Source organism: Poecilia formosa, unplaced genomic scaffold, assembly GCF_000485575.1.
Source record: "Poecilia formosa unplaced genomic scaffold, Poecilia_formosa-5.1.2 Scaffold405, whole genome shotgun sequence".
Lineage (NCBI taxonomy): Eukaryota > Metazoa > Chordata > Actinopteri > Cyprinodontiformes > Poeciliidae > Poecilia > Poecilia formosa.
Genome location: NW_006800344.1, coordinates 44,225 through 115,148, shown reverse-complemented (window position 1 = coordinate 115,148; position 70,924 = coordinate 44,225). Strand labels below are relative to the sequence as shown.

The following is a 70,924-nucleotide window of genomic DNA, read 5'->3' as shown; positions in this document are numbered from 1 at the left end:
AGCCTGAATCATCAGAGCAGCTGTACATAAGCCTGTCGCATTAAGTAATTAACCAATTAATTGCAATGTGAATTAAAATGAGCTCAATCATTTTCATTCTGATTATTAAGTTTTGAAGGGCGATTATGTTTAGACTTCGTAATCTACTTTATGTTTGATTTTGGTTGGGCGTGGTTTTTATTTATTGTTTTTGATTCTTGTGTTTGTATTGACGATTTTTGAAATATATTTTCAAACATATCCCAGTGTTAAGAGTTCTTTACAAATTTAGGGTTTATTAGCCTGTGAGAGGCAAACTCACACTGTTATGGCATTATCAATATATGACTAGAAAAATTGTCTCAAATTAACAATATTATTGTTTATTGCAAAAATGACGGGAGCAGCTTGCTGTCCAGCAAAATGTGTTACCATGGTAAACCTCACAACATTTGACTTTCAAACATGAAATGTCACAAGATGCGTAGATTAAGAAACATTATTGTTAATAGTTCACCTAAAGTGTTATGAAAGTCCAGGATAAATAGGCAAAAGCTCAGGGATGATGTCTCGGTAATAATGTAAAAAAAAAACAAACAAAAAAAACTTACTGTACAGTTGTCATATTTGATATTTTTGTATTCGACAGTCAAAAATTATTAAAATAAAAATTTGAAGTGGTTAAAGTCTGACGTGCAAATAATCTGAGAACAGGAGGTATTGTTGAAAGAAGAGCCAATTTTACAGATTTAATATAGATAATTATAATAATAGATTTTACTTATAATGCTCTTGATATCTTTAGATCTCAAATGGCATATAAATATCGAAGTTATACGTTCGACAGTGAATTTTCTCTTCCTGTAATTACTAAACAATCCAAACTTTATCTTGAAAAATCTATAAGAAGGTTACATTGAGTTACATCAGCTCTGCATTCTGCAAGCACACACCACCCACACAGAAACACACACAGACCCACACAGAAACACACACAGACCCACACAGAAACACACACCACCCACACAGAAACACACACCACCCACACAGAAACACACACAGAAACACACACTGACCCACACAGAAACACACACAGACCCACAGTAGCAATAGCTCAGGTGAGATCACACACACACACACACACATGCACACACACGTACACACTCAGGTTGACAGCACAGCCTCTCCCACACACACACGCCTTCCATAAAGAAGCACTAACATCTCCCCGCTCTACCCCAGCCCAGCTGCGCTCTGTGCAGGAGGAGATGAACAGTTTGGAGGAGGAGAAGGAGAGCGAGCTGGCCGAGGCCCAGGAGGAGCTGCGCGTGGCCCAGGAGGAGGTGCTCCTGCTCCAGCAGGCGGCGGAGGAGGCCGCCGCCGAGCGCGAGAACGACATCGCGTCACTGCAGGAGGAGCTGTGCCGCCGGCGGGCCGAGCTGCAGCGCCTGACCGAGGAGACCCAGGAGTACGAGCTGGAGATCACGACGCTGAGGGCGGAGATCAGCATGAAGAGCCAGCGGCGGGAGGCCGAGAGGAGAGGAGAGGGTGAGGACACAAGGAGGAATCTGTGCGGTGCAGAAAGAGGAAAAGATAAAAAACACAAATATTGCTTACAAATGGACCTGGTGTCAGTAAGAGACAGAGTGAAAGGCTGGCTTTTAAAATCGAATTTATCCTATTCTCTAAAAACCACAAAAAATCTCTGATGAGCCATCAAGTAAACACAAGTGTTTTCGTATTCCTCCCTCACATCTTGTTAGCATCCCGCTGTCAAGTACATTAATCAGGTTTAGGCTTCAATAAATAATCATACAGATGTGATTGCAAATTGTTGGGAAGGGGTGTGGCACATGTGTGTCGTTTGGATACCAGGAACATGAAGTCATGGCGGGGAGGGACGCAGTTCACCGCTGGGTTCAGCAGCTGAGCCAGAGGAAGGGGATCTCACGGTTTTCTCTGATTGTTTCATTTTTTTCCAGTGAAAGAAAAAATCAGCCCAACTTTATTGTTCATGCAAACAGAGGACCTGGCGAACATGCGGTAGAGCGCGCTCTGGCTGGATGATGAAACCAAATCTAAACTTCTGGCTTACACGCAGTTACTTTGCGTGGAAGGAAACTAACACGATACATCATCCTTAAAAAGGTCCTGCTCACGCAGCCCCAGCAGTTCCAGAAACATAGTCGCGGGTCCCTCATTCAGCTCCTTGAAGGGTTTTGGATCAATCAATAAATAAATTGTTTCTTTATGTAGCAATTTTTATACAAATTGAGCACAAATTAGATTAAGATTAAAGGAAAAACACCATTCCATACTAAACCCCACTGCACTATACCGTTTCATACCACTCTACACCGTACTATGCCTTACTGCATCATACCGTAGAACACCATACCGTACCATTTTGTACCATACAATACTGCACTATACCGTACCATACCTACTACATAACACAGTAGTCAGACCAAAATTCAATAACATAATCCTAGGAAGCAGTACAAAGAAATTTTGGTGTGTATTTCGTTGCCGATTATTGACAAATTTTCCTGAAGCCTCCCAAGTACAATCTGTGCACCAGTTAGCAGTGTATGAGAAAAATGAGGCATTTCTTTGAACACTAAGGCATGCGTAGTCTATTAATAGGCTTCGATGACGACAGTATGTTTTTTCATGAGCAAAATGCGAGCCCTTCTGTCTCCTGACCTTTTGCCGTCGTCTCTTTTAGGTGATGTGGACCTGCTAAAGGAGGAGTGCCGTATGCTGCGGGAGGAGTGTCAGACCCTGAAGGAAAATAACAGGGGGCTCACGGAGAAGCTGCAGCTGCTGCAGAGACAGAGAACATGGTGAGAGGTCAATGGCTGCTCAATCATGAGCTGTCCTCGTTTCATCAGCTGGTGGGGATACCCTCTGGAATACTACCCCGAGGCGAGGCGCTGCCATGTGTCCTGTAAAAAAATACCTCCCACCTGTTTATTTACCGCAGCTCGTTTGGAATAGCACAGAACTGCCTTGTTGCTTAAATGTGCTGTACATATAAACCTAGCTTGATGATGCATAAATACTGAAACGATGTTATTAGTTGATGTGCAATTGGAAACAACTGAGATTTTAAACGCCACCATTTAGTGTTGGAACAAATTCTCCCAAGCAAATTCGAAATGGCGTTTTGCATCACTTTCTCCACAGCTCCAGCGTCTATCTGTCACTCAAAGAGGAGGATGCGGTGGAGGGCGAAGAAGAGGCGAAGGAGGGCGAGGTTGGCTCAGGCGAGGTCACGACCGGGAGTTACATGACCATGACCCAGTCTGAGAACTGTCGCCTGGTGGATGCCTCCATCCAGAAGAACATCTCTTTCGACGGGAAGCCGGTGACGCCGACAAGCTGGAACGGCGGGATCGGGGAGATCTTCTCGCTGAGAGACCAGCTGAAACAGGCCGAGGAGAAGGCCTCGCAGGTTCAGAGAGAGGTATTTAATCTGTCGACATGTTTTGTATGGATCAGAGGCTGGACATAAAATACAAACAAAAGGTTTGGATCTTCCCCCTCCGCCCCCAGTGTGACGGTCTGAAGATGGAGCTGCAGGAGCTGCAGATTCTGTACGACAGCAGTCAGAGGGAGAGGGCGGAGCTGGAGGAGGAGCTGCAGCGCTGCAAGGCGGAGCTGCAGAAGCTGTCAGGGGGTTCGCAGGTGAGGAGTGACCAGACGTCACTGTCAAAATGGGGAAAACATGAATTACAAATTAGCATTAGGTGTGTATTCTGCTTTTCAGTGGTACCTATACCCATTTGTTTTTTAGATTTTACATATTACAACTAAAAACTTCTGCGTATTTTATTGGTACTTGATGTGAGAGACCGACAAGATTGTGAAGTGGAAGAATTTTAATGATTTCTGAAAACTGTGTATTTATTCATCACTGCCGAAGTCAATATCTGGCAGAACCATCTTTTGCTGCGTTTTTGTAACTTTTTAAGGCAATTTACGACGTTGGTGTCGAGTAGAGAATAGTTTGACTTTACGATTATTAACTATTTTACGTTGGACTGTCGCATGAAATCCCAATAAAATTTGTGAAAACATTCCAGGGGTATGAATATGCTTATAAGACAACGCACAGTGCAATTCTGAACAAATACAAGCTAAAAATGTTAGCATTTACTTTATGACATGCATGTACTCTAAACTAGTTTTCAAACCAGACATTTTCTGCATAATGAAAGAAATGCTTTTTTTCTCTGCAGCTACAACTAACGCATAGCACTCGCATTACACCTCGTTGTGTCCTGTGTGTGTTGCCCACTTTTTATGTGTCCCATACTGTGGAGATACATGTTCTGATATGAACCGATCTGGCCTGTCGGCTCATATCAGCATTTTGCTTCCCTCTTTGGGCCGGTGTCTGTGTCCTGACCTCTCTGTGACGATGGCGCTTACTGTTGACGGACAAAAACACAACCAAGTGAAAATAAGAAGGGAAAGAAAAAAAGATTATGGACGACTAAATAAATGTTGATTATCAAACTATTTTTGAATTTTTTAAAAGTTCTATTTCGCACAGTTACTACTAATATATATATACATTTATATATATATATATATATATATATATATATATATATAAGTCAAATGCAGTCTTATTTCCATAATAATCCCCATCCAGAGGGTGGGGATGTTGAGTTTTCCATAACAAAAAGCTTGTAGTGCACTGATGCTACAAACCGATGCCCGATTTTTCCTTTATACTGTTGAGCAAAGACATAGAAAAATAAATTATTTCTATTTTTATTATAGCTTAATAGAAATAAATGTTATTCCATGATTAATCTTTATTTCCTTTAAAAAAAACATTTACCTTCCAGTCCAAAAATTCACATTTTTATACAATGAAATTGAAATTGCAAAAAAAAAATTTTTTTTTACATTTAGCTGCTCAATTTTCACACCCCATTTTATTAAAAGAGACAAAGCACTCAAATCTTTGTAGAAGAGGAATCATTTAGCACATACTTATTCTACGTTTTTCTTATTAAATGACAGAATCTCCTATAGTATGATTTGAACGGTGGAGAAATATTTTCGTCTACTCTCAAAAGGCTTGCAATATTTAGCTAAATGCAGTCACTGTGTGCGCTGAAGTCTGCAAACTTTTGAGTAAAGGTTTTTTGTAGTCCAGCCACAAACATCCAATGAAAGCATAAAATGTGAACAAAGACAAGTACTTTGTCTTGAACACGATCTTCTGCAGGCTGAGATGGTAGTATTTTGATGGAAAGTTACACAAACGGCTACAAACGACCCTCAGCCTGCAGTTTGGATGTCCCTGCTTCAAACTGAGCCGAAAGGAAAACTAATTACTTAAGCTCATTCTGCTATTTGGTCATGTTTACTAGATGGGGATACTGAAGTTTAAAGAAACGAGTCATATTGGTCATGAGACAGTTTAATCTCTGAACAAACAGTGACCACAATGACCAACCAAAAGCCATTTGGCCTTTTGAGAGAGGAGAAATCTTCTTGTCGGCAAACTACATACTAAGCTCTATGTGGCTCAGCAAGCTTACAACAAAAAAATAAACAACCAAACACACGTTTCCTTTCCGTTTCTTGCTTTTGATATTTATTCGTCTTCTAAATCTGGGACCAATTAGGTAAAAACTGAATCCATCAGCGCTCAAAGACGAAACAAAAACAGGCCGAAAAACAAAACCTCATGTTTTGTCTTCAGCAGCAGTGAAGCGGTGTGTCTGCGTCGTGTCAAGCTGTCTGCCCGTGCCTGTCTCTGACGCTGTCCTTGTTCTCTGAATGTCCATGACCTCTCAGCCTGTCAGACGGCAAATTAGCGACATAACGAGGATAGAGAGAATGAAACGCCTCCGAACCGTCCCCCTCACATCGTTTCGTCTTTCTGTTTCCGGGCCACTCAAACCATCACACACGCTTGACAACGGATGCCGCGCAAATCCCGAGCACACATTCTCATCTCGACTTAATGCTTCTTTCCTCATAAAGTTACTCGTTGTCTGCTTTATGGGACGTTTAAATTGCTCCATCGCTGTCCTTCCCCGTGTAAATCCCAGCATTAGACCATGTCTCATTTTTTTGTGTGTGTGTGTATGTGTTTGTTCTGGAGTGTGTATTATTTATTTTGTTTCTATCAGTTCATCCATTCATTCACCCCCGTCACCTCCATGGTCCTTGTGTTTTGTTTTCTGTTCCCTCCTCAGAGATTCATCCATCCATCTGAGCACCCTGTTCTCTCCATCCCCTTCGTAGGAATGATTATAATTGTGGCTGTGGTCTGGTGCTGGTTGTCGGAGCTGGCGTCCCAGAGAGCAAGGTATGGCAGGAGCTCATCTCCACCTGATGCATTGTTTTGTTTTTTGTTTTTTTTTTGTTTTTGTTTTTGCTAATCTGGACATTCCTAACAAAACATCACTTGAGATGCTTCATAGAAAATCTTCCAATAGTGTTAAGCAAACTAGCTAAGTACCTAATTAAGTAAAGAAATGACTAAATTGTGGCAACAAAAGAGGAGGATACTAATCTTTAAGCAAAAAGTTTTAAAACAGTTTTACGAAAATGAGACAAATCACTTCTGCAAATCGTATTTATTTGCTAAATATACACGCTTACGGCTGTCTGCAGTAACCGTTGTTGCTTGGGAGGCTCAAGCTTTAGCGTCCTCAGACATTTTCCAACCAGGATTTCTTGAAACTGAATCCATCTTGATTCCAGGTGATGTAGGCACTATTCCTTTAAGTTTAACCTTCAAAACTAACATTCAAGGCCTTTGCCAACTTGTTGTGTCCTCCTTTCCCCTGTTTGTGCCAGGGAATAATCTTTACTATTATTATTATTATAATATGTCAAATGCTATGTCTGTTTAATTAATTAAAACACCTTGTTACAAACAATTCGCAGTGGTGGTTGAATAATTTTAGGTGCAACTGATTCAACGTTTACAGATTTTTGAAAGACTGTGATTTGAATTTGTTCTGCACATTTGAAATATTCTAATCTTAATCCAGCAAATCAAAAATGTTAGGATTTAGTTTTATGATGCAAGCTCAACACGACAGGACGGGTGGGCAGTTTGACAAATCAGAACTAGAAGGCCCTCTAAATTGCAAAATGCCCTTTCGAGTTTTAGATCAGAAGAGTCAAAAATGATGATATTATCAGTCACAACAAGGGTTTGTAATCGCCGTTATTTCGATCGTTTTAACTGTTGCACGATGCAACAGGAGCTTTTATTGCATTCGGTATAAGTGCCGTCCTCTTTGAGGCGCATCTGCATCGTCTCCAGTTACAAACATGAACTCGTAAACATTTATTTTGTGTTTAAGTGAAAAGATGGCATCAAAAAAAGACTGTAAGAGGGCTGCAGGTGCTCCTCATAAACTATAAACTGTGCATTACTCTCTTCAGCAAAGATTCTAGAGACTTTGTGGCGTATCAAAGTTCACCAAATAGACAAGATGAACATTTAAATATCCATAGGAATAGATTAAAACAAATGCTCATAACTGTTCTCATTTATTTTATTAAAAAGTGTATTTTTTATGCAGTTTCTAATCAGTCAGACAACGATGTAAACGTGACTTAATATTTAGAACTGAGATGTAATTACTTTCATAAAGGATTTTGCTAATGTTAAATGCCAACTTTGAATTTAAAGTAAATCCCTGTCCATCGCTCTTGCAATTTCTTATATATACATAGGCTAAATAAAAGGCTCTTCTACTTTTTATTTAAAAATGTTTCACAGCTTTAAGAAAGACAGAAAAGCAGTGGTGGTCACTCTATTGGCAATGTTTTATGATACACTTACTGACACAAATGTCCAGGTTTGGACAGGCTGGATGAATTTGGCTCTCATGTCGTATTGTCCAGTTCCTGTGTGGTGGGTTCGAGTCATTTTTCTAGCTGTTGTGACCTGACCTCTATTAAACTCAGTTAAGAGCTGAGGAAGACGTCTGAGCAGTTTCTGTCGGCGAGTGTGCGACGACGCGGCCCAGGCTACACTCATCTCAGCTCACGCCGAGCTAAAAGCATCTGGACGCTCGGAGTTGTGAACACCACGTTGTGTCATGTTTATTCAGCGTGTACGCAAGCAGAAATCTGAAAACAATAACTAGTGGTTTTGTGAGGCTGGGTTGAGATCCTCACCACAGCCAGTGGAGTCTGATGTGCCTGGATTTGCCTCGGTGTTTGTGATCTATTTGAAAATGTGACGACCTGCAGGATTTAGAGTTCCTGTCTGTTCCTAAGCAAATATTCAGATTTCCTAGGGATGTTGAACTATTCTTTAAATGTCCTGGTGAAATCCTTGAATACAATTCCAGGTGTGAAAGTCACACTTTCTGGGCTTTTTGCGATGCATCTGAGCTGTTTCTTTTCCAGGGCGAAAAAAAAAGGAAAACAAATCCTTTGAATCAAAAACATGATTTTGGTGAACAAATCTGAATTTTCTCCAGAATTAACATGCTCAGATATATACACCTTCTGAACCGTTTGGTCCCTTTCAGAGTTGGGCCTGCATGAATGAAGTGGTTCATTTATGCCGTCTTGTATGGACCTGCCTTTGCGTAGTGGTTCAGAAATGATCCGCAGACCAAGTGAACAAAACATGATCAAAAATCAACACGTTTAAGTTTGACCGTAATTTGCAGCTGCCGTCTGCAGGAAGGTTTTACGGTTAGTAGACATAAAGTTTGAGTCAGCTGCCTGTGCTGGCAAGAGGAAGAGTCAAAGTCACTGCATCCACTGTCAGGTTTGGAGGTGGCAGCATCATGGTGTGGGCTTTGATACGAGTCGTACTGGCATGCTCCGTAATGTGGATGCAAAAATGAAGAAGCAGGACTGTCTCTAACTCTGAGCCCAAGTAGTAGCTGGCTGAAACTTGTATACAATTTGCTTGTTCCGACAGGACAATGATTGCCTAAAGCCACAAAAAAAAACCTTTTTTTTTTTTTTTTTCTTACCAGAACGAAGGTGAACGCAAAACTTCTCCAAATGTCCTAACGCTTTCTGTCTTTCTGTCTGTCTGTCTGTCCGCTCAGGGGAGTGAGGTAGGTTGGAACTCCATTGTGACTCTCTCCGCAGCCACAGCCCTGCTACTGGCTATGGCCGGCTTGTTGAGAGCTCTCGTCCGGTGCTGATTGGATGGGACGGACGTCCGCTTCGGACCAGCCTGCGTTCTCGCCACCTAAGCCGACTGAACTGAAATCACTTCTTTGCAACACGTGAAAACGTGGGAAGTTTGTTCTCCAGCCAGATGGTACACGGAAACACGGACTGGGAACGACGGGCTCAGTCTAAGCGCCGCGGCCCGAAACGAGAAGTAATCCGTTCAATAGACGTGCGCTTGTGTCGTGACAGTCCTCTGTGAATATGATCTTCTTCTCTTTTAATGTGTGACATGTTTGTTCTTATTATTCCCTAGTTAGGATGCAATTCATTTGTAAAGTTGAATAATTTAATTTTATGTTTCTTCTTGTGTTAGGTAGGTGTTTCTGATAACAACGAACATAATCCTCTGTTAAGTTTGAACAAAGCGAGCTTAAAACGTGACATCCAGTCGGTTTACACTCCTGTGTTTATAAATCGCTTCTTTTTATCATAAAACTCCAATAACGATCCTCATATGGATGAAGTCAGCTCCTCTTTCGCCTTTAACTCTCAATCATGTAACAAAGCGCTCTGACTTGATTTCTCGCACTTCAAACTGTCTGCATCAAACTCCCGCAGTGAGATTCTCTGAAGTTTATCTTTCCTCACCAAACATTTCATCGGCTTTCCGAAGAAACTAGGAGTAAACGGTCTAATTGATGGAGAATGGGATCAAATAGTTAATTTATTTCAGCAGTTTAGTTGAAAAATGGGGAAAATTCAGGGGTTTTAGAGATTAATTACACACAGAGGAATTTGTTTGATGTCTCTTTGTCTGTTGATTTTGATGATTATGGCTTAAAGCTGATGAAAACCCCAAATTCTGTTTATTTGAAAGCTTGAATATTGCTTTAGTCTCATAAACGGCTTTTAGTGCAGAAAAGTCGACCCGCTAAATACTACGCCCAGGTCCTATGCAGGGCTTGAATTGCCACTTCATGGATTGACTCTGGGCTTTTGGTCAGGCCAGCTTGCTGACATTAAATCAGCTACTGATTTGGCAGCGAGGGGAGGAAATCTGCGTCTCCATAAAGCTTGTCAACAGAGGGGAGGACGAGCCGCTCCAATGTTTTCTTGTAGACATCGGTGCCAGTTTTGGACTTTTTGACACCAGCAGGCGACACGCTTCCCAAACTACCAGAATATCTGGAAACTTTACACTCAAGCATCTTGGATTCAGTTCCTCGTCACTCTGCCAAATTTAAAGGAACTTTTATAGCGCCGCAATTTTTCATTCCACTCAACTTTCCATCAGTGAACTTGCACAGAGCACTCTCTGAGCTTCTGTCTGCTGAACAACTCTGTAATCTTCCCCGTTATTTTCAGTATTTCTGAATTGAAATGGTATTTTCTTTAGTTTTATGTAATTTGCTAATATTCTCAGAACCTGAATTTGGGTTTGCAGCAGCTGTAAGCCATAATATGATGATATTCTAATTTATTGAGACGCACCTGTANTAAGTATTTAAAAAAAAAAAAAAAAATGTTTGCATTTTTTAAGACTTTATAGTTGGTGTTCAGGTATTAAGCTTCCAATCTAGTTACATAATATTATCAAGTGATATTTTCAAATTTCCTGTCAGCTTTAAACATTTTTTAACTCAAAAACACGACGGGCCGCGAATGACTGCCCTGGTGTTCAATCACCAGGCTTAGCAAGTTTTCTGGGGAAAACCTTGAAACAACTTGTTACTTCTTTAAAAAAAACCTTATTGAAATGTTTTTTTTATATATATATTATTTTTACTCTGTTGGCTAAATGTTTGGGAAACCTCCTCAGCTTTTAAAAGGTACACAGTTAGAAAAGGATTACTGCCAGTTTCAAAGTGTGAAGATCTGACAAATGTTTTGTTTTGAGGATCTATTAGAAGTTTAGAATAGGACGTGATTTGTGTCTGAATCTTGTACATAGGAGATCATAAAACCTATATAAGCATCATCTACTGTTGACTTCTGTATGTAATCGAAGGACATTGTTTACATTTGTGAAATGTTCTGTTTTTTTTCTGGTGACAATCGCTTCGGACTCAGAGCATGCTAGAAATGCATAGAAGCACAAAACTATATTTATGTCGGTTATGGTTCCTTTCTATTTCCTGTAAATAGAGACGACATGCAGTACTATGGGAGACAGTTCTTTCTTAAATCCATTTGTACTAGCTTTGTAGAAAGTTAATTCTATTTTAAAGAGCATTGTATATTTGATAGCCAAACTCTAAGCTATGTAAAATGTTTATTTATGGTATCGTTGGTCAGAGGACTACTGTCCAAACGTCTTTCTTAAAAACCCCTGTCGCATGCCTTTAGCCAACATGAAACCTCCCCCTCTGTTTTTTCTGAATTTCAGACACTTTCATTGTCAGTTTTAATGAGCTTTATCTGCCTTCAGTGAGATTTTATGAAGTAGATGCGTGCCACAGGACTGCAGCTGCCACTACTTGACCCACTTGTAACATGAACCAAAGTCCTATTAAACATTGCATTATGTTCAGCGCCTTGCAAAAGCAATCGTTCGCTCCGAATGTCTCCACGTTTTGTCACTTTACAAACAACAAGCCACATTTGATCCCTTTGGCGTTTTATGTGACGGGCCGACGCAAAGGACTGCGTGGAATTGAAAGAAAATGTTCAGTCAGATTGAATGGAGAACATTCGTGTTCAAGTCTTTCCACAGACTCACAATTGCATTTATACTTTAACTAGACCATTCTAAAAAAAATGGTTTAAATAATTTCCTTGTACCTCCAGCTGTGCGTGTGTGGCCACAGCCTCTCGCTGATTTCCCTCCATAAATCTGCAAGAGGCTGAAGAAAAATACTCCCCACAGCATGATACTGCCTCTACCATGTCTCAAAGTGGCGCTAGTGCATTCAGGGTGACCTGCAGTGTTGGTTTTCTGTCACACACTGTTTTTGCTTGTTGCTGAAAAAGTTCCCGTTCTGCTCTCGTATCGTTTTGTAACCCAACACCTGCTCTGTTCACGAACGAACCTCTGAGGCCTTCGCAGAACAGCTGGATCCATAATGAGATCAAGTCACACAGGTGGAGGTATTCACATAATCGGTTCCCCTGGGTTTATATTTTGGGGTAACAGAGTAAAATGGACTGAAAAATCGCATGCATCCTTTTTATTCCATGTCACAGTTATGAGAAACGCTACGTCGGTCTTACCCAGTCCACATGAAGCTCCTTAAAAGTCTGTGTTTCGAAATAAAACAAAAATGTGAAAAAAGATCAACTGGTACAAAAACGCCTCTGCCGGGCAATTTAGGACATTGTCTTTACTTTTACTTTCTTTTCAGAGTTCTTACTATTGTTTGCAAAGCATCCATGTTGCACAGTGTTTCGAAGCTTGCCGCTTTTGCATATTTATTGCGTTGTTTGTCTTCAATATATATATATAGTTGTGGCTATTTTGTTACCCGGAGGGTCTATTTTGCACTGCGAATGAGTCGAGAAAATAAATATATCCAACCCACATGATGTCTGAGGGGCTCTTTCTTTCCCGGGCGGCTGACCTCACCCACCGTCATGCTCACGAGGTTTGAGGTGTCCGGGAGTCCCATTCATGAAAAACATTCAGCAGGAGCCGTCCCTCTGAGGGCGTCGCGTTACACACAGGTTGTACCGATATTAATAACCGTCACTCCGCAGACGCGACACAGTCTCACAGCCGGCATTTGGACGCAGGCAGGCGGCGGGGAAGTGGCGTGTAAACGTCGCTGACGATGAGGCCTCCGAACCGCAAGCCTCTGCCGCACTGACTGCACACAGCTCATGGGTTTGCTGAGATTAGGGGGAATCTAATTATCCAAAAGTACCCTGGATGTGCAGCTTTGTGTAAAAAGCTAGTCTAGGTTTAAAATAAATTAGATCCCCCCCCAAGTCTGCCAAACCTCCCCTAGGATTCTGAATCAGGTTCCTGTCGCATTCTGTGTCAGAGTTGCAGCTAAAGGATTAAAAAGTGTCTTAATGGGCTAATCAAATAGCCTATGGCCCTGGGCCTATCTGCACAGCAAATTCACCCCAAATCCCTTTTTAAATAATTAATACAGTCAACTGACAGGCAAACAGGGAAAAAGCTAATTAAAAAAAGGTGCGAGGCAGATAGTGGAAAAGCCACGGGCGAGCTTTAAAGATAAAAAGTCAAAAGGCCAGATCATCAGATGAAGCTCAGGGATTTATTTTTTTATTTATTTTCTGTATTTTCATCACTTTTTGACAATTTTTTTTTTTAAACTAGATAATGAATAAACTGACCATTCTGATCACTTACCTCCAGCAGAAGAGCTGGAACCACATTGAGACGCATTTTATGAACATGGGGGTGGGAAAGTCTTGCAATTTTGTATTTGTGAAACTGATGGATGAAAATAAATTCTGGCAAACTTTCCTTCTGTTTTCTCAAATAAAAGCTTTAAAGGGTGTGTGTGTGTATGTGTGTGTGTTAACGGTGACTCGTAAAATATAGCAGCAAATAAAAAACAGAAACAAATGGAAAATAACGCCAACTTTCCCAAAGTCTGAGAACATAATCCAAACTTCTTTTTTTTTTTTTTTTACATTTCCCACAGCATAATACAGCCACCAATCTGTTTCAAGTGGTATTTTTAGGATGATGTGCGATGCACAAAGTTTCTCCTTGTAACTTCCCAAGTCTTGTGATCTTTTTGTTTTCATTAAAGATTTTCATTTGGCTGTGTAATTCTTCCAGCTCGTAGCATATCTCTTATTTGCTAAGTGGTTCTTATCGCTGCAGAATATTCCGGCGCCTGCTTCAGGCCTTACTGTAACCGCTCCGGCTGCGTCATGACTGAAAGTGAGGAGGTGAGTACTCCGTCTGGAAGCAAACTCGGTTTGAAAAGGATGACACCTGAACATCCGCCGAGACCCTCAGAGAAACGCTGACTCACTTTAGGTGACTACACGCTCTGTTTAGATCAGATAACCGCTTTACGTGCTGGAAGTAAAACAAGAAAGCTGTAAGGTTTTAAAGAAACGCCTCAATTGTTTTGTAGTATCAGATGACCTTTCAGGAGACCCACCTGGGGTCCTAACCCCCCCCCAGCTGCAACCGCCCTCCTGAGAGCGCTTTCTGCATGTGTCACAGTTATTCTTACCTCCCACTTATTTATCCAAGCTGGAGCTGGCAGCTGGTGTCAACCAGTGCTGAGTCACAACACCATGACAATCCCAGCACCTGCTGCAAACACAACATTTACTGACTCCTCAAGATATTGTTTTTTTTTCTGTCTATAAATTTATGTACTGCCTCCTCACAGTGCTGTCAGTGAGCAGATCTGGAGATGACACTTTCACTTGCTGGAAATTCAACAAAACAAACTTTCACGCTGCAGAAGCTGCTTTTTGCCCTGAAAGTTCGATTTATTTCTGCGAAAATGTCGTTTCCGTAATCATTAAACTGGACGTATCTGCTGTAGCTTAGCGTCAGACGAAGACCTGAGTAAATGCAAAATGTTTTCAACGAATGGTTTTCCTTTATTACGGGAACAGTTCTACCCAAGCCAACCTGGTTACATGTAAAATGTATCCATGGTGATATTAGCTGCCATAAAGCATTTGCTACAACCAGAAATCGGTTTTTACGTTGCTGTGAAGGAATTTCAGCTCACTCTTGTTTGCAAAAGAGTTTCAATTCTGCCATGTAGGGTTTTAAAGAAACGCCTCAATTGTTTTGTTATATGGATATCAAGCACGAACAAACTGCTTGACTCTTGATTAGAGAGATTAAGTGTACACTTTAACTAGGCCAATCCAAAACCACTTTTGGCTTTTGAGCCATTCAGAGGAAGACTTTACGTTTCAGAGCATCGTCCTTCTTTACAACTCATGTTGGCTTAAGCTTAGGATCGATCGGGTCTGGTGCATGGCAGCCTCACTTTCCAGACCTAAGAGCAGTAGTAGCTCACTACTACTGCTACTACACTGAGTCATGGGTTAATGACTCAATGTAGCATAAAGTGCTTTTGGGGTCCTCTGGACTTGATAAAGATAAAGTGCTATATAAGTCCATTTTCACTGGCGTACCAAAGTCTTGGATATGGGATTATTTCTTGTTCCAGTTTAATGGTTTTGTGTCTTATCTTTTCTTTACGTAAGGGGAGGATGTAACCTTTTCTTTTTTAGTTTTATTGACTCTAGTGGCTTTTATTTGATAGTGAATTGACAGGAAAAAGGGGGGCGGGGGGAATGGGAAGACATGTGACACAGGTTACCAAGCTGGGAATCGAGCCTGGACAGCCGCGTCGAGGACTAAGGCCTCCATATGCGGGTTGTGCTTAACGCCTGCGCCACCACAGCAAACCCCAGAGGATATCATCATGTAAAACTTGCACCAAGGTATGGTGCAAGTTTTACATAGACCAAGGTTGGTTTGGACAGATTTTCCTCTTAGAAAATTAAATCACCACTTGAAAACTCCTTTCTGAATTTCCTCAGAATCAGTTCGATGATGTGAAATGAGTGCAACAAAAACGCAACAGCAGAAGAAACCTGGAATGATTCTGCTTGTATGTTTAGGACATTTATCCTGCTGGAAGGTGAAGCCTCAAGTCTTTCGCAGCCCCGATTTGGTTTTGTTTGCTTGCTGAAGAAAAACCTTGCATTACGCTGCCCTCACCGTGTTGCGCTGAAGGCACGTCGTGCGCTCCGGCACAAACGGCATTCTGCATATAGGCCAGAAACGTCAGTTTTGTCCCATCAGAGCGCTTTTTCCTACAAATGCCAGATTTGCTGAGCGTGTAGCCGACACACCGAGACAAAACGCGAAAGGGCCACGAATCATTTTACAGGGTTCTTCTCCAACTGCAAAGTGCAAGAATCTGCCCATCCAAATAGGGATTTTTTTTTTAAACGTAGCCCATATGGTGCAACATATAATCTCATAAGCCTCTGTGAGTACGCTGACCTTGGCTTGAAATGCATATCTCACTGTGGTGGCAGATCGCTGTCAGACACACGATTCAGTCACCTCATATAATGACCTCATTCTTTAAAACCCACAATCTTTTCTTCTTTACAGCACTCACAGGAGGATTTTAATTTGAAAGAGAGAGAAACATAAAATCTTGAATTGTAACATGAAAACCCCGTGGCCCCCAGGGACTCACTACTCCTTCTTTTCTTAGTCCAGTTGTTCATCCACTCCACCCCCCCCAGCGCAGAATAACACACATCCACAACAATCGGTCAGTGAGTCCCGGTCCACTCCTCCCTCTCAGTCGCCCGAATTGGAGCTCCTAAAAATAAGGTGCATGCCACAACTGTTGCGCTGCTCCGGGTCTGACCAATCACAGCCCCCAACAACCCCCCTCCCGTAAACCGAGCCCGACTCCGGTTTTCCTCATGGATTAACAAATAGACCATGATCACAGACGCAGGGTGACGCGGCCCGCGGCCCCTTTATAAACCCCATCTCCGTCCTCCTCTCTGCATGCAAGTCAAACACGCTCTGCTCCAGCTCACCTGCCTCTAAAGCCACTACTTTTTTTGTTGTTTTTTTTCCTCCAAGCACAATCCTCAGAGGACAGCGTCTCCAGAAGGTGCCAAAAGAAGAAAAGCCTCCTGCTTTACCGGATCCTTTAACCCCCCTCAAATCACCGCCGCCAGAGGGATTCTTCGCATCTGTGTCTGAACAATCCTTGCTCAGTCTCAACCGAACTTTTTCCCCCTTTCGCTCTTTGCCGTCGACCCGCTAAAAGTTTCCATCGCAGTTCCACACACGGGTGTCACCGCCGAGCAATAAAAAAAAAAAAAAAAGAAAAGAAACGAAAGTGGACGCGGACAGGGCCATCATGATGAGCAACAACTACGGCGAGGACCAGCTGCCTCCGCAGTACTACCAGGCCACGGACTTTGGGGACGAGGAGGACGACGAGATGCCCGCCACGGAGAAGGACCTGGCCGAGGACGCGCCGTGGAAGAAGATCCAGCAGAACACCTTCACCAGGTGGTGCAACGAGCACCTGAAGTGCGTCAACAAGACCATCTCCGACCTGCAGAGGGATTTCAGCGACGGCCTGAAGCTCATCTCGCTCCTGGAGGTGCTGAGTCAGAAGAAGATGTACAGGAAGCACCACAGCAGGCCCAACTTCCGTCAGATGAAGCTGGAGAACGTGTCCGTGGCGCTGGAGTTCCTGGACAGGGAGCACATCAAGCTGGTCTCAATAGGTGAGCTGCTATGCTGATTTCTTTTCTTTTCTTTTTTTTTTTTAGATTATTGATTTGATATTTATTTCAAGTGCCATCAGGCGTGCATTTATAGAATGACCTTTCTCTGCATGTAAAACTGTAAGTCTTTGGAGGTCAACGTGTCTCTGATATTTATTTATACATCTAGTAGCTAATTTCCCCCCAAAGAATAGATGAAGCTGAGCCAGATTGAATGCAAAACTGGGGCTTCCTAACAAAGTATTTTTTTTTTATCTTTTTAACCAGTCCTTCTCAAAGGACATGGACACAGCTGAGATACCACTGTTTTATGCAACATGAGCTTGACTTTTTCTTTTAGGTCTTATTGAAGGGTGCAGTTTAATTATGGGTCCAATTTTTACATGCTTAAAGTAAAAAATATAAAATAAATAAATTAATAATAATAATAATAATAATAATAATTATAATAAACTACCAGAAAGGTACCTAGAAGTCAGAAAGTTTTGAGGTTTCTCATCAATCCTGGCCTATAAATCCAACATGGACGCCTTGCATTTAAAACCTTGTTTTGAAAAATAGTGTTTTGTCATTTTTTTTCTCTTGATTTATGTCCGGTTAATCAGTCACACTATTTTGCGCATAACCTTCTTTGGTAAACACTTTGGTTCAGTGCTAAATAAATAAATAAATAAAAAAGATGCAGGGAAATACATAGTGTTTTGTTTGTGTTGCTAACAGCAGCTAGCCTGGTCGCTGAGCTCATCAGGTAAGAACTACGACTGAAGCAGTTTATGTCTGATTTGATACCAATTATTGGTTCACTATTGTGGTTGCTATGCTTGTATTTACTCTGCCAATAATTAAGGACATACTTTCTTCAGAGTACCACTAAAAGTGGGACATCAGGGTAGTGGTTCTCAGACAGTTTGAGAACCACAGATCTACACCATGCCACTGCACCTCTAGATGTATTTCTAAGAGCCATCGTACCACTGGAAGATAAACCATCATCAGTCTGAAGTCCTTTGCAGACTCAAACAGGTTTCTTTTTTCGGGCTCCACCCATCCTCCAATCAGCTTTAAGATGCCTCACTGTTGCTGCTAAATAAAAGTAATCCCAGAGGATGATCCTACCGTTACCATGTTTCACTTTTGCAATGGCATTTACAGAGTAATGTGCTGTATTAGACAGATTGCACGTCGTACTGGTCACGTTAGATAAGCACGCGCTGACCTATAATTAGCTGTGGAATCCAAAGTGAAATATAATTGATAATGATAAAAAAAACAGGGTATAATCGCCTCGGTGTTTTATTAAACCAGGTGCCAGGCAACAGAGACGTGGCTTACGGAGGCCTCTGTGTCGACAGCGTTGAGTTGGGGGTCAGGAGCTTTATTGGAAAGTTACTGCAGGATGTGTCACCGAGGTCGCAGAGCTGGATCGGGTCCCTTACCCAGCGGCTGCTCTGCCAGCTTGAACTAACTCCTGCTGCTGCAGTGTGCTGAGCTATGGGGGCTGGAAAAGTATCAAGGCTGTGCTAATGAGAATGATACAGTTTTTACACAGATGGGCATTAGTCTCACTCACACATTCACAAACACAGCTGTGTCTAGCAGGTCAGAGGTGAGGGGCGATTTGGGCGATCTAAGGCCATCGGCGGCTCTTGTGCATATTGGGCGCATTAAGTCCGTTGCGACTGTCGCGCAGGTTGCATTAGTTTGCCGTGTATTTGTCTTATCCGTCACGTCCACATTACTACAAAGGCGTGACTTAAATAGAGTGCAGGATGAGTTGTACACGAGTCAAACGGCTAAAAAATTTGATGAGGCCGGTTTTTCATTTGTTGCTTCTGATCGGAACCAATAAGTTCAAATTTTGATCAAAACAAAACCGGATTTGTCAATGGATAAAATGATTAAATAAATGCATTACGACTAAGAACTCCTGCTATTATTGGTCTTTAAATGCACTGACCCGGACATCGATTAGTCTTGATGCTGTGATGCGTAAATCAGGATAAACGGGGCTCCCGCATTTTCTGTTAAGGTCCAAGCTTCATCAGATAACCTGCAGGTCCTTTTGTTTCTCATTTAAAAGAATCAGACTCGTTCAAAATTGGAGTTTTGATTTGAAAAGCACCGATTTCTACGGAAGACGGTTGGGGCCATTGGGAAAAAAAGACAAAACAAAAAACACTTCTGACTTTAATCTCAGAATTCTGAGATTAAAGTCAGATTTTTTTTTTTTCTTTTTTCCTGTGGCCCTAATCCTCTTCCGTAGATTTCCTTTTAGAGTTTGAGAGCATTTATCTGCTTTAATGATGCTCCCACATTTCAGTGAAATTCCTGGCAGTGTTGAGGTTTTGGCTGTCAAACTGTGAAGGAGAGACCCTTCCGGCGTGTGTGTGTGTGTGTGTGTGTGTGTGTGTGTGTATACCCACACTGCAGATGGCCAGATTCAATCTCCAGCCCCGCTGCTGATCACAGGAGAGCAAAGGTCACAATCACAGATTATACCTTAAACGCTGCTCCTCATAGCTAATGAGTCTCATGCTTAATATTCTGCTTGGCGCGGACATCCTAGCTGGCCCTGGGTCAAGATTGCTTTGACAGAAAAAAGGTGTGATCATCAAAGCGCCGGCATTATACTTCCCCACACGCTCTAGCGAGGGAAGGGAGCCCTCCGAAAATACAGCCTCGAGCCTCGCTGCAGCGGGGGACGCCGAAGAGAATCACCAGTTGCACATGTGTCACGGCGTGTAACTCGATGCGGTTTGACGGATGCCTCTCTGGCCACACGGTCACCCGTAAAGCCGGACAGACGTTGCTCCCACCTGTCTCTGCCAGTCAAGAGTTAACACATCAAACATAACCGGCCTGAAAAGCAAAGCAGGCAACATTACAAAACTCAGTTAAGCAACTTCGTTAATCAATAAAAAAAAAAAGAAAAAAAAAGAAGAAGATAAGTTTCCAACTCCTCAGAGGTTGTAAATGTTTGGCTTTAATAGCTGGATGTCAGCATCCGAGTGCGACTCAGCGAGCCTCTTTGACAAACTTTTTCCCCCCTCTGAGAACTTTTGGAAATGAGCTGCGTGGACACTGCGAGGGGACTCTAATCTGCACCTACATGATTTATCTCTCTCTGGCGCAGCAACTTTAGGGAGGTAATTGAAATCCAAGTGGCATTTATGCAGAGAGGAGATCCATTTCTCCACACATCCTCAGCTGTCACTGCGTTCAGAGCGGACTATTGTGACTGCATGACAAACTGTCACAGGGTCTTCAGCCAGACAGCTGTCTTGGAGAAAATGGCTGGAGGAGCAGGGGGCGGGCGGCGGGTACGGGGGGCTTGTGAGGAGTGCTGCATTCTTTACACCTCAGCAGTCAGTCATCGTTTTTTTTTTTCTTTCTTAAAATAGAGTGGCCGTCTCTTAAGAACTGCGAGGAAGAGAGATTTTCAGAAAATCCTTTGCATTAAACACTTCAAATTAGGTTCGATTGTCCAACATCTCAACCCTTCGTCTCTGTTGTCTCACTACAGACAGTAAAGCCATTGTGGACGGGAATCTGAAGCTCATCCTGGGTCTCATATGGACACTCATCCTCCACTACTCCATCTCGATGCCCATGTGGGACGACGAGGACGACGAGGAGACCAAGAAGCTGACCCCGAAGCAGCGCCTGCTGGGCTGGATTCAGAACAAGGTGCCGCAGCTGCCCATCAACAACTTCAACCGCGACTGGAGAGACGGGAAAGCCCTCGGGGCCCTGGTGGACAACTGCGCCCCGGGTAAGGAGCTCAGAGCGGGTGACCGCCGGAAATGCTGAGTCAGAAAATGTGCGGCGCAGTTGCCCCCCCTTAATGACACTGGCGTCACTCAAGTCTTTTCTGAGTGACGGTTAAGGGGTTCAAACCCAGCTTTGCGAGCTCAGGTCATTTTATAAAACAGGTAATCACTGATTATCATTCAAATGTCATTGTCACGGAGTGTCTGTTTTGGGTTTCGTTGCATTAAGAAGGAGGTTTCTGATTGTGCTGGGAGAGTTGCCCTGTCAGCTGTCCCCATAATAACTAAACCATTCGACTTCCAGTGTTACAAAGCCCGCAGGCCCAAGTCTGGCTTTAGTGTTTATAGCCTTGGTGCTACACAACACCCCCAAATTTGGGCACCATTCCTCCTCTTCCATCGAGGGGAGTCGAGGGGTGGGGAATGTTTGGCTGCAACAAAATGCAGCGTAATCTGTCATAGGGAGTTGCTTAAGCCTCAGATCCAACGACCACAAGGACGCAGAGTTGATCAACAGCCAGCCGAGGCTTTTGCCTCCAACAATGAATGCTAAAGAGTGAGTCCTCCCTCTGGTCTGCCTCGCCGAGAGCAAAGTGGGGGAGTAACAAGTGTGGAACACCGTGTTTGACTGTGTTTATAGGAGCCATTGATCTGAGGAGACGCATCTTTCAAACACAGCGCTGCTGCAATGACCATACAAGGTCGTTTTTGTCTCCTCTGCTGGTGCTAAGACAAGATGAGAAGGTGGCTGCAGTGTGTGCAGGGATTCTGTGCAGTCTGCAAAAGTCTGGAACGCTATGGGATTTGTGTCGCCTACTGGCAAACTGATCACGGATTAAACATTTGCACTTATTCCCTGTACTATTGTATAAAAGTTGTAGCAATTCATCCATGCTTCCTTCCTTTGCAAAGTGACCGCTACAGAAATACCTGACGATGATTTCATTGTGAGATTTAGAACTTTGGACATTTTGGTCTGAAATTCTGTCATCACAGGAACCGTGTTAGAAACACTAATTTAACTCAAATTTATAAAAGCATGTTCACTAGCCAGGCTGTGACAAAGCTGAACAGTAGGATTGATTATTCCTCTTTTGTTTTTTTTCTAACCATATATAGTTCTTCTTTGTGTTATGTTGACAGCTACAGAGTACAGACCCACTAATAAGTCAGAATATTATTGAAAAGCTCATTTGTTTCCGGAACCTTACCACTAAGCGAAACAAACTGAATTGATTAATTACACAAAGTCGAATGTTTGAACGCCTTTACTTCTGCTAATTATGATGATTGCTAATTATGACATTTAAAATTAGAGTATTGCTTCAAACCAATGAAAAAAAAACTTTTTTTTACCACCGGAAGTTCTTTTAATTTTGTTAACCAGGCTTCTTTTTTTATTTTTTTGATTTTGTTCCCTTTTTTGTTTTTTTTTTTTTTTTTTTAAGAAACCCATTTGTCCAGTGGTTATCTGTGTCAATAATGATCAGATCATAGCGTTCTGTGGTGCGCTTTCATTGGCCTTCTGAGTGAGTGACCACTCCATTGCCAGCACTAATCCAATTTAGGCATTAGCAGCCCGGAGCATGCGAGGCTCAGCCGCAGCGAGCGCACCGCTCTGTTTGTCGAAGCTGCCTCTTGTGAATTCCCGATAGAGACATCCGCTGTCACACATACAGAGTCGCTTGCAGCAGGGCGGCGTGGGTAAGGTCAGCCAGTCTCGCAGTGCTACACAAGCGCTGCAGAGATAACACTGACAGCCTAAGTGGCCTTTTTATAGCGGCTGCCTTTCGTTCGACCGGTTGCACGCCTTTTCCTAATTGGCCTCTTTTGCGTTCCTGCTAGGTCTGTGTCCCGACTGGGCAGAGTGGGACCCCAATCAGCCCGTGCAGAATGCCAGAGAAGCCATGCAACAGGCCGACGACTGGCTGGGCGTCCCTCAGGTAAGATCTGCCCCAGACGCCCAGGCGCGGGGTGCGGCTCGACGTTCGGCACCTTGAGCCCGATCTCATTAAGGGACAACAAACAGAAGCAGGGATGATTGCTTTGTTCTCTTTAAAGTCAAGAATGAAGTCGCAGAAGAAGCACAAAGCAACCAATAGTTGGCCAGTGCAAACATCTAATTAGAAAACAAAAATTAGAAATTATTCATTAAAAACAGGATTATGTTTGAGGCTGGTGTTTTCCCAGGATAACATCCCGGAGAATGAAATGTAATATTTATTACCCAGCTCTGCCTCCCCCCCTCCCCCCACCAACCGCTTCCATCGTCTTTTTTTTTTGTGCCTCTCGGTAGGCGATTGCATTTTATTTGGTAAAGTTCACAAATTTGTTGTGAGATTTCTCAACACGCTCCATGCCGGCAACTAAATCATGTACATTTGTAAGCGTTCCCCTGAATAACAATGGGCACCATGCTGGCTGTTTGCTTGTTTTGCTAAGAGACGTTGTTATCTATTCCCAGCGAGCATTTGCTTGTGTTAGATAGCCAGTGGTGTAATGTCACGGCTCTGCAGGCCTTTGGGTGGGTGGAGGGGACTGGAATCCAGTGTGGTGTTGTTAAGTAGATGTGGGGAGAGGTCTGGCTCAGGATAAAATCCCCCATGGTGGCTTAACCCTGTTGTCCTAAGGTTAAATATAACCGTTGTGAAGCGTGGTTTTGTGCCACTGTGTGATACACAGGCAAACAAGTGCCTTAAGAGAGAGAGAGAAGTCAGAGGTGGAGAGAATAAATACGTTTAATCCTTAAATCCAATTCTATTATGCCGAAAGAGTAATCCACACCCTTGTTGAAAATGAGATACAGTTCATTTAAGAATCAGTTTTCATTCGTCGTCGTTTTTTTTTTATTTTTTTTATGAAAACCAAAGCATGTCTTTGCACAGAAACATCCTGGGGCTGTTTGAACAATTAACCCCTGCGGCACATTCTGGGTTTCAGGTGATCGCCCCTGAGGAAATCGTGGACCCAGATGTGGACGAGCACTCGGTCATGACCTACCTGTCTCAGTTCCCCAAGGCCAAGCTGAAACCCGGCGCTCCTCTAAAACCCAAGCAGCTTTTCCCAGACAAGGTCAAAGCCTACGGGCCGGGTATGCAAGCTGGACCCTAACCGATAAGCTAAATTAAAAATGTTAAAGATTTTAAATGGTAATATTTTGTCTGAGCCTTCCTGAAACTCTGTGCCTTCTCTCAATCAGTTCTGTTAATTTATTGAAAAAATAATATCTATTTTATGATTTCCTGTTTCTGACAAGCTGCCTTCCCTAAAGCCTCCTCTCTCTCTCTCTCTCTCTCTCTCTCTTTCTATCTCTGTCTCTCTCTGTCTGTCTCTCTCTCTTCCTGTTGCATTTCCAGGTATTGAGCCTCATGGCAACAAAGTCCTGCAGCCCGCCGTGCTCTCTCTCTCTCTCTCTCCCTGTTGCATTTCCAGGTATTGAGCCTCATGGCAACAAAGTCCTGCAGCCCGCCGTGTTCACCGTGGAAACTCTGGAGGCGGGCAGCGGGGAAGTCCTGGTGTTTGTCGAGGATCCTGAAGGACACAAAGAGGAGGCAAGTCATAAATCTCAACATCCGTTCAGCTGACTCTTCAGGTTTTTGCAAAGTGTAGCATCTTTTCTTGGGATTTAATTTTTCTGACTTTTTTTTTTTTTTTACTCTCTAGGCCAAAGTTAAGCCCAACAAAAATAAAAATGGAACCTACACTGTCACCTACCTCCCAAAAGTGGAGGGTGTCCACAAGGTAAGAACAAACTCACAATTATCTTCTTATTACCTTTAGGGTTACTAATTAATATATTTGCAACATAATTCATTGGTATTACTTTTATTTAGGACAATTAACCCCACAAAAGACAACAAATAACATGAGTATTATGGGAGTATTATCATTAAAATGGCACTTATCTTATAATCATTGACACTTGAGCAAAATAATATTATTATATCATTATATTCAGTGATACAGACTAATAATAATGATTTTTTTTCAATTACAATAGCAATATTAATGTGCTTTTTTAATAGAAAATTGGACAGTATTGCTGTCATGCCAAACTACCAGTGTTTAGTATGAAAAAAAAACCCATGAAAAAGTAGAAGATATTTTAGAAGATAAATAAATACATGTTTTTTTTCTTTCTTTTTTAAAATGATGTGATTGAAATTTAAATGTATGAATGGTCAGAAATATGTCATTCTGTGTCATAGTGTACTGTACATGTGCTTTCCTCATACTCGTGTAAAAACATGAAAGTGCTTCAGGAAAACATTGTTCGAACAGTCATCTTATGCTCGTTTAATAACAATTTTTTAACATCCTATACAGGAGAAACATTTGGCGCTGTGGGAAACCTGTGTAATAATCTTACACCCGTAAATCTTATCGCGTCTCGCCAGAAACTGAGGCGCATTTTTATGGGAAACCTCGGGATTCCACAGGATTTCAGACTCGTCTTTCATTTCCCTTCCCTTCTCCTTCGACTGTAGGTGAAGGTGCTGTTTGCAGGTCAGGACATCGACAAGAGCCCCTACGCCGTCAACGTGGCTAAAGCAATGGGCGACCCAAGCAAAGTGCACGCCCGGGGCCCCGGTTTGGATGCTACAGGCAACGTGGCCAACAAGCCAACCTACTTTGACATCTACACAGCTGGTACTTACTAAAACACACTTTATCCCCCAGAACTGTTTATAAAAAACTAAAACAAAAACCCCTTGCTTTCCTTGGTGCTAACCCTGTATGTCTTTGTCACGCTCCAGGCGCTGGTACCGGTGACATCAGCGTGGTCATCGTTGATCCGCAGGGTAAAAAGGACACCGTGGAACTCATCCTGGAAAATAAGGGCGACAGTGTTTTCCGTTGCACCTATCGCCCCATGCTGGAGGGCCCTCACACCATCCATGTGCTGTTCGCTGGCCAGGAGATCCCCAAGAGCCCGTTCAATGTCAACATCGCGGAGGGTGAGCCATCCGTCTGCGTTGTACATTAACTGTCAGACAAATCAGATTTCTTAGGGGGCAAGCTGGTGTCAGGGCGATCTATTGTCACAATTTTCCGTCATTTAGTTCTTTTGCCCTGGAAACAGCCGAGCACTTCCTCTGCTGTCCGTAACCCACGCTGTCTGTCATTTCTAGCTCCGGCAGTCGCTCCTCCCCCAGGAGCTCCTCTGCAGATAGTTCCTCAGTCAGTGCGCACCCCTCCTGGAGCGAAGGGTGCCCCTCCCTCAAAACCTGGCCGTCCAAGTTAGTATGCATCTGATAGGAGGGGCTTGTCAAACCATCCCAGCGCCATCCCTCCTATGCCAGGCTCTGCGCTCTGTGCTTTCCCGAAACTCAAGGGCGCCGCGGCGTAACGCCTTGCTTGGTTCGCCTGTTCCGTCTTCTCGCTGCTTGGTGGTTCAGTCCTGTTCAAAAACCGTCAGTGTTGTACAAACAGTCTCGTAGACGTAGAATGTCTTTGCGTTTGCATTTCTGTGAATTCCTGCGTTCTTCCTCGTGTCGGTATCTCTGCTTGTGCTGTTGACATGTCTGTTTTCCCATCATGTCTAAAGTTTGCATCAGCCATCTCTCCTTTTCAAAGCCTGCCTTCAACATTTTTAAGTGACTTGACTGAAATGTTGTCGGATGCTTCTCTATCTGGGCTGTAATGTGTTGGTTTATCCCTCTGCGTTGTGTATCTGGTCTAGTGTGTTGTTCCAAAAAGAAAAAAGAAAAGAAAAAAAAAAGCATCATTGTTGTTTTCAGGATCTTTTTTCCGTCAGAGTTTAAAGACTTTCCAGTGAATTCAGCTTGAATACTAACATTGCTGTCAAACCGCTGTCCCCATTTCCCCCCCAAAAAATAATTTTCTCTCTTGCACTCCTTCCTTTCAGCCATAAACCCCAACGCTTGCAGAGCTGCTGGCAGAGGGCTCCAGCCTAAAGGCGTGAGAGTGAAAGAAGTGGCAGACTTCAAAGTTTTCACCAAAGGAGCTGGCAGCGGTGCCCTGAACGTCTCTGTCAAAGGACCAAGTGAGTCACACAGACTCCTCTTTCTCTCCATCCCTTTCTTCTCTTTCCCTTTTTTAACGTCTTCTGCAGTTTGAGCTCAGTGTCTGAATGTTTTATTCACATCTGCGGTGAAGAGTCAGACTGTGCTGAACCTCTGTGTTCATCCTCAGGTGGAGCTGAGGAACAAGTGAAAGTGCGAGACGCCGGGAACGGAGTGTACGAGTGCGAGTATTACCCCCTGAGTCCCGGTAAATACACGGTGAGCATCACCTGGGGAGGCCAGCCAATCGCGCGCAGGTAGGATCCCAGCGTCACCTTTAGCTTGTTTGTCCCCGTCTATTATCAGGCTTAAGCCGAGTCACGTTGTTGTGTGCATCACAGCCCCTTTGAAGTGGAGGTGGGAGACGAAGCAGGTTTTCAGAAGGTGAGGGCCTGGGGCCCGGGTCTGAAGACCGGCATGGTGGGAAAGTCTGCTGATTTTGTGGTCGAAGCCATCGGCACTGAAGTTGGAACTCTGGGTAAGACTTTCAGCTCGTCGAACTGTTCTGAAGCCTCTTGCGGACACGATGACATCCTTTAAAGTTTTTCCACTTTCTGTATCTAACAACACAACCCCACACAGAGATCCTGAAGTGTAAGGAAAATGATACGGCGTAGTTAGGAACTAGACTCAGCATGTGTGCAGTCCTGTCTTGGTATAAATCCAGCGGTTCTGAGAAGACCGTCGAGGTTTGTTGGAGAAACACTGGCGAACAAACGGCATCATAGAGAACGCAGCAGCTGGCTCAGGGATGAAATGAAGAAGTTGAAACTGAGGTTAGGTTGTAAATCAACATCACTAGCTCTGAGTATATCAAATAGCTCTGCTCAATCCGGTATATGAAAATGGAAACAGTGCGACGCGACTCCAAACCTCCAAAGTCCAAAGGGTTTGAATGAAGAACAGTTAAGCTGAATAATTGTCTATGATTTCCATTTATTCTATAGTTGTTAGGTATTTTTTATAATCATGTGTTCCTGGAAACTGTAAAAAAAATATTTAGCTTTTTTGTACATTTTCTAAACTTATTAGACATTTATCTGTAGTTTGATACAGACTAGTGTTTTGGACAACGTCAAAGACACTAAAACACGGATGTACTCCTTAGCTGACAGGAAAGCCAAGTCAATCACTGATATCTCTGCGCAGATCCACGGCTCAGACAAAATACATGAGAGCTTGTGGGGCGAAACGAGACAAAACGTGAGAAAGTTAACGTGGATACTTTTGCCTGCCAGGCTTTTTTACGCCCTCTGAATGTTAAATTTGCCCAGGGTTCTCCATTGAAGGCCCGTCGCAGGCTAAAATCGAATGCGACGACAAGGGCGACGGCTCCTGTGACGTGCGCTACTGGCCCACCGAGCCCGGCGATTACGCCGTCCACGTCATCTGTGACGACGAAGACATCAAGGACAGCCCCTTCATGGCTCACATTCTTCCTGCTGTTAATGACGTGTTCCCAGAAAAGGTATCTCCCGTTCATTTCAGTATAAAACCACATTTCAAGAACCTTTATTTGTTGCATTTACATCTAAAAAAAAAAAAAAATTGCAGGTAAAAGCCTACGGACCAGGCTTGCAGCCAACTGGGGTCATCGTAAACAAACCCACCGAGTTCACCATTGATGCCCGCATGGCTGGGAAGGGTCACCTGAAGATCTATGCCCAGGTACGGAGTTGCACATGTTTGCAGAGCCTTTATCTTTTATTCATAGGGATGTGGCATTTATATTGCATAAGGCTGGCACACAGCAGAAGTGACTGCGAGGCTTTTTGTGTCTGCCCAGGACGCCGAAGGCTGCACCTTCAATATCAAGATCACCGACAGGGGAGACGGCACGTTCGTGTGTGTCTACACTCCTGCCAAACCCATTAAACACACCATCATTATCACCTGGGGGGAGGTCAACGTGCCCAACAGCCCCTTCAGGGTAAGATGCATGCTCAGCCACGGATACGGCGTGTAAAATTAAATCGATCTCACGCGATGACACTTTACCAAATATAGATAAAGTAAGAGGAGTGCAGAAGTTGCACTTCAGCTCGCCTGCCTCTGCTTTAAGTACACTGTGAATTCATTAGGTGCTGGTTGGAGAGGGCTGTCATCCCGACAAAGTCAAGGTCTATGGGCCCGGAGTGGAGAAGACGGGGCTCAAAGCGAACGAGCCAACGTACTTCACCGTGGACTGCAGCGAGGCTGGCCAAGGTGAGCGTGCACGAGTAGCTGATGTGAGAGGCTAGGAAAGGCTCTCCTGGGTGTTGGCTGGCTGAAACGTCTCCTCCAGCTTGTGATTTATAAAAAAGGAGAACTGGTGACTCTCATGCAGCACAGTATGCGATTACTGATACTACAGTATCAGTAATAATACTCTTGGCTGTGAAGTAAATCAACAACAATGCGTATGGGGATAAACACATGATCAACATTAATAGATTCTACCTCTGAAAGAATATTGAATAATTTCATTGAACTCAGGTCCAGAACCAAACAGCATTGTGGGGGATGTAGGCAGAAGAAAAGGTTTAGCTGCTCAATCTCTCATGACCAGCTAAACTAGCTTCCTCTTTGGTAAATAAACAGAACGGTGTGGAGTGGAAGGAAAAAATGAGTACAACAACCCAGATGAAAGAGTGGCTAAAAAAGAGAAAGGTCACGTCACCAGATTGGCAGCATTTGAGAGATTTCAAACAAAAAACTAATCAATAATTATTGATATCAACAAATATGAAACTTTTAAATTGGATACATTTTTCAGCCGTTATATTCCAGCCCTGGTTGGCAACTTCTACTTTATTTTCTCTTGATTCAACTTTGTGGTTTTTTAAAATATATTATTTATATGCACCATTAGGAGACATCAGCATCGGAATCAAGTGTGCCCCGGGGGTGGTCGGGCCTGCAGAGGCCGACATTGACTTTGACATCATCAAGAATGACAATGACACCTTCACTGTCAAATACACTCCTCCCGGCCCGGGCCGGTACACCATCATGGTGCTGTTTGCTGACCAGGTAGGAATTTGGAGCTGACATGCAAGAGAGAGCTGCCATCTGCTGTATCCATCCACCTGTCAAAAACTCTGTCATCATCCTGACGGTTTCTGATGCTTTTATCAGGAAATTCCTATCAGTCCGTTCAAAGTGAAGGTGGACCCCTCCCACGACGCTGGCAAAGTGAGAGCGGAGGGTCCTGGACTCAACAAGACAGGTGAGATCTTTCGGGGTCCGATTGGGAATTTCTGCCTCTTTTCACGGCTAAATCTGATGGTTTGACTCGCATCGCTTAGAAAATGCTTGTCCTTTCAGGTGTGGAAGTGGTCAATCCGACCCACTTCACCATCTACACGAAGGGAGCCGGGAAGGCCAAGCCTGAGGTCCATTTTGCAGCGTCAGGCCCTGGGGACGCGGTTCGTGACTTTGAGATAATCGATAACCACGATTACTCCTACACTGTGAAGTACACGGCTCTTCAGCAGGTACAGAGAGCCTCGGTCCGACAAGTGTCATTGTGCGTAACGACGCCTCACTTTAGTAAATATTCGTTCTTCTCTTTTTTTAATCAGGGTAACATGGCTATTTCCGTGACCCACGGAGGAGATCCCATCCCTAAAAGCCCCTTCCACATCACGGTGGCACCAGCTTTGGATATCGGAAAAGTGAAAGTGGAAGGGTTAGATACCAGTAAGCATCATCCATGTTGTACAGTTTCACACGCTCCGTGTAAAAGCCATACTAGCTAAGTACCTCGCTGCACTCTCACTTGCAGAAGTGGAGGTTGGGAGGGACCAGGAGTTCACCGTTAACACGAAGGGAGCCGGTGGCCAGGGCAACGTAGGAGTTAAGATGACTTCTCCCTCTGGCCGACCAATCCCCTGCAAGCTAGAGTCAGACAAAGCCAAAGGCACTCACTATGTGAAGTACATTCCCCCAGAGGAGGGCCAGTACAAGGTTGATGTCACCTATGATGGGAACCCTGTGATGGGGAGTCCCTTTGGGGTTGAAGCGGTCATACCGGCCGATCCTTCAAAGGTAAAAGTTACAACTACACCCTTCAACAATAGAGACTTTAGCAAACTTGTGAATAACTATGAAGTGGAAGATTAATGGCACATGGTTTTATAAATAATAATAATAAAAAACTAAATATTATTTGTCTTTGACTGCTTGTACTTTGATACTTCTCAATCAGAAGTCTTCAACTCTTGTCTTAAAGGTTTGATTCAGGTGTGTTGGAACAGAAATGCATGTAAAAGTTGCTCTGGAGGACAAGAGTGGTGCCACCAATTGCTCTCAGAAATCACCTTATTAGGTGATTCTGAGAGCAATTGGTAGAAATAAAGCTGGTTTGTGGAAACCAACAGCTGTATTGTTATGGATTTACAGTTTGCGGTGGTATGATGACTTTTTTTCAGGGTATTTCACTCCAAAATGATTTGCCTGTTACATTACAGGTGCGAGCCTTTGGTCCAGGCCTGCAGGGCGGCATTGTGGGTAAACCAGCTCCCTTCACCATCGACACAAAAGGAGCTGGTGCTGGTGGTCTTGGCCTGACAGTCGAGGGTCCCTGCGAGGCAAAGATCGAGTGCCAAGACAACGGCGATGGCACGTGCTCAGTGGCGTATCTTCCCACCGAGGCGGGCGAGTACGCCATCAACATCCTGTACGCCGAGCGGCACATCCCCGGTTCTCCCTTCAAAGCGGCGGTCCGCCCGGCCTTCGATCCCAGCAAGGTGACGGCTAGCGGACCGGGCTTGGAGAAGGCCAAGGCGGGCGAACCAGCCGCCTTCACCGTGGACTGCACTAGAGCGGGCGACGCGGAGCTAACCATCGAGATCGTGTCCGAGACCGGCGTCAAGGCCGAGGTGCGCATCCAGAAAACATCGGAGGGCACCTTCTCCGTCACGTACATCCCATCCTTCCACGGCACGCACACCATCACCATCAAGTACGGCGGGCACGCTATTCCCTACTTCCCAAAGGTGCTGCAAGTGGAACCATCTGTGGACACCAGCGGGGTTCACGTTTATGGGCCCGGAGTGGAGCCGAGAGGTAATATTCGCTTGGCTGTTCGACAAAATCCACCTTTGTGTCTAAATCAATATGAGTAAGGGCGCGTGATGACTTGGCGTTATTGAGCCCATTTGATGCAGAGCGGCAAATCACCAGAAGTGCTTTTGTGTTTCAAGGGGTCCTCAGGGAAGTCACAACCCACTTCATTGTGGATGCGCGTGCCCTCAGCAAGGCTGGAGGCAACCGCGTGAAGGTTCGCGTTGTCAACCCTTCTGGCGCCAACACGGACACCTACATCACTGACAAGGGAGACGGCACTTACAGAGTGGAGTACACGGCCTTCGAGGACGGTGAGAGCAGAGAGAGAAGACGTGACTCTTCCATACGCTTAATCTAACCGCGTTGATTAGAAACGTGTTAAGCATTCCACGTAACGCAGAGGATTTTACCTGGACAGGGAAAGAGCTCACACAGACAGACAGAAAAAGCACTAACAGGTTCTTGATTTAGGTGCCGTTCGGGGAATAAAGACGGAGTGAGCAAGGTGTGGGGTATAAATACAGAATGATGCAGTCAAGCAATGATGTGAGGGACAGAGATCAGGCAGACAGGCTCTGCTTTATAAATAGTGTGCTGTGGAGCAGAAGCTCTTAACCAGGCAGGTATGTGTGCTAAAGGCTGCCTGCACACAGGGAATGACAGAGGGGGATATTAATAGAGACCTATAACACAAAGCTAAGAGATCACAGAGCACTTCTCGTTTCACCAGACATCTTCTAATACTGTAGCCGTGTGGCTGGGAATCTGCCTTATAGGCCTACTGAGAGCACTCTGTCAGAAAAATGTTGTAACAGAATAATGAATAGGGAACAGATGTAACGCCTTGTATGTTCACCCGAGCGTCTGCACTCTAGATGGCGTCTTTTATAAATAAACAGATGTTTAGCTCCCTAAAAGGGAGTTTTCGCTGGGCTATAATTACAAGCGAGAGTGCAACAAATGAGTATTTTTGCCTGTTTATGAGAATGTTGTTGAGATTTTTTTTTCTTTTTTTTTTGCGTGTGCGCAGGTATGCATCTGATTGAGGTCCTGTACGACGGCGCACCCGCTCCTAAGAGTCCATTCAGAGTGTTTGTGGTGGAAGGATGCGATCCGACCCGTGTGCGTGCGTTTGGACCGGGTCTGGAGGGAGGAATAACCAACAGGCCCAACTGTTTCACCGTGGAAACCAGGTAACGTTTAATCACACAAAGGGGAAATAATATAATATTTTCATCTATATTAAACAGCCCACAACAAAACAGGAAGGAGTTTCTCTGGGATCTATAATGTATTATTGTGAAAACAATATATAATCAGTAGCAACACAAGATAGTTAAAGCATTACAAATATATGGTATATTATAAAGAGTATAATCATAAGGTGGAAACCTGTTTTGGTAAGATCTTCACTGCAAAAACACAAAATCCTACCAAGTATTTTTTACCTTCTAGTGCATACATCTTAGTGCATTTGAAATAAGACAAAACTAACTCACAAGTAACTTTTCAGCAGGACATAGTAGCTTGTTTTAAGTCAGTAATTCCTTAAAAAAAACTCTTATTGAGCTTGTTGTATCTGGTCTTGGATGCTAAATCTTTTAGTGAGCTTGTGTTATGCTCAATGAAACAAGTATAAAATAGTTAGTTACAAGTTTATTGTAACTAACTGGCATGTTAGTTACAATTAACAAAGATAAAGTTAGTTACAAGCTACTTACTTGTAAGCCAGTTACAATCATGGATGCTTTTGTTTCCTTAGTGGACTAGAGTTAGAATTTGCATTTAGAAAGGAAACAAGGACATGTGATAGAGAAAAGAAGAAGGAAATGTGTCGGCTTCTCTCCCTCAGGGGTGCCGGCACAGGAGGCCTGGGTCTGACAATCGAGGGAGCCTCAGAGGCCAAAATATCCTGCAAGGACAACAAAGATGGCAGCTGCAGCGTTGAGTACGTGCCCTTCACTCCTGGAGACTATGACGTAAATATCAACTACGGAGGCCAGCCGATCCCCGGCAGTCCGTTCCGTGTGCCGGTGAAGGACCCGGTGGATCCAACCAAGGTGAAATGCTCCGGTCCAGGACTGGGCGCTGGAGTGAGGGCCCACGTTCCTCAGACTTTCACAGTAGACTGCACCCAGGCTGGACAGGCGCCACTGGATGTCAAACTCTACGGACCCACAGGTAGAAATTAGGACAAGTATACAATATCTTACCTACATTCTGCTTCATTTAGTATAGATCCAGATTAGCTGGTCTTGGATGCTAAAGCTAGCATTTAGCTAGCTAAGGCGGAGGGGGGGGAGGCAAAGGTGGAATAGGACTGTCTAAAATCATTGTCCATCTCAAAACCATAGTAACAGTTTGGTGATGTAACGAACCTTTTGTCGCATTAACTTCAGGAAGTTATTTACAAAATCTGCTGATTATTTACACAAGAAAAGGAAGCTAGTGGGGTACGCCACAAATAATCTTCCCTGTGAAACACTTACTGAGAAGAAAAAAATGTAAACCATTTCCAATCAGAATGACTTTCTCACAGCAAGCTAAGGCAGTGTAAATACTAATGATTAGCATTCATGTGAATCGCTTCAACATCCTTGTTTTTAAGGCTTTGTTTATCTGTCAGAAAATTACTGATAGAGACGGTTTTTTGTGTGAAGTTTTCACATAGGAAGATAGTTGGTGGTGCACCACTTCCTACACGTACTTCCAACGTTACGAATCAAGCAGATCAGACTTTATTTGTTGAACACTTTTCATATTGCTACTGCAAAAGAACCAAACAAACAGAAAATTATTTAATTAATTCAATAAACAGATCAAATTAAAGCAGTAATCCACTTCAGACTGGCCGTTAGCTTCGATGCCGGGGACTCTGGATCCCTGCTACGCAAAAAAAATGCTAAAGCGTTATCTACTGGAACTAAGATAATAACTGCTCGTAACCTTTCCACACAACCTCACTTTAAACATCCTGAATTATTCTCTTAACCTTTCACACTCTGCTCGGTAAAGCGAATTAAGAATGCAATATTTCTGTGTGTTGCAGGCACCGTGGAGCCGGTGGGTGTGAAGAATAACGGCGATGGCACCCACACAGTTCACTACACCCCGGCGCAGGACGGCCCCTACACTGTAGCTGTTAAATATGCAGATCAGGAAGTCCCACACAGGTTCAGCATAAAATTAATGAGTTTATATATAGATAAAAAAAAAGAACAACCGGGCTGTATGTTCACATACGTCTTAATTAAAGTTCCCCTTGCTTGCATTAAAATAAAAAAGAAAAAGAAAATAGAAAGGTGTGCTTCAGCAATTTTTCCTGTCCTTATTTCTTTTTTGTCTCAGACGCTCTATATTCTCTGCCCCCCCTTTAACAGCCCATTCAAGGTAATGTCTCAGCCTGGGCACGATGCCAGCAAGGTCCGCGCCAGCGGCCCCGGTCTAGACACCAAAGGAGTGTCTGCCAGCCTGCCTGTTGAGTTTACGATTGATGCCCGGGACGCTGGAGAGGGACTGCTCACTGTGCAGATTCTGGTGAGCTTCTGCTGCCGTGTGCGCTGATCATCGGAGCCGCAGGCTCGTTTCTCCGACGAACGTCATTTTGCATGTCGCTCACAGGACCCAGAGGGCAAGCCGAAGAACGCGACCATCCAGGACAACCGGGACGGGACCTACACCGTGTCCTACGTGCCTGACTCCACGGGTCCTTACACGATCACCATCAAGTACGGAGGAGACGAGATTCCCTACTCTCCATATCGGATCCAGTCGCTTCCCACGGGAGACGCCAGCAAGTGCCGCCTCACGGGTAAGCGAAGCCGTGCCGCGGTTTTCTGCTTTCGAAGCCAGTCGTTTAGCGTCGTATTCATTTCGTCCTTTAACTTGCAGTTTCAATTGGCGGACATGGAGTTTGTGAGTTTATCCTTTTCTTTTCAGCTAAATTACCTGAATTTGTTTCAGAAGCAAAGTTTAAAATGCCCTCCTTTGTCCGCCTCCCCACGCAGCGACTCTCCAGAAGCTGCAGACCTCTGAGGACACGGTCATCACGGTGGATGCCAAGGCAGCCGGGAAAGGCAAGGTGACCTGCAAGGTGCTGACTCCGCAGGGGATGGAGCTGGACATGGACGTGGTGGAGAATCATGACGGCACTTTTGACATTTACTACACGGCCCCGGAACCTGGGAAGTATGTGATCACCATCCGCTTTGGGGGGGAGAACATCCCAAAGAGCCCCTTCCACGTGGTGGTGAGTGCAGGAGTAACAAATAGCTGCTACAGGTGCGTGCGCTACAAGTTCCAACATTAAAAACATTTTCCGTTTCGTCCTTCTGTGTCACCAGGCCTCAAACGAGCCGGTGGTTCCCCGTGACCCCGTGGATCCTCTCTTTCGTCCCGTTAACTTCCTGGTGCCGTTCACGCTGCAGCAGGGAGAGATCACAGGTGAGACCAACGGTTTTAAAAACCTGCAACGTTTCTCCTTCCCCAAGGTTGCTGATATTTAAACACTCTGCAGGTGAGGTGCGGATGCCCTCTGGCAAGACGTCCCGCCCACACATCACCGACAACAAAGACGGCACCATCACCATCAAGTACCAGCCCACAGAGAGGGGCCTGCATGAGATGGACATCAAATACGACGGAAATCACATTCCAGGTCAGCTTTCTGCGGCTTTTAAAAAAAAATTTTCATGATTTTTGAATTTGATAAATGGCATCCCGGTTCCACTGTACGAGCAGACTAGTTATTTTTCTTTTTTTTGCCCTCTACAGGAAGCCCGCTGCAGTTCTTCGTGGACGCCGTGAACAGCGGAGTGGTGACCGCTTATGGTCCGGGTTTGAGTTACGGAATGGTCAACAGAGCTGCCACGTTCACCGTGGTCACCAAAAACGCAGGAGAAGGTGACAGTGAAGCAATTTTACATACCCTTTTTTTAAAAGAACATTTTACATGATTTTAAGGTTTTAAACTGCAAAAACACAACCTTTTATCTTGTTGCACTTGGAAAAAAAAGACAAAATTAACTTGCAAGTACATTTTCAGCAAGAAATAGGAGCTTGTTTTATGCTAGTAAATCCTTAATATTGATGAAATATAAAATAACTTTTTGAAACAAGCTCCTGTATCTTGCTGGAAAGTTACTTGCAAGTTATTCTTTGAAGATATTTCGATATCTCGAAACTTAGAGCACAACACTTAGTGAGACTTTGTGCTTTTGCATAATGAATCTCACCTGTTCTTCTTTTTTTTTTCCCCAAACAGGTGGTCTGTCACTTGCGGTCGAGGGTCCCTCTAAGGCCGAGATCACCTGCAAGGACAACAAAGACGGCACCTGCACCGTGTCCTACCTGCCCACGGCTCCGGGAGACTACAACATCATCGTGAAGTTTGACAACAAGCACATTCCCGGCAGCCCCTTCACCGCTAAGATCACTGGTGAGGAAACGCTCCGTCCGTCTCGCAGGCAGACGCGAAAGTGAACGGCTGTAAACCAAATTCCGAAAGGAAGAAAAACATCTGAAGTTATCTTTTCTTTTCTTTTTCCTTCGAATGTCAGGGGACGACACCATCACCAGAACGTCCCAGCTCAACGTCGGCACGGCAGCCGACGTGTCCCTGAAGATCGCGGAGACTGATCTGAACTCCCTGACTGCCAGCATCAGAGCGCCGTCAGGCAACGAGGAGCCCTGCCTGCTCAAACGGCTGCCCAACAGACACCTCGGTGAGAACGAAACTCAGAGGGACGAAAACAGAACAGAGCATTTGTAAAGCGTTCAGTCGGCGGCGGGCAAAATGCTTCCCGATGAGATCTCGTTGTTCACCGAGTACGGAGGGACGAAGGTGTTTTCAGATTTTTATTTCTAACCAAATTCTAAAGCCATTTAATATTTTCATTTTCCACCTTGCCTCGGTTCGTCTCATAACATCCCAACACAAAGACGTTCATTGACGTTTGTAGTCGGTTACGAGGAAATGCCCCGTTTTTTTGTGTGTGTAATTTTTCTGTCTTGACTTCAATTCTTTTTTTTTTTTTTCTTTACTTTGATTATTTTGCAACAGGCATCTCTTTCACCCCGAAGGAGGTCGGCGAGCACGAGGTGAGCGTGAGGAAAAATGGGATGCACGTGGCCAACAGCCCTTTCAAAATAATGGTCGGCCAGTCGGAGATTGGCGAAGCCAGCCGAGTGAAGGCCTTCGGGAAAGGCCTGGTGGAGGCGCACACTTTCGAAATGGCCGAATTCTTCGTGGACACGAGGAACGCTGGTAGGCTCTCGGCGTCCCGACCGTTTGGCCCGCAGGTCGGGACGAAACACGGCTCTGATCGCTTGTTCCGGTTTGTGCGCAAGGCTACGGCGGTTTGGCGCTGTCCATCGAGGGTCCGAGCAAAGTGGACATAAACTGCGAAGACGTGGAGGACGGGACGTGCAGGGTGACCTACTGCCCCACAGAACCTGGGAGCTACATCGTCAACATCAAGTTTGCTGAAAAGCACATCCCAGGTTGGAATAAATGATACTGTGGGGGGAAAAATGAAAGGGAAAAGAAGTTTGAATAGAAGAAAATTGAACAAAAAAAAAAAGCAAAACTAACTACTTAGACCAGCATCTTATACATTTTCTTCAAATAAAAAAACCCCTCTGTGTTTCCTGCAGGAAGTCCTTTCACAGTGAAGGTGACCGGAGAAGGGAGGATTAAGGAGAGCATTACCAGGAAGAGACAGGCTTCCTCCATCGCCTCAGTGGGCAGCACTTGCGGCCTCAACCTCAAGATCCCAGGTGAGCACATCAGACAGCCAGAAAACCCTCGCAGAGCGGCGGTGGAGCGCTTTAGACTAAATGAGGCCAGCACCGCACACACACACAGGCACGCACACTTCCATCGGTATGCTCACCGCCGCTTCTTTTCCGCAGGAAACTGGTTCCAGATGGTTTCCGCTCAGGAGAGGCTAACCAGGACGTTCACCCGCAGCAGCCACACATACACTCGCACGGAGCGCACAGAGATCAGCAAGACCCGCGGCGGGGAGACCAAGAGGGAGGTGCGCGTGGAGGAGAGCACCCAGGTGGGAGGAGGAGGCGGAGGGAGCCCCTTCAGAGACGTGTTCGGAGACTTTCTGGGCAGGGAGAGCCTCAGCAGCTTCGCCGGCATCGCCGCCAGGCCCGAGCGTGAGTCGGACTTTGATCGAGCCGCACTGTTCGGTGTGGAAAACCTCGACCTAACCTGTTTTGGTGTGACCCCGGCAGCAGCCGAGAGCGGCTCGCAGGCCATGACGGCGCAGGTGACGAGCCCCAGCGGGAAGACGGTGGACGCGGACATCATGGACGGAGGAAGCAGCACGTACAGCGTCCGCTTCATCCCGCAGGAGATCGGACCCCACACCGTGAACGTCAAGTACAGGGGCCAGCATGTGCCGGGGAGCCCCTTCCAGTTCACCGTGGGGCCGATGGGCGAGGGCGGCGCCCACAAGGTCCGCGCGGGAGGTCCAGGCCTGGAGAGAGGCGTGGCCGGAGCGCCGAGTAAGACAGAAATGATGTCAGATCCTTACAGAAGGGCAGCTCAGTCATTTGAAAGAGTGATACGATTCAAACTTTTAGTTCTTGCTCAAAGATAGAAAAAAAATTAACTTTTCTGAAAAAAAAAAAAAATTGTAATGCAAAGGAAGCATTGAATGCAGGTACTCTCTGATACTACAGGATACTTTACATTACTGATATAAGAATTCTTTATCACATTTTCCTTCCACCTAACTTTTCCTGTGTAGGCCTTGATAAACAGCCAGATAACAACGCAGTTGCCTAATATGGCTTGTTCTCCTTGTGAAGTTATAAAAAGGTTTTCTTGTTGGTTTTACGCAATATTCAATTTTTCTGAGACACTGAATTTTGGCGTGAGCCGTAATTATCAAAATGAGCCGAAGCAGACGCTCAAAATCCAGCGTCCTTCGCGTAAACGAATGTGTACGGGCTGCTCCTTTAGAAATGAAGTCATCGGAACAAACGAGTCCATCAGTAACATTCTGTGCAGCCGTTTCATTTTCGACAGACGTTTCAGACGTCACTTCTTCTCCGTCTCGCCCGCTCCAGCCGAATTCAGCATCTGGACCCGCGAGGCCGGCGCCGGTGGGCTCTCCATCGCCGTGGAAGGCCCCAGCAAGGCGGAGATCTCCTTCGAGGACAGGAAAGACGGCTCCTGCGGCGTCTCGTACGTGGTGAAGGAGCCAGGTGAGGACTTCCCCCAGCGCAAGGCTGTTTATTTCTGTCTCCTAACCAGTCGGCTCTCCAGCTGTTCTCCCTCCGCTTCCCCGCGGTTCACTTGATTGTGAAAGTAAATAACATGTCTGCTTCCCCAGGTGACTACGAGGTGTCAATCAAATTCAACAACGAACACATCCCTGACAGCCCGTTCATCGTTCCGATCGCTACGCTGTCAGACGAGGCCCGCAGGCTCACTGTGACGAGCCTTCAGGTGGGTGCACACACACACACACACACGCTGGCGATAAAAATCAAATTAATTCTCAGCACATAAAACATACACATATACAAAATATAAGAGGCGAGCAGCAGATGGTGAGTGTGATTTGTGGCGGATATTTCCGTCTCGTAGCTCTTTGCCCTTGAAGTGTAATTGAGCGCCAGCGTTGGAGCGGTCTGCATGACTGTAACGCTGCGACGCTGGCTGGCGATGAAGGGCTGGATTAACTGTCCCTCGCTAATGTGGGGCAATACAAGCTGTGCTATGTGGGCCCGCCGTCAGTTTTTACGCGTCTCTCTCGGAGCGGCGGATAAAGACACCTTTACGAGTTTACAGCCATCGCAGAGGAGCGTTTTTGTTTTATCTGCTAACGTAAAGCTAAAAGCAACGTTTTTAGGGATCTGAGTGACACTAAGAGCCAGCTGAAGTGTCCTAAGCGAGGGGGCTGTCTGTGGCCCGGTTGGAGCCGTTGTTCTCGCTTTAGGGGGGGTAACGCTTCGCTGTAAACTTTTTTCTTTTCTGCCTCTCTCGTACCCGATAACTCGGTCTGGGCTATTTCAGAGCTTTTACAGGTTGTGTCCCCCTCCAGGTGTGGCCACAGTCGCTCCCTACGAGAGCCTCACATGCAGTTGTCACGGACATGAACGACATATATTGACTTTGGATTTTCTCTTCCAGGCCAGATTGTAGCTTTTGTGGTGAGAGGATTACTGAAAAGGAAGGAAAACGTTAACAGTTGACCGCGAATAATTTGCAAAGTAGTAGAAGAAGAAAGTGAGGAAAAAGTGGTCAGCTTCAGCGTGGACGGCGACGCTGGCGTTCCAGCCGCTTTCGATCACCTCGACTAGAGCCTAGGTGGTTTCTGGGCAGATCCTGAACATTACGAGCAGTTCTCTGTGGTCGGGGAAGGATTTGGGTCAGGTGCCTGACACTCGAACGCAGCTCGGCATTTCTAACAGGACCAAAATCCCAAACACAAGTCAAAAATAGCTTTGGAGGGCTTACATTAAGCTTCCTAAATGGCCTCCTCAAAGCCCAGAGCTCAAACCCGTTGAAAATTAATGGACCGTGATTAAAAGTGGGACTCGTGCCAGGAAACAAACCAATTTTTAAAGTAAGCGCTGATGAGAAGAGCAGGCAAATTTCCAGCAAAAATTGTTCCCAGAAGCTTGTTGATGGCTACAAAATGAAATGTGTGGCTTCTCCACAGCTAGATATCAAATGCCCGAAATTAGTTTGTTTGGTGACGATGCCTGTAAATTTAGGTTGTGTTCATCTGTTTTTTTGGGGGGTTTTTTTCCTCTAGGAGAAGGACTTGAAAGTAAATCAGGAGGCCTCCTTCATGGTGCAGCGCAACGGGGCCCGAGGTGCGGTCGACGCCAAAGTTCACACGCCCTCCGGATCATCTGAGGAGTGCTACGTCAGCGATCTGGACGGGGGTACGGAGCGAGATACCCGGATGATCGTATTTAGACCAACAGGGAGAACATCATTGCAGGAGGAGTGGTTTTCACTTTTGTTTTCCCTCTTTTCTCTTTTTAAGACAAAAGCGCAATCCGTTTCATTCCACGCGAGAACGGCGTTCACTCCATCGACGTCAAGTTCAACGGGTGCCACATTCCCGGAAGCCCCTTCAACGTGCGAGTGGGCGATCCGGGTCTGATCGCCGATCCTGGGATGGTGACGGCCCACGGAGCCGGGCTGCTGGGAGGAACCACAGGCACGTCCCACACACATGCACACACACACACACACACACACAGACCGCTCACGTGTCGGTGTGTGTTTACGTTCAGCAAATGAGGAGCTATATTTAAGATAAGGGTGTCCAAAGTGCGGCCCGGGGACCGTCAGTGGGTGCTTGGCTGACAACAGGTGGTTGATGCAGATGGAGATTTTTTTTTTTTTAATCAGAGCAAAATTATTATTGACAAATAAATGTTTTCTACAATGGGAAATATTAAGTACAACACAAAGTATTTAATAAATATGTTTGTTTGTTGTTGTTTTTTTTACTTTAAAATAGGACCACGCTTATAAACTGACTTCAACTTGGGCTTCATAAAACCCAAATTTGCTTCTATATGGTTTATTAAACCTCTCTTAGTACAGAAAGCACTTTTAAAGAGAGTGAAGGTCTGTTGTTATTGCTGAGCGTAGGCAGACTTTTTTTTTTTTCATCTGAGCCCAAAAGAATGTGAAGACTGGATGGCTTTCTGTTAAGTAACACGAAAAACTCTGAGTTTTGGATCTACAGTGATTTGAATTTTCCTTTCCTACAAAAACACAAAAAGATAATTTTTTGTCATTTTAGACTTTTTTTTTTTTTTTTTTTTTTGGTCCGCCTGTATGTTTGACTCGGCGATTTTGGCGCCACCGTATTAAGGCCTGCCCTCCGTCCCTACAGGTGTGCCTTCGGAGTTCGTGGTCAACACCTGCAACGCCGGCTCCGGCGCTCTGTCGGTCAACATCGACGGCCCTTCCAAGGTGAAGATGGACTGTCGAGAGTGTCCAGAAGGCTACAGGATCACCTACACGCCGATGGCGCCCGGCAACTATCTCATCACCATCAAATACGGCGGACCGCAGCACATAGTGGGCAGCCCCTTCAAAGCCAAAATCACAGGTCTGCGCGACAGTCACGCTCCCATCTGATCTGTGGATGACAAATGTCACCGTAATGAGACAAATGTTCTGCTGAAAAAAAGTGTGGAAGTTCTGGAAAGGGAAAAAAACCCAACAAAACAACGTTATGTAATGTGTGTCTCTGTGCTCCTATTTGATAAAAGCTGCCAGTCTTCTTGGCTGTAGCAGTTCATTTCCGTCAGTTTTTTTTTTTTTTTTAATGTGATTTAAAAAAAAAAAGATTCAAGTTGTGAAAGTTTATTTTATCCTTGAGTCATAATAAATATTTTTTTCAGGCCACTTTCTCTCACTTTTGTGAGAACTTCTCCCAGGTGCAGCTGCTTCTGCGCTCTCCTCGTTTCGCTGTCAATACCCAGTGGGTTATGTAACCGTGTCCAAACCACGACAGTTTTAGATAAGGTTTCTCTTTTTTTTCCCCCCTCTTTCTCTCTCTCCTCTCCCGCAGGCGCCCGGCTGTCAGGGGGACACAGCCTCCATGAGACCTCCTCCGTTTTGGTCGAAACTGTCACCAAGACCTCCAAAGTCGGCGGCGCCTACAGCTCGTCTTCCTCCGCCACCTCAGCCAAACTGACGTGCGACGCCAGCAAGGTGGTTTGTCGCGGAGCGGGGCTGTCCAAGGCTTTGGTCGGGCAGAAAAATAACTTCACTGTTGACTGCAGCAAAGCAGGTGAGGAGAGGATAAATTTAGGAAGTATCGGAAAATTGTCCACACATGCCAAGCGTGAAGAATTTCCGTCTGCTTGGATGCATTGGCGACCAACGGCCGCCGTGATCATTAAAGATGCCATCCGGGAGCGTTATTCTTCTCACTGACATACAGTCAGAGTAAAAAAACACTTCAGTACATGAGTGTTAAAGTTTTGACTTCCTCTGCATGGTTTTACAAAATTCAGTTTTGCAAAAGAAAACTGGAAAAATAAAATAAAATCTGCTCTGTATGTATTTGGGTTGATGACGTCACAAGAGGCGCAAGAATTGAGCTGATCTGTAAAACATTAAGTGACTTTCGACAGATTTCAACCTGGATTTGCGATTTTAGGAGCATTTGAGCTGCACAAACTTTAACTTTACATTTCTGAGTCGGAATTTGACTCAAGTGTTTCCAGGTTTTTCTGAAATCCATGAAGGGTTTTCACATTTAGCTCAAAGCGTTTTGTTGCATCTATAAAAGGTGAAATATGTTTAAAAAAGCTGCAGATGTAGAGAAAGGGGAAAAACATGTATTAAGAACACACAAATAAACATTTGCCTTATGTGACGTCACCAGAAGCACTTGCCCGTGGGAGCTTGTTTTCGGAAAGTGTCGACTTTGTCTCGATTTAATAAGCATTTACAACAAATGACCAAAACGATAAGAAAACTTACTATAACTTATAGTTCTCAGGTTTGTGAAAAGAGTCAAGCTGGTAGCTTTAAATCTCTATTTATTTTCCCCCTCTCTCTGTCCAGGTACCAACATGCTGATGGTGGGCGTGCACGGACCCCTGGCGCCGTGTGAGGAGGTTTACGTCAAACACATGGGCAACAAGCTGTACAACGTCACCTACACCGTCAAGGACAAGGGCAGTTATACCGTCATTGTCAAATGGGGCGACGATAATGTCCCGGGGAGCCCCTACAAAGTGACTGTACCTTAAAAAAAAAAAAAACAACAAAAAAAAATCACTGCCAAATGCAAACCATTTTCTCTCCTCCACTCCTTTCTGATCATCTGCGAAACGACGGTCAAGCTTCTTCGGGTCTTCATGCGTGAAGCACAAGAAAAATCTCTGCTTGCAGCTTTACTGGTGGTTGAATATCAAATGTGCCAAAGTTTTTTTTTTGTTTGTTTGTTTATTTCATGTACTTCAGAAGTCGAGTAATGCACTCGAAATGTAGCTGTGCATCCACATTTGCAGGAATGTAGCCGGTCCAGACTTCCTTAGAGGGCTTGAGTGAAGCTTGTTTAATAAAATGTTCTCCGTCTCGACAAAATGCAGTCGCTAAGAGACGCTGGAGTTATTGAAGGTATTAAGTGTGATGTTAATGTGGTTTTTGTATGGTTTAAGAATGAAAGATTGATTTTTTGTTGTTGTTGTTATTAACCTTTTTTGGTAAGTCTCTGAAGACCTAATAAAGATTTGTTTACTAACTTTCCTGACAAATGCGACTGAAGTTATTGTGTGATTAAGTCCAGGATTGGCAGACCACTCCTCATAAAATGTGGGTTTTTATAATTAATTAAGCTAACTGTAAGCATATAATCAGAGCTGCTGCTGAAATCACACTTATGTGTCAAAGTTCAAAGTAAATCGAGCTGAAGAGCTACGGTAAGACGTGTATGCACTCTGTCCAATCAGACAGAGCTTCTGGTATTTTGCAAAGAGCAATTGGCAAAAATGTTTTGTCCTTTAGATGTGCAAAACTCAGACCATCAAATGCCTTGCATCTGTAAAGGTGGCGCTTCAAAGTACTGATTTGGTATTGACTGAATACATACACATAAGCTTTTTTTCTTTAAAATAACGTGAACAATTTTGAAAACCGTGAATCATTTCTTTTTTGTCGCGTCACAACAGGATTAAGAAAACAGAGGCTGTTTCGTAACAGCTCTGTTCAAACTAAAACTGAATTACAAAATAGTCTACTTACTAACTTGGCAACGTCTGTACGCAAATGCGCTGACATTTATTTAAGGGTATCAGAGTAAAGGGGGCTAAACAGAAATACGCCACACTTTTCAGTTTTCGTTCGGTTAAAATGTACAATTTATAATTTTTCTCCCACCTACCGCTAATGTGTGTTCATTTTATGAGCACACGTCAAAGTGAACGAGACCGACAAATGTGAAAAACGTAAAGGTGTGTGTGAAGGGCTTTGCAGAACGCTGTGTGTGTGTGTGTGTGTAGCTACACTCTGCAGGCTGAACTCTGTGCCAGTCGCTGAGCCTCCAGCAGCTCCTCATCCATCTTTAATTCTCCTCCACCACTGGATGTTGCATTATGAACAGGAGCTCACCGAGATTATTTCTCTCGGCCGTTTTGATTTATAATCATGTCCAGATGCAATCACAAGATGGCAGCATACTCAAGCTCACATCTGTATATATGCCTAAACACAAATCTCCATTGTTCCCGTTGAAGACGAACTACGCCGCCGCCGCCAGCCAGCACACAGGGGAGCCGACGAAGAGCAGAAACCAGGGGGCATAGGCCTCCGTTGTATGTGTAATTAATCCTGTTGGATCGCAAACGAAACAAGTGGTTTCTGTTGCGGCGCCCCTCACAAAGGGGGAAGGGACCCTGCTGAGGCACAAACCAACCAAAAAGAAGAAGGAGGAGGAGGAGGAGGGTGGAGCAGCCCTGCGTCTCTGTCTGTGTGTGTAGTCGCTCTATGACCTACGTGCGTATGTGTGTTTCTCTCTGTCCTCTGCGTTGTTTTCAGGCCCGAGTCCCACAGTGAGTCAACCAAGCAGCCCCCGCACGGTGACACACTCCATGGGCACCAGTACCATTCTTCACAGAGAGGAGCCTATAATTAGGTGCTAATTTTCTCTGGTTCCTCTCTGACACGACGCTGGGGGCCATGGAGAGGCAGAGACAGGGAGAGCATGCCGGGTGCAATCTGACGAGCAGAGGCGAGGGCTGCAAACTCCAGCCGGACCATCTGGCCGAGGGGCTGGAGCCGCCTGATGCTGCGAGCGCTGAGGATGGAGACCCGGTTAGGGTCAGGGCCCCACCCACGTCCCAGTCTGTCCCCACACCCTCCCCTCCTGTCCTTCCGCAGCGGGACTCAGGCGTCTGTCCACTACAACATGTTTATCTCGCGCTGCTGCCAACTGAATCGTGGAGGATCCAGCTCCTCCCCTTGCAGGCAGCAGCCATCAAGCAGGCGAGATAAAGCAAAAAAAGAAAAAGAAAGAAAGGAGGAAGGAGGAGGAGGAGGGTGGAGGTGAGGAAGGGAAACAGTGAGAAAGATGGATTACAAGGATTTAAAGAATCCAGATGGAAGAATAGGATGTACATTCTCACACATCTAAGACGGGCTGAAAAGGGAACCTAAGAATCAATCAATCATTGCCCCAAATCCAGTTAGCACAAAAAAACGGAAAAGGAATCCTGAAGCTGTATGAACCGGGGCTTTTCTCTGAAAATCAACCCGACTCCTTTGAGGATGTGCAGTTTATCACTTACAGAACAACATGTCACGGTGAGTTTCTCTCTCCTCTTTATTTCAATCATGATAAAAATCTAGCCTCCCAAAAAACAAAACAAAAAAAATAAACAAGTTCCTTCTCACACACCTGCCTCTGGTGACATCACACAGGGCTTCATTTATCAGCTCAAGATAAGGCAAAAAGCATGAAGAAGAAGAAGAAATCAATCTTCTTCAGCCAACAAGAATAAAGCAGCACTAAGTTAATTTAGACTTGCGTTCCTGCTTTTATTTCAGTGCACTAATCTAACTGGGTTTCTTTTAAAGCAAGAAGCAGCAGGATGCTACAGGCAGCAAGCTAGCCAGCATCTTGCTCCTCTCTTTGGTCTACTAGATAGCCCTCCATCCTCCTGCATCAGGAATAACATGCGAGTGAACCAAGACTCACATTTTCAAGTGGACCAAAGTTTGAATGAGTTTTCCCACTTCAAATGGAAATAGCTCTGGCGCCCCTGGGCCCCTGCTACGCTAGTCCGGCTATCATTTTTAACCGAAACGTAATGTGTGCTGAATCCTCCTCGGGATTCCTGTGGGGGGAAAACCAAACTGAAATACCTTGTAATGTTTCATCACTACCTACTCCAGCTGTGAATGTAAAAGAAGATCCAAAGCATGGCTAAGTTAGTGCTAGGCTATTTTTTTTTTTTTTTTGACAAATAGCTGCAGCTCCAGTGTTTCTCTTTTTTTAATGCATTGGTTTCAGCCAAAAACTTAAATTAAAAAGAAACACAGTCAAAACAAAGAGATACATTGTGGAGAAACGTGTTAAAACAATTGCTCTGTTGTTGTCATGGTTTCCAGTAGAGAAAGTCACAGCTGACATGTTGGGCTAGTCAGTGGGCTTCTGTGTCATTGTTTTTAATTCACACCACCACAATATCAAATCATACATATAGGCAAACACACTCGCACTTCTGGACAGGTTTCGTGCAAATTCTCCATTTTAGTTATCAAAAATCTTGTTTGCTTGTGGAAGGGAGGCGCAAAAACAGAGCAGAGAGTCTCGGTTTTGTAAATTATCACAGAGTAAACAAGGTCTTAAAACGAGCCCCCCGTGTGCATGCACCTCCAAACTCAGCTCCAAGCATTGTCATCACTCAAGTAAACACCAGAGGTAAGAAGCAAGAAGAAAGAAAGAACAAAAAATACGATGTGAAAAATACCACTTGGCAGCAAGAAAGAGAGAAGCGGAGGTAAACTGAAGCATTTTGAGTTCAGACTCCAAGCAGCGCGAAATTACATAACTCTTAAGATTATGCAATCAGTGATTACGGGTGATGAAGATACATGGAAGCAAATCAGATAAAGTTAAAAGTTCTGCAGATGCTCATCGTCAGAGTCACGTTTTGCTTCTGTCATCATCGGCTCGTCCAGATCAGTTGGTGAGTTTGTTAACTTTACTTTTTTTTTGTTTTCTTCTCAGTGATGCGGTTTCTTTTAAAACTGAACAAACTCAAAGCAAACCAAATGAGCATTCAGTCTGTTTGCTGATCAGATGTTTCCCGTGGTGGAGAACCACAAAATACAAACACATGAAGATGATGTTATGTTCCACGTTCGTAGAAAACAGCGTCAATTTAAAAGTCTTATTAGTTTCTGTCTTGGTGCTATTTTAGGCACGATTACCTGAGAAGTACACTGGATGTACCGAAAAGATTTGAGAAGATGTCTTGAAAGTTGCGTTGGGCTTTACGCATCGTGAAAAAGACACGCTGCATTTCCTCTTAGTTTGTTTATTCCTCTACTACGTACATCTGGCTACGGGAGGGCGCTTGGCTCAAATCACGTTCCCACCATAAACAAACCACTTTCAAACGGTACAAAAGGAGGAGTCCAGGTACTGTTGTTTGGATCCCCAACCAGGTTAAGGTTGAATGCCCAGCAACTCAAACGTAAATAAAAGCTTTCTTGTCTACCATTTTGCATCCTAATGCCATCCAATTAGTTGCTTTCATGATGCCTTAAACCCAAATGCTCACAAAGCCAAGTTAGCACGTCTCATTTCAAAGGTTTTGCACACTGTAAAAATCCTGGACTGGAGTTTTTTTTTGTTTATTTTTACCTATGTACCCAGCTGTTTTACTCATCAGTAAACCACTAGACGGTATCTTCAACATTCAAAGCTTTTATTTTTGTGATTGAGCTGGTGAGTTGTTAAGGATTTTCCGCATTGCGATGTTTTTGTTTCTTACGTTTCCTTTAACCGACATCCTCGTGCTCTTTGGCCCAAACACACACACACACACAGTAAGAAATTGGGATCATATTAGCAGTAACATTGTGTTAAGGCATGCGTCTTTAAGCTTGTGAAGGCTGTGCTCTCAGGGCAAAAATCTTATTTTGTCGCTCGCCTCTATCATGCTGACTTGCTGCTCTCCATCCACTCCGCTCCAGCCTTCTTCCCGCCCTCTTTTCCCTGGGATTTAATTTTCCTCTCAGTCCTCAAATTCCAATCAATCTAAGCCTCTGCGGATGCAGTGCTTTGCATTCCGTCTCAGCGCCTCCCGTCACCTCGGGCTCTGTCCCGGGGTCTCCTTTTTACCTCTGACCTTTATCTGTCAGTGCAGCCCATCTCTTCAGTCCCTGCAGACTGTGTCGCAGCACGGCGGCATGTCACGAAGAGGATGGGGGTAAAAAAAAAAAAAGGGAACACTTCTGTGACTGAGCAAACAGACGAACGCGCAGACTAAATGAATGTTTGCACAAACAAATGGCCGCCCAGCAGGTTAATGAATGGACGTGCAGACAGGGAAGTAGGAGGGATTGCTGTACCAGGATTTCATCTGTTTAATTTCAAGCCCAAAGGCAGGAGGACATAATTGCTTCATGCATAGTTGATACAATGAATAATCAAACAAACACATTTGATCCTTTATGTTGAAGCATGCTCTTTGGATGCCGGAGGGTGAAGTTGGTTTTGCAGTGCTTTCCAAAAGAAAAAAAAGAAAAAAATACCCCTTGAACTCATTCAGGTTTCTGTCACGTTAAAAACGCAAACATTAATGTGTTTTGTCAGAATATCTTGCGATAAAAGAAGTGCGGTGAGCCACAGACGTCGTCCCTTTCAATCATTTGCTTTCAAAAATGACGTGATTGTTAAAAAAAAAAAAGAGAGAGAGTCCTGTGAGTGAGTTAATCTCAGCATAAACTCAGCTGTGAGAGCTTCAGAGGACCAAAGAACACAGCAGACGGGTCATGGATGCAGTTGTGGGGAAACTTAAAGCAAGGCCGAGTTTATAAAATCGTTTCCCTTAGAGTGATGTCCAATCCATAATAGTAATAATAATAATAAAAAAAAGATATAAAAGTACGGCACAACTGCAACCATACCGAGACAGCTGAGTCTACCTAAAGGCCAACAGGACAGGAGAGTATTATTCAGAGACGCCAACAGAGCCGGTGTAACTTTAAATGAGCTGAAGAAATTCACAGCTCTGGCAGAAGAATCCGACGACAGGACAACAATTAATCCTGGTTTTACAGGCTGGCAAATGGGAAGTTTTTCGTAAATGGATTTTTACTTCTGTGGCGCTTTATCGGGTCCAGAGGAGCCCAAAGTGCTTCACAATACATTCAGGCATTCACTCACACACACACACACACTGATGGTCACAAAAGCTGGACTGTAGCCACAGTAGTAGCTTGTGGCTGTGCCCCGTGGCTACACAGCCACAGCTGTACCCCGTGGCTACACTCCAGTAGCACAATCCAGCGACGCCACTGGACCCTCTGACCAACACCAGCAGGCAGGGAGGGTGAACTGTCTTGCCCAAGGGCACAATTACTGAGGCAGACTGAATGGAGATCAAACCAGAAACCCCCCGATTGCAGGACGAACTCCCACCACCTCGGTAGGAGTCCTCGATGAAACGAGGCCCGTTTATCAAAGTTTTGTACAAGTCCCGAGTAGGGACCACGGAAAGCACGAAAAGACGAGGTCATAACTGAAAAGTAAAACTTTTACATCACTCAGAAAATGTGATCCTAAACGGTTAAAGGAAAAGCGATCCTACGTTGACGCTTTTTCTTCAGGAGGGACAGAAAAGCTGTTTGCGGCAGAGGCATATAGATGAGACATGAAAAAGATTTTTGTTAGAGGTTGTAAAAGACTTGAGGCTGGGACAGAGGTCCACCTCCAGCAGCAGGTTAATGAACCCAAATGGAGGAGAAAACGGGTTGGAATTGTCTTTGCAGGGCTCAGTGTCTGCGTGTTGACGATTCATAACCAGATTCACGCAGGATGAGAAGGCCACGCTCAGTCCTGCGTTTGAAACAGGGACCAATGTTTGTTTTATTCATACAGAATAAGGATGAAATATTCATAATTGCGTTGTTCCACTATTCTTTACTCCGCGTGTCTTACTTCTCTTGCACAAAATCTTGATTAAAGATGAGGTGGACTGTAGCAGCAAATTGGCTCCCCTTGTGCGTGGGGCGCAACTCCCCGACCCCCCAAAAAAAACAAAACAAAAAAAACAAACAAAGAAAAACAATGCAAATGGATGAAAAGGTGTTTGGGGGGTGGGGGGCCAGACTCCCATCAGGCTTTGGCAGATTGTGTTCATGCAGCATGCAGACGCACCATGCGTGAAGCAGATCCGGTGCACCTCACACACCCGTTTGCTAAACACGCTGCACTATAGAGAGGGACGGATTTCAGTTGATGGAAGAGTCGAACGAGAGATGCATGCCAAAGACCCTCACTGCCTCCCCACCCTCAGACCCCCTGCACGGCATTTTTCACATGAGCAGCAATAAGTGTGCAGACATACACTAGATTAGACTCTTTCCTTCCCCCCCTCCCTCCCTTACAGAGACACACACACATATATATATAAAATCTTGACCCAGGCAGACGTATGAAAAGGAACAGCGTGATGTGAAATGGTTTGGCTTCATGAGGGTCTGCGACTACAGCAGCAGCAGCCTGCGGCAGGAGAAGAGAAAGCTGTCCTTCTGTGTGAGAAAAGGTGTGCTTGCTTGCACTTCCTTTGTGGAGCGGGCAGGGACGTGTCAGGGGCAAAGTCCCCACGTCTCCGTCTCTAATTGGAGCGTGTCCCTCTGCCCTGTCCCCGTCACACCGCGGCGCAGAGGCAGGATGCTGCGCTAATGCATGGCTCCCCCTGTGGAATGTCTCTTCAGGATGTGCCGGGCTGACGGCAGCACACGCTGAGGGTCCAGACTACAGATTAGAGGCAAATCAGTAGATTTGTTTGTCCCCGTCTAAAGCAGGGCAGGAGGTTCAAGGAGAGAGAGAGAGAGAAAGAGAGAGAGAGAAAGAGAGAGAGAGAGAGAGACATGCATACGCACACACAGAGGGGCCATATTTTGTGATGGAGGGCGACAGATGTGTGTTAGTGTGACTGATGTGTTCCGGGTGAGCAGGTACCGCTGGGTCACAGACACCTGGAGAAGGGAACATTAGGCCGTCCTGAGCGACGCCCGGGCATACCGATGCACCGATGCTGTGTTTGTTTTGATCAATGATCGAGCGGCAGAGCCAAAGGCGGCTCACTTTGGCGGTAACACCTTTAGAGAAGATTTAGGGGGGAAGATAACGACGTTGTAATTACCGGCTCTAAATCGGAACTGTAGGTACTCAATGAGCTATAAACAAGGTTGCTTCTACAGCCCTTGGGGTAATTGTTTCAGGAGCCCGCAACAGTTTGGTCCGGCGCTGGTGAAATTGGAAAAGGGTGGTATCCTGTAATTTTTCAGACCACTGAAGCGTGACCTGTGTGGTGGCTAGAAACTCAAGCCGATTTCAAATGGAGCCATAACTCTTTTTCTTTTCTCTTTTCTTTTTTTTGTTGTTTCCTTCTGCTGTAAGACTCAAAGTCGCATGCTCTCGGTCAGCTTTTAACCCGGCGAGATTATACGGTGTGTGGGGCCCCGTGGCTCATTGGGTAACTACCTGCACTGCATTTTATTTATTTTATTTATTTTATTTTTATTTTTTTACATTTCACCGTGTAAGCCAATTCCTATTAGAGAATATTAATGCAGTCACAGCCACAGAGCCTCATGCAAACTGTTGTGTTAGATCATGTGCACAGGTGGTTGAATCTGCAGCGCGTTCCAGCTTACAGGAATACAAGCCCATTTTGATGCAGCCTCGCACAAAAAAAAAAAAAAAAAAAAAAATGCCGTCTGTTAATATTAGCATAATGGGATTCAGCTCACACTCACAGAAACTCGCTTAATTCATCACCGCGTCAGGCCGGGGCTAAATAATGCTGCGGCCCCTTGAGCTTTGAAAGGGCGACACGATTCCAAATATTCCAGCGCCTGGCCAGACACGGAGCGCTGCGTGTAATTGCTGAATGTTAATGAAAGCGTGCGTGGGGGCTTGGCTCGGTGTCCAACATAAAGGATGGACTAACGTGGAGATGTGAACCAGTAGTTAGTTGCTGTGATCTTGCAGGGTTCTCTCATCTGCCCACATGAGCATCATGCAACAAAAAAAACAACAAAAAACAACCTCACAGTCAGTGTTGTTCCTGTGATCTTTGAAACTTTCAGTTTCATCCTCTCTTTGCTTTCTCTGCAATTACAGATAGATTTTTTATATTATTATTATTATTATTATTATTATTATTATTATTATTTCTCTTCATCTTTTGCATGTCTACACTCTTATTTTTTTTATTTTTTACCTTTTTCTTTGGAACATAGCCAGAACTTCTTGATAGCTGTTTATGAACCTTATTTGTTTTCTGCCATATTGGCACTGAATCACCAAACTGTTCCCACAAAACTGAGAGTATAAAAATCTCCCTGAAGGACATGAAACCACAAAACCTTTACAGCAATCACATCTACCTACCATAAAACCAACCTGGGTAGAAGACCCAAGAAGTTTCTCCCGTTCAGTCCCGCTGAAACTCCAGACCTTTGAACTTAGCACAATTTACGACAAACTGCCAAAACTTTTGCCTTTGCTTCCTCAGTCCTTGCAGAACCAGAAGAGCTTTCATCGAGGTTTCAGTTGCACTAACCGAACACCGAGGAAACGACAGTAAACGGGGCCGCTGCAGATGTTTTCATCGGCTGCTGCATGCAAATACGGTAAACATCACTGCCGTCTGTCTGTGAGAGACACAAGGTGGGCATATATTAAAAACACCCACGCCGAAGGGCATGCGGACACAAACGATTTCACGTTGGTCACATTAAAACGCACGCATCGCACACTCTGTCTCCTCGGCACGCTTTTAACCGCGATTAATAACGCTCACATTGCATCAAATCTCCAAAGTAGGCACCTCCGGATAACATATCACATTATCGTGTGTGTCCAGGCCACATTGGTTCTCAGTAAAAACCCACCGCTGTCCCTGGCAGTTTAATTAAGCACGTTTCCAATTATGCATAGAAAAAAAAAAGTAGCTTGCAGACGTTTCATCGACTTTTCTTAATATTCGACGCACATGAGAGACATCGTCACTCAGAAGAGCGAAGATTGTCGCGCTAAAGATTGGAGGACAAATCTGGCCGCAGAAGCTCTCGTCTCCGTCTGTCGCTAATCTTTTTAATGAAACTAAAGCTCTACGCCATATCTGGGATAGTATAATCGCTGCACTAAATAACACACAGTGACATTTATACAGCATATATGAGACGACGCTGTGCTAATAACAGTCGGTAAAGGGAGAGGAGGGCCTTGCAAGCATGTTAAATACATTTTTCCTACACTTTAATGTGATGATTTTTAACAATTTTCCGTGAAACCGGTTTTATTGCCGTGTTTACAAACATGGTTGATGTTAATGTGTGTTTAATGCTCAGTCTGGGCCCGAATTTAGCAGTAAACACTGATAACGCTGTTTTCTCTAAAACCGAGCAGCAAATGTTGGATTTTTATAAAAGTTTTTTTCTTCTTCTTTTTCTTTTTTGGTATTAATCTTAAAATTGACAGTGGACAAGTGTGGCTACAACAACTGCAATACTTTGGGCTTCTATTGACTTTCTCTTGTAAAACTTTCTCCCAACAGCACATCACGTCTGCCTGACCTGCAGTCACCTCTGTCCCACTTGGCGCTGATGTCATCTGACAAGGTGACGTCCTCTGGCCCGCCAGAATGCCGGACGCAGAGTACGGCTGAGCGGTCAAGAAGATTAGCTTTTATCAACTTTTCCTGAGAGTTTCTACCATCTTTTTTTTCAAAAGCATCAGAATATCCAAGAAAGATGAGGGGGAAAAAAGATTACAAGCATGCTTCCTGTTTGTTGACCACAAAGATACTTCATGCTTGTATTTAGTAACAAAAAGTGCATACTTAATGTTGTCTTGCGAAAGTGCTAAGGTCCCTTAGGTCTTCCCATTTCCATTTTGGACAAATACCTTGATATATTTTAAGGTTTTATTTGATATGCCATCATAAAGAAGAGCAGAATTTTTTGGGGGAAGAGAAATTATACATCCTCTTCCCTCTTTAATATTAATATCCTCTTTAATATTGGCTAATACTAGCACAACTAATATTGCTAATGTAGTTATTAGCACAACAATATTTTCCTTAGTTGTTGTGCTAGCAGTATTAGTTGTGCTAATATTGCTAATATGATATAATATATTAGCAATATTAGCACACCTACCTATTGTGCTACTAATAATATTAGCTAATATTAGCAATATTAGCACAACAATATTAGCTATTATAATATTAGCTAATATCAGCACAACAGGTAGCATAACAGGTAGTTGTCCTAATATCAGCTAATGTTAGCTAATATTAGCACAGTGTACTAATATTGCCTTTACAAAGGACTGACAAATTCATTCAAAAATAAAAATAATATACAACAAAGCAAAATAAGATAAAACAAATACATCAATAAGTAAGAAAAATAAATAATTTAGTTTTGAAGTTTGATACATACAAGGCATGTTGGACAGACCCAGTAAACATGTGACACACATTGTGTTACGATCTGTGTTTTCTATATAGTTATTTTGGGATTTTCTGTGTTTAGTCCTGTTTTCCTGAGTCTGGTGTTGTCCTGTCAGCCTTTGATTGTTCCCAGGTGATTACCCCATGTGTATTTAAGTCCACCTGTTGTCTCTGTCTTTTGTCCATCCTTGTCTATCGTTGCACGTTGAATGTCATTTGTCTGCCTGCCATCACAGTCGAACTGTAACGTCCTGTGTTGGTTTAGCTCTTTTTCAGTCCTCAGTTTTTCAGCTGCTACCGGTAATTAGCTGTGTGCTAACTCTCTGCTGTGCTTCCTGTTCTGGACTGTTGTTGAGCTTTCTTCATTAAATCCATCATCATCTTCATCACAACCTTCATTCTCACCACCACCATCCATACCCCATGACACATTGCCTTGGTCAGATGAGTCCAATTAAATTAAACTTGATGGTCTAAATACCCAAAGCTGTCGGTTGTGTGAAACTATCATTGCACTTGAACATCATGGACAGAGAAACTAGTAAAAGAGCCGGTGGGGAGATGGAAGCAGCAGAATCCTGGGATGTAATCTTTTAGACGCGAGGCTCGATGTTTTTGCTCGAACGGGGCCCGGGGTGAGCCCCTCCTTCTGCTTGCCTCCCCAAACTATTAAAAGCATGAAAGAAACTTGCAAGATTTGCAGCTGCAATTGCAGCAAAAGCAGTTAAAGTATTTTTCAAGGGCAGCTGAATGCAAACGCACGCCCCATTTTTCTCACTTTTAATCTGTAAACATGATTCACTTCCAGATATGAACTACATTGTGCAGGCCAATCGCAGCATGATCCCAATACATTTGCATCGAAGTCGAGGCTTTGCAGGGTGTCGGTGCTCATTCAGGGTTCTGGATTAGTTTGTAGGCTTTCTGGTTAGTACATCTGCATCAGCATTGCTCTGGAAGATGAGAACGGTTAAATGCAACGACCTTCTGGTTTTTAATACTGATGGATCCAGGCTGCTTCGCTCTTTAGGAGCAGATCCTCCTTACGATCACATTTTGGGTCGATTCAGTCAGTGATGAAACTCCTAACGGGCTAAACTGTGACATTACAGACCGATTCACAGACTCCATTAGTTGTGCAAAAACATTCTATTTCTGTCAAAGCTGGACAAACTGCTGATAAAAAAAGAAAAATGTTTGCAACTGTGCAGCAGACCTTATGTGTTCATAAACCGTAATGATTTATAGAGTACGGTTCTATTATAGAGAGTTTTACACTACTTTTCTCACACGGTCTCAATATTCAGTTAGGAAGTAAGTGTAAAAACCCCCTTTGGATCTCATGGCGGCAGCGCCGAGAGACCGTAAGTGCACGGGCTCCGTTGTCCTAATTGGCTCCAGCGGCTGCCCCTGTCATGGTGTAAAAGTTATGCCTAGTGAGACCCGACTCTGCTCATTTCCCTTTTTTTCTATTTAACTTTGGTTTACTCTTTTTAGAAATATTTTTTTTCCCCTCAAACCTCTATTTTAAAATGTAGCCCTGAGAGCTCCATATAAACAAACCGGCTTCGGGGAAAAAAAAAAAAATTAATTACAACTTAACACTAAGTGGATGGCAGCTTCTCTTGACAAGAAGTGAGAGAAATTGTCTCCAAGAGGCAGATAAAGGTGACCTATAAGAGACTTTTTAAGGTCTGTGTTTAAAACCCTTTGAGAATCCAACTCTTTTTTATTTTTTCTTCTTTTGCACATCTCGCAGATGGCTGACGAGATGGAGATCTTAGTAATTTGGATTCCACTTAAGTTCTGTGTCATGTTCCAGAATTGATTGCTGCAGACGAGTATAAAAAGGAAAGAGACCAGCTGTAGGTGAGAGCAATACGTTAAATCAGTCGATGCAAACAGAGAGTAGAATGTTACAGGACGCATAATAGGAAGATTTTTACGGCTTGGTTTTTGTTTTCTCCAAAAACTGTCCTTCAACCTTTAGTTAAGCTTTTTTTTTTTTCTGTTGCGTATTATACATTTCCGTGACATTCAGAAAACACCTTTCAAAATCCATCCTCCTTTATCCGCTCGCTGGCTATCTTTTTGCATCACCGGGAGCTCATAAATATTGGCTGTTGTTTCCCCAGGCTGAAAAAAAAAAAAGAAAAAAAAGCAAAACAAAATAAAAACAGAAAAACATCAAGAGTAAATCTGATAGTTTTTTTTTGTTTGTTTGTTTTTTTTTCCACCCCGTATTCTTTCAAAACTATTACAGAAACAAATGAAAAAGTTTCTGTCTGCCCCACAGCTCCAATCTATTCTCCAGATAAACCCGTTCACATCTACCTCTCTTAATCAGGAGGAAAGTAACTTCCCTTCATTCCTTCAGCATGGTGGTTGGGGTTTGTTCTCCTCTGGCCTGCAGCAGCAGCAGTCAGACACACATCAGACTACAGCAGCAGCAGCAGCAGCACACTTTTGTGTCCTGACACATTTCTGTCACAGACACAATTAATGCCTGAAGCAATGCTTTGTGGAGCCGGACCGCACAGGGCGCTCGCTCTTCCCCCACATGGACACAATGCAAGTACAGGTTTGCCTGTTGTCCTTCCCTGGACCACTTTCATAAGCTACAGCGGCCGTGCACAGAAAAGCCTAAATGTTGCGTTACTTCAAAGCATTGTGGGGCTATTTTGTGGTAAACCAACACAAACTAGTGCATAATTCTGCAGTGGATGGATATTATGGCTGAAAACATCTGATTAAAGTCTGAACTGTGTGGTGTGTATTTGTATTCAGTCCCCATTTTTCTCTGATGGCTTTAAAGACAATCCAGTCTGAATAATTGCCTTTTGGAAGTTTCCTAATTAGGAACTGAGATCAAAACGCATTCCTGTTGCGATAACAAATTTCGCTGGACGATAATTTGTCCCAGAAGTTACTGCGATAAATGATAATATTGTCATTTTACATGCATCATATTGCACTTTCAAGGAATATAACGTTAACAGCACAATAATGAAAGCAATCGCATGGATAAAATGAGACCAAACTTTAAAACTCCATGTGTGGCACTTTACTCTAAATCCACCATTTTGGAGGCAGAGCATGGTGGTGGCAGCATTATTCTCTGTGGATGCTTTAGGAATGGAGAAGACTGTTAAGGGCTAAAGGCTCTTCTTCTGGCAGAGCTGCCATCTTAATGCAGCCAGAACAGACATTCAATCAAGTGTTTTAGATCAAAGAATGTTCATGTCTTAGAATGGCCTAGTCAAAGTCGAGACCTAAATGTTTTTGGCATTTTTTTTTTTTTGGAAAGTTTTGAAAACTGGTGTTCACTCTGCCTAATCTGAGCTTAAGTTGTTTGGTAAATATTTCCGTCTGTAGATGTGGACTCCTTGGCATGTGTCACTTTTCAGATTTGTATTTCTGCAAAATGTTTAAACAAAAAAACACTATTTTGCATTGATCTGTGATGATTTTAAAGTGACAAAATGGCGTAGAAATACATTTGAAAGGTCCAGCCATTTATCCCGGTGGGATCTGACGTCCCTCCTGAGCTGCTCTCAGAGATGAGATCCAGACCTTTTCTGGCCGGCACTCAGCCTCTAAAGTACAACACTTTAAGATTTGAGCTGCCGATTCGGTCTCCGTTCCGCTCCGACGCTTTTCGGCTGCCAATGAGAAGGGCATTCACTTTATTTGTTTGTTTTGAAAGGTTCTGCTGAGTAGTGTTGTTTTGCAACAACAATTTTACAGATTCACAAAAAGTAATTTTGTTTTAAAGACCCCAGTCACACGAGCCAGATGACTTTATTACACACTTTAGGTTTGCAGCGTGATGATTCATCGGTTACAGACATTTAAATAACTTTTTTTTATTTTAACACAACATGGGAGGGGTTAGCGAGAGCTTACAATTATGCTATTATTCCCAGTGTGTCCTGTTAGGCTAAACATTTCAAATCCATCATAGAAGGCATAATTAATCCGGTTCACTTGAATGGGATAATAAACCCTGTGTAATACGCTTTACATGGAGGTGATTGGCAGCTTGTCTTCTAGCCTCTAGGTGAGCATTAGAAGGAGGCAGAGAGTGCGATGGGGATCACATGGGTGCTAATGCGTGTGCCCTTGCGAACACGTGCTGCCTGTGCGTTCGTGGCGGCGCAATTTGGTTTCGTCTGTTGTGATCCAGTCCCAGCTGTGTCTCATTAACGGCTGTCATTTTAATCCTCTTAGTCAAATCCCATAATTTTGTCCATCAACAAAAACACAAGCAACAGGGCGACGACAGAGTACCCAGCTACAGTCGTTCAGGAGGGGGAGGGTGGGGTGTGAGGCGGGGAGGCAAGTCAGGGCAGCGTCAACGGCAGCGCGGCTGCATCCAGACAGATGTTATGTAAAACGACCCCGCCGCTCTTTGAACCGTTTTGATGAGAGGCTACAGTTAATCTGACTTGGACTGTGCAGATTTCGAGGAAAAGCGTGGATTTTTGTCGGTCGTAGCTTTACTCTGCTCATCTGCGCGTCCTCCTGGGACGATGATGAGCAGTTTGGTTAAATTACACATCCTGCCTGCATCATTCTCCTCCCCACCCCTCCCCTCTAGCCCCCATTGCCCAGGGCGGCATTAAAAAAAAAAAAAGGGGCGGCATGTGAGCGCCATACAAAAAATTATAACCTATTTATTGGTTGGCTGCGTCCTGAAAAAAAAAAAAAAAAGAAGAAGTTATCTATTGCATTTATGCATGTATGGTCAAGGAGGAGTTGGTTGCCGCTGAGAATCCGGAGCCCAGACCGTCAGTCACTCAGCCTGGTCCACATGGGGTCAGGTTCAGTTTATCCCTCCCAGTTCAGCTGGACTCTCTGGACAAGGGTTAAAAGGAGGACACTCCTGTGGACGTTTGCATCGTCGAAGCAGCCGTGAAATGGAGAAGAGAAAAGGCTAATGGAGAGACACAGAGGAGCTGTTAGGGCGGGTGAACCACACCGATCCCCCCTGGGTGATTTTGGTGTGAATTCGGCTGAAAAATCTACGACAGATTCACAGACCGCCTTCTCTGTGGTCGATCGACTCTCTCTCCTCCTTCCACGATGGAAAGCTATTTTCTTCTCTTTCCTCACACTGACAGCTGGTGTGTGCTCGCCACCAACAACACTTCAGCTCAGACCAGCTCTATGTATAGATCCCTCTCATTGCAAACAGCTATTTTAGCACCTCCTGCATGCTAAGAATACACATGCAACATTCTGCCGTGCTTTATGCCTTATGCAAATGCCTCTTCCTTTGTTTGCAAATGAGATTTGGGAGTGCTGCAATGCACAGTTTCTTTGGAAAGAAAGAAAGAATAAAAACACTTGGTTTTCTTAGCGACGAGCAACCCAACAGGATTGTCCAAATGCCAAGCCGTCCCCTGAGAGGAATCGTGATGTACACAGAGCTTGTGGTTACTTTTAATTGTGACATTTATGAGATATAAGAGAGCAACATTTGTTCTCCCCTTCCCCCTGTGCCAAATCTGGCCAGCCGGGGGATTCTTTTTGTTCCATGAGAGCGAGTCGTCCATTAATTGTGAGTATAACCGGTGAATCGATCTGTCAGGTGGTATTTTCCCAAGCTGCAAATTAGTTTCCCTGGAAGCTGTTGGACTACGTCGGAGGGAGCTGCGGCGTGTCTGCACCCCGGGTATGGTAATTCCACACTGTGTTGCCACAGCTTCCCATGATGACTATAAAGTTCAAATAAACACATTGCAATTACCATCTTTTTCTTTTTTCTTTTTTTTTTCTTGCTCAGTGCATGGGTGCCTTTAGTGACTACCTCCACCAGGAGCTGGGACAAGCCTCACTGCCTCATTTTGCCTCGGTGTCATCCCAGGCTGCAAAACAAGATTAAATTGGTTCTGCTCAACTATTTGCTGTCAGGTAAAAGTGAACGGTTCAGCTTCAAAGCAGGAAGCCGCTCTGCGGCCAAACAAACACTTGAGCTTAACGGCCGGGGATTGTGGGATATGTGGAAACACGTAAACGTACACGTCTGCAGATACATAAAGTATTCATGCCTCCTGGATGTTTTCTTTTCTCCCCCATTTTCTCATGTTGGAACCGTTCACTTTTAGTGTTTCATTGGGATTTTTATCTGAAAGGGCAACAAAACGAAGCGATAATAGGTGTTTTGTCTCGATAAACATTTTGGTAAATGCCTCACTCATCGAGTCTTGGTCTGGACTTTGACTAGGACATTAGTTTTGCTGATTTGATAACCTCTGAAGACTGTTGGTTACATTTGATGTCATTTAGGGGTGCTACACTTTTCTGATTTTTATTTGTATACATTTACGTTACAATTGTACTCTTTGTCTGTCTATCATGTAGAATCAAAAAGAACAACAACAAAAACGCACTGAAGGAACTAATTTGGTACACTGATACTGAATTTAAAACAAATCTTTGGAAATGTTAAAACAAAATAACACATTTTTAAAAAAGTTCAAGCACTAGAGATGCTACTACTATGTTGAAATCAGTGTGCAAACATGCGCATGCTAAAGCCCACAGACCACACAGTTAAGCATTAGCCGAGTGTCAGAAGTCTGTCATTTCTCGTTCGGAGGACGTTAAGGCTTGGGCCGGATTTGCGACCTTTGTTGCGACTGTGAGGCGTGTTCCTCCCTCTTTGGAGAAGATGATTAATTTCTGTTATTTACATTAGCGCCCCGAAGGCTTCTCGGCAGGCCTCGCGCATTTGTCATTTCCTCTGCGCCGTTTTTCAAATGGAAATGAAATAGAATGTGCAGCCTCCTGGGTCTTCCTTACCGAGATTCTTTTAAGCAGGGAAGACACAAGAAAGACGAAGAAGAAAAAGAAGAAGGAAGAGGAAAAAAAAAAAGAGAGAGCCAGCTATTTGCTCATAATAAAACAGCCATGTCAACATGGTGCTGCAGCACACGTTCACACTGCAGTCTTTTGGCTCCAGTAAACAACACTCTCTCACCGTTCCTTCGCAGCTCCGGTTTAATTAGAGCTCTGATTGGACGAGCTTAGTCCATAAACCAGCCGTAACGCTGGTGCAGTTCAGCTGCAGATCTGCACCGCGTCTTAGATTCTCAACTCGACGGCGGCTTAAAGCCCCCCTGGCTGCAGAGCATCCCCAGATGTCTGTCTGTAAAACATTTCCCCCCCACACACATGCAGTGATCTCTCTCTCTCTCTCTCACCACACACACGCGCGTGCGTGCACACACATCGTAGTCAAACAACTTGTGAATTTCTGCTCTCCCCTGTTCTCACTTCCTCCTTCTCCTCTTCTCTCCTTGCAGTTCAGAGCTCGGTTCTTTTCACCTCTTGGGAGCATGGTGATGGAGTAAAAGAGAAGCGCGAGGAGGAAACGGGGAGTTAAAGGTAAAGTGGGGGAAAAAAAGACTAGTAGGTGTCCTGAGAGTGCAGCACATCCTCTGGGTGTCACTTTCTGCAGCCTAAGTAAAAAACAGCCTATTTACATACATCGTCTCCTAATGCACTCCCATTGCCCGCAAAATTGCAAAAAAAAAAAAAAAAACCCTGAGCTTTCACTTTGTTATAAGTCAAAACAAGTACTTCATTACCTTTGTTGCGACGCTTAGATGAAATTATTTTCATGTTTAGAAATCAGACTTATAAACTTAAAAAACAAACCTGACGTAAGACCAGTGAACGATCATTCTACTGTAATATACGTAGTATAAAAATACAAATGTATACTGCATATACAAATTGTATATATATGTACATATATATATAATATGTATGCATCCACAATGTCCGTGAGGATTCCATCATGAAAAACCTGCGTTGCAACTGCACATGGCAACGACACTGACAGTGGTAGACATGAAGTGGAGCCATGAAAGGATAAAAAAAAACCTTAGCAGAGAATAACTCTTTGAAGCTTGAGCGCAGAAGACATTATGGTTTGCTCACATCCGAGCATACGTCAATGTCAACTTGCCCACACGTACAACTTTGCTGCCGCATGTGGTCAAAACTGAATAATAAAGGAACTTGTTCCCAAACACCACTCAGCATCCACCTACATCCCAGAGCGCAATCTTAGAAGAAGATGGAAAAAAAGTATAAACCGAGGAATGGATGAGAACTTTGCCCAACAAGGACTCTTGCTGGCCTGCGGGGCTCAACATAAATGTTTCAAAAGAAATCCGTGCTCACCGATGCCATTTTCATGCTCTTGGTATCGGTTATGACCAGGGAATTCAAACCGGTGCACAAAGCCGTGCAGGAGGCATTTTTTCGTCCGTGTACACAAACCCATACACATGAAATCCCTCTGAACAATCTGAGAATCTTACCTAGTTTGAAAAAATAAAGTCCATCCTCCTGCTTTTCAGCAAGTAACTTTAGACGCACGATGGATTTCAGCTTGCAAGTCAAGTGAGCCCGTATTTCCCTTAAATGTAACGTCACGCAGGAAATGGAAGAGTCCGAAGCCACGTTAAAGGCCAGAGCGGCGGTCAGGCCTTGTGGGGACATTTTACTTGTACATCAACTGACCGTGGCATGCTCAATCTGTCTGCGCTGTGATCAGTTCAGCAAAAACACTGGAATGATTCACTCCAGCCCCCAGCTGCCCGCCTGATGTGGAGTTATTTCTGCTATATATGACTGCCGTTCTTCCATGATGCTTTAAAGTAATTAAATTCTTATAAGGCATCTGAGAAAAAAAAAAAGAAGTAAACATGATTTCCGGTTAAAAACGCATCTTTTTTTTTTTGCAAATAGCACACGGATTCATGTGCTATTTGAAAAAAAAAAAAAAAAAGATGGCGGCCTGCCCTGCCTTACGCTGACTGCATGCCAACGACTGGAGTTTGCGTTTTCTCTGACGCAATTTACCCTTCCAGCTCCGTCACGAGCTTCTTCATTTTAAATTTGATGTTTAATGCATAAGGTATGTCTGGACGAAATGAAACGGGTGGAATAAGAAATCATAAAAACAACTTCGCCGTCCGAGTTCGCCTGGTTCTTGATGGACTCAGGAGTCCAGTTCGAGTCACGAAGGAGCGGTCAACCAATCAGAAACAACGTGAGGGCTACGCAGTGATTAGTGGATTCTCTATAATCTCATCCTTGGAAGAACTTTTCACGTCAATTGGCATCTTCCAGGTAAGCGAAACAGGACCGTAGCGACTAGGCCAGGAACATTAGCGCGTCAACTTTGGGAGTTACGTTCTTCTTTTTCCAATGATATCCAGAATTTGGTGGAGCCGTCCAAGCTGACCTGGGCAGAGCGAGCTGCTGTAGGTGAATCGGTGAGGTGTGTGAGGTGAGGTGTGTGTTTGCCCTACCACCCGCCTCATTAGAGCCTCCCGAGGTTCGAGCGAAACCCGCTGATTGGAAAACAGCAGCCTACTGACGAGGCGTAAATGAGTTATGGCCATTTATGCTAATCAAAAGCAACGCTAACCTCGTTCCGTGTTAAACAAACACTTTATTTCCCCCAATGAGACGGCCTGACATTTGCTCCCCTGGGCTGCAGTGCTGCAGCCAGCCTACAGCTATGATCATAAGTTATCGTCTTTATAATGGACCCGACGCTCCGAGCAAACTGACCTGTTAGACCCGGGACTGCTTGACAGCAGTAATTACACATGTGAGCCATTCAAATGAGCGTGATTAGCCCGTAACAAGCTGGAGGAGTGAAAGGAGGTGATTAGACAACTGCAGGCTGATTCATCCGCCGGTCGGGGAAACAAGCAGGTGAGTATTTGGACTGCATTTTCCGCAGTAACAGTTGGTCTTCTGATGTTTATGCTCATGGTGGTGAGGCCAGTCTTAATGAGAATCCTAAATTGTAATTAAAAAAATAAAATAAAAAAGCGGTTTTGCTATTTTTAATTTCTACCAAGCGTACACGACGGCACGGAGAAAACGTGGGGAGCTTTTACGACATTATATCGTCTCAGGCGGATCAGAAAGAGGAAATCTGCGACATTTAATAACACGGGTTGGGTTTAGGTTGCTCACTAGTGTTTATTTCAGCCTCACATTTAATTTAACCACATGCTTGTGTTGTCAGCAAAGCCCTCAAGCTACTCTCCAAAGCCCGAGGATTGCCCTCTGGCACTTTCCTCTCCTTTTGCAGATAAAGAACCGCGAGGCTTTGCATATCAAAATGTTTCACTTTCATCCGCCACAATTTTACAGCGCCAGTCAGAATTTTACATACACTTCTGACTCGCATTGGCACAGAACACGCTGTGCGAGTCTGAATTTAAGATAGGCGTCTTGTCCAATTCACACACGGTGAAAATTAGACGTACACACTCAAAAGCCAGCACACGCTGATGCGAACACATGAATGAATGCATCAAAGCGGCCCTTTTCATCACTCTGCATGGATATTTGACCACTCCTATCATCAGGAACGGAAAAGCTCATTTTAACTTGTTGACTTCCTGTAATTTGTCCAATCTGAAACCCATTTCGATGTGCTTAGGGTAATGTTTTTATTTAAGCATCCCGTTGAGTTTCCATCTATGGTCGTTTTTCGATTTGCTTTGATGCTGAAGAGTTTCAAGGTTGTCCTCCCTGCTCATTTTTCCACCCACTTTGTGCAGTCCGCCTGCATCAGTGGCACCACTGGCGACAAAACGGACTCTCAGTAGGTGTCGTACGACTGCAGGATGATGCTGAGCGTCTGAACAAGCAGAGTATAACTCACTCTGACTCTTCAGCATCACTTTCAATAACAGCTGAATGACTGAAACTTTTACCCCACTGGGTATCCCAAAAGGTCAACGACGTCAAACGCACTGAAACTGGGTTTGGGACAGATTTAAGGAGTAACATGAATAGGCCTGTCTTGATAAATTTTGCTAGACGATAAATTGTCCCAGAACTTACTGCGATAAACTATAATATCGTTGCTGCTTTGAGACCATTTTCAAGTAATATAATAGTAATAATGGCACAATAATGCAAGAACACGTTCTCAAGGATCAATAACATGTAAATTCTAACCAACATTTAAAGACTGGAACTGGAAGACATTTTAAATGTCCAAAATGAATAAAGAAAACATCAGAAACAACAAATAAAATGAATAATGAAGTCTCTGTAAACAAAATGATCTTTCCTAAAAGGTGCTAGCTGAGACCAAAGCACCAGACTGAATACTTTCATCATTCGGTTTTTGGTAAAAACGGAAAGAAAAGAGAAAAAACGATAAATCAAGCAAATGAAAATCATTGAGTTTCTTTTAATTTATCACGCGATTAATTGATTTATTGTTCATTGTGACAGGCTGTGACATGAAGCTTGAGGCATAGGTCTGACCTCCGCCATGTTGTCAGTAGTTCATAAAATAAAAGAACAATGTTTATTTTTACCCAAACATTCACCTATAAGAAGCAAAATCATTGAGGTCGTTTGTGTTGATCATCATTGCAGACTGGAAAGCAAATGCCTTAAATGCATCATTAAAAGCTCCAAATGAATGGCGAACCTTTTGCATGAGATCACGTCCAGCCTGGCACCAGGTCGAACAGCGCACAGCTGTTTCTAACTTTTGGTGCGATTTGGTCACGTGTTTTGCTCGACTCTTGTCCCATTTGGATATTCATGAGTGGAGCTTTTGCAGCAGCTGCCGTCTCTCCTGTGGGTGTACAAATACTTAATTGCCTGTAACAGCATACATTAAACATTTATCGACAAACTTTTAACAGGCTTCCCAGGATGTGTGATATTTAAAGGCGAGGCTGAGAGCCTTACAGTAGCTTTAGAGGAGCTGGGCTCTCCGGCTTTTGGCGCAAGCCCGTGTGTGACTGATGTCGTCGCCCTGGACATGTTTAGAGATTAGCGGCCCCAGAGGTTAGCGATCGCTAAGATGCATCAGTGAAAGCTAGCGTTCCTGCATTCTGATGCTAAACACACACACACACACACACACACACACACACACACACACATGTGGTAATGATCGTTTCGCTCAGCTTGAGAAACATCTCCTGCGAGCAGACCACATGCAGCAACCGCCATCATTAATAACTTAATAATGATGTACAGTAGTCTGAAACTGAAATGTTTGTGCAAGGACTCAGTTTGAAATCTATCACGGGTGTGTGTGTGGGACGCTCATTACTCGTGTGTAACAGATGAATTATCAGTACAAGGCCTTTCGCCGGCTGCCTGTCACCGCATTACCGTCTTGACGGCGGGTTTTGGGTGAGGGGCTGCCGGTGGCGGCGAGGGCGTTAAAAGGGAGCGCAGGGACTTATCTCCCCGGCTGTAAAAATGATTTTCTGTCTCTTCAGGAGGCTTTGCCAGAGCGCGCGTGTGTGTGCGGGGGGTATCAGTGATCTGAGAGTAATTAAGATACGGGCTCACATCACACGCGGGGGCTTTGCATGTGGGAGACGAGCAGATAAAGTTAAATGCGAAATAGTTGAGTTTAAAAGGAGGGACTTTGATTAATTACAAAAGCCCTCAAAGGATGGCACAGCCCCCCCTAACACCCTCCTCCTCCTCTCTCTTACGCCATCCAAGTGGAGCAGCTCCGCCGCCGATGACCCCCAACACCTCGGCTTTATCTTCAACAGGCAGGTTATCTCATTAGCTGCCGACGCTCAGCCATTCATTTGTGGCGCCGCTCTTTGTGCAAGACTCAAATGTGTCATTATATTTGTCTCAAGCTGTTCCATGTAAAGATTTTCTTTAACGGCTGAGGCAGTGGCGTCCTCCGTGGAGTCTCCATTGAGTTAATGACTCATGCCTCCAGTTGTGTTTTAAACTTGGGCTGTGTGTACATTTTCGTCGCTAAAAAGCGCTCATTACTCGGCTCCCTCGGGGGATTTATTACCCTGAAAACATCTGTTCGCATCACGATCATATATATCAACAGTAAAATAAGATACATCTTTGAGGGTGAATGTACGACTGGCATCGGCTCGGATGTAAACGAAAGGATCGATACAGTTCTCACACCTGTTCACTGAGCACCTTGTTAAATTCAAACTCAGAACAGGAATTGATATTAGCTTTAAAAAATATATATATATATATGCTATATAATTATTATTATTTTTTTTTTTGGAACTGAATATTCAGAAGTTGTGAAAACAGAAGTTAAGTGCTTAAGAATAAAAATACATTCTTTCATTTAAAGGAAGCAATTCCAGAAATTAACAGATTTACACTGATGCTACTGTGACGGTCTACCACATAAAACAACCTGAACTGTGGCAAACTGTGAGAACCTCATTGGGTATTGTGGACACCTTTGAAAGTCGCTGAAGACGTGTACTTGTTCACTGAATTATAATCAGAAGTGAACAGCCGGAAAAGACAAAAAGTGACTTCTTGAAGGAAAGAGCAATCTGTTACAGAAGAAACGCTGTATTTGTGAGCTTCAGAAATATTCTTCGCATCAGTACCGCACTCCATCTATGACACGTCTGCTTGATTTAAGAACACCCTCTCTTTCCTTGCATTGCAATTTTTTTTTGTTTGTTGTTGAATTCAGGTCAGGACTTTAGATATTTCTTGCTAACTCATGCATATAACAGATGTGCAATGAACAGGACGAGTGATCGGTCCCACTTTTCTTTTTTAGGACTATGCTTTAAAATTTCCATCAGGTGAGGATATTAAAAGCACATTTACACTGAATTACATATGTGATTAGTTTTTAAACAGCCATAACTTTTATGCTTTTATACATTTCCTTTCATGGACACCATAAGTTCTCAGCTGGACGTCTTTTCTTGTCTCATCTCTCGTCCAGTGGGCTCCTTCGGTTCTGATTGTGCCTGGAAGTAACAAGGTTATGAATTGTCGCGAGAACAATCCCGCTGATACGGTCGTCGGAGTTACTGATGTGGCGTTCAGGCCACTGGGTCTATACCCTTAATTGAGCTCAAGGGTTGGGTTATTGTTTCCCTGACAATCCAGATGTTTCCCTGACGACGCCCGTAGCTTTGGTCACATGTCTCAAGGTGGGACTTGCTGAAGAAACACCTGTGGAGACGATGCAGGGCTGCGGACTAGGCGTTGGAAAGATGAAATCCTCTGTTCGGTGTTGGTTTTTCATGTTTAATGTAGACGGTTTACTATTTTCTCAAACCACACGTTTCCTCGCTCAAAACGGTCACGTCGCCGTACTCAAAAGAGTGCCTCTTGTCCTTGAGATGTAAGCTGACTCTTGACCCGATGACTTGGCTCCTTTGTACGCCATCGTCCTGTTTAGTATTGTTTGTTTTTTCTCTCCAGAACATTCCCTGCTGCACTCCATCTGCACGGCTGAGTTTGTGTTCAGGAATTATCTGTGGACTAATCTAGTCTCTGGTTTTCAGCAATATATCTTCAAGAAACAAGAGAAGAAGTCCAGTTGAAGAAGAAGTTATATTGATCTTGCAACTTGTCTAGATAAGTAGACAAGTTGCTGAAAGAAATAAAATATATAAAGGCATAAAAACAACTATCTGAGTCCTAAAATTCATCCTGACACAGGAACCGAAATGCACCATCCATCTGTTAATATCT

General features: G+C 44.2%; 3 protein-coding genes across 9 annotated transcripts in view; all 3 read left to right on the top strand.

Moving 5' to 3' along the window:
• The window catches only part of LOC103154891 (coiled-coil domain-containing protein 136-like), a 30,608-nt gene extending 20,641 nt beyond the window's left edge, over positions 1-9,967 (top strand). For 2 of the 4 annotated variants that reach the window (XM_007576337.2, XM_016663163.1), the window contains exons 4-9: positions 1,222-1,527; positions 2,708-2,825; positions 3,169-3,448; positions 3,538-3,669; positions 6,207-6,319; positions 9,045-9,150. In XM_007576337.2, the coding sequence (XP_007576399.1) occupies positions 1,222-1,527; positions 2,708-2,825; positions 3,169-3,448; positions 3,538-3,669; positions 6,207-6,319; positions 9,045-9,057 (962 nt within the window). In that variant the 3' untranslated portion in view covers positions 9,058-9,150. Of the gene's footprint in view, positions 1-1,221; positions 1,528-2,707; positions 2,826-3,168; positions 3,449-3,537; positions 3,670-6,206; positions 6,320-9,044 lie in introns of all 4 variants that reach the window. The other 2 variants (XR_477982.2, XM_007576338.2) reach the window with 2 other exon arrangements.
• Positions 9,968-16,540: 6,573 nt separating this feature from the next.
• LOC103154890 (filamin-C-like) lies at positions 16,541-45,454 on the top strand. 4 transcript variants are annotated; one of them, XM_016663161.1, is made up of 47 exons: positions 16,541-17,343; positions 20,867-21,115; positions 22,959-23,056; positions 24,054-24,204; positions 24,546-24,664; positions 24,777-24,854; positions 25,601-25,763; positions 25,871-26,071; positions 26,246-26,353; positions 26,983-27,120; positions 27,270-27,396; positions 27,481-27,617; positions 28,414-28,607; positions 28,694-28,807; positions 28,926-29,069; positions 29,221-29,344; positions 29,991-30,151; positions 30,257-30,347; positions 30,446-30,615; positions 30,703-30,820; positions 30,906-31,168; positions 31,591-32,188; positions 32,326-32,499; positions 33,219-33,381; positions 34,041-34,369; positions 35,238-35,361; positions 35,569-35,725; positions 35,810-35,999; positions 36,080-36,103; positions 36,199-36,437; positions 36,532-36,631; positions 36,705-36,845; positions 36,962-37,090; positions 37,452-37,625; positions 37,747-37,911; positions 38,250-38,453; positions 38,537-38,689; positions 38,843-38,965; positions 39,101-39,355; positions 39,431-39,706; positions 40,274-40,411; positions 40,540-40,655; positions 41,971-42,103; positions 42,208-42,384; positions 43,072-43,290; positions 43,756-43,977; positions 44,760-45,454. In XM_016663161.1, the coding sequence occupies exons 1-47, from the start codon at positions 16,968-16,970 to the stop codon at positions 44,945-44,947; spliced, it is 8,235 nt and encodes a 2,744-aa protein (XP_016518647.1). In that variant the 5' UTR covers positions 16,541-16,967; the 3' UTR covers positions 44,948-45,454. The 4 variants fall into 4 exon arrangements, with proteins under 4 accessions (XP_016518647.1, XP_007576396.1, XP_016518646.1 ...); XM_007576334.2 differs by having other exon boundaries at positions 36,196-36,437; positions 39,434-39,706; XM_016663160.1 differs by having other exon boundaries at positions 36,196-36,437.
• A 22,854-nt stretch (positions 45,455-68,308) lies between these two features.
• LOC103154889 (potassium voltage-gated channel subfamily D member 2-like) overlaps positions 68,309-70,924 on the top strand; it is a 13,448-nt gene continuing 10,832 nt past the window's right edge. The window contains exon 1 of the mRNA XM_016663170.1: positions 68,309-68,327. The gene's annotated coding sequence lies outside the window, so the exon portion shown is untranslated. The remainder of the gene's footprint in view (positions 68,328-70,924) is intronic.

Excerpts from the sequence above, each read along its gene's own strand:
- LOC103154890 (XM_016663160.1), top strand. The coding sequence starts at position 16,968 with ATGATGAGCAACAACTACGGCGAGGACCAGCTGCCTCCGCAGTACTAC. Across the intron at positions 29,070-29,220 it reads TGCCCAACAGCCCCTTCAGG|GTGCTGGTTGGAGAGGGCTG; the intron begins GTAAGATGCATG and ends TGAATTCATTAG. Across the intron at positions 36,632-36,704 it reads GCAGCAGGGAGAGATCACAG|GTGAGGTGCGGATGCCCTCT; the intron begins GTGAGACCAACG and ends AACACTCTGCAG.